This window comes from Pituophis catenifer, unplaced genomic scaffold (assembly GCF_029215685.1).
Source record: "Pituophis catenifer annectens isolate HBS135680 unplaced genomic scaffold, rPitCat1.0.hap2 SCAF_8, whole genome shotgun sequence".
NCBI lineage: Eukaryota > Metazoa > Chordata > Lepidosauria > Squamata > Colubridae > Pituophis > Pituophis catenifer.
Window position 1 is genome coordinate 2053039 of NW_027256888.1, and position 72089 is coordinate 2125127.

General features: G+C 42.0%; 1 protein-coding gene across 1 annotated transcript; it reads right to left on the reverse strand.

Moving 5' to 3' along the window:
* Positions 1 to 7207: 7207 nt before the first annotated feature.
* On the reverse strand, positions 7208 to 45066 carry DHX15 (DEAH-box helicase 15). The gene is made up of 14 exons (XM_070949082.1): positions 44971 to 45066; positions 34550 to 34892; positions 32018 to 32211; positions 30957 to 31116; positions 29546 to 29764; positions 25635 to 25802; positions 22884 to 22970; positions 21828 to 21977; positions 20386 to 20494; positions 17180 to 17371; positions 13762 to 13884; positions 12197 to 12387; positions 10625 to 10794; positions 7208 to 7809 (listed from the first exon to the last, which is right to left on the reverse strand). Exons 1-14 carry the CDS (start codon positions 45039 to 45041, stop codon positions 7692 to 7694), a joined length of 2295 nt encoding a protein of 764 aa, XP_070805183.1. The 5' UTR covers positions 45042 to 45066; the 3' UTR covers positions 7208 to 7691.
* Between the last annotated feature and the right edge of the window lie 27023 nt (positions 45067 to 72089).

A 72089-nucleotide genomic window follows, 5' to 3' on the forward strand; every position in this document is an offset into this window, starting at 1 on the left:
TCTTTCCCATTGCCTTCCTTCTCTCCCCTCCCTCCCTCTCTTCTTTCCTATCTCCTTCCTTCCTTCGTTCCTTCCTTCTCTCTCCTCCCTTCTTTCCGTCCTCATTCTTCCTTCCTTCTCTCCTTCCTTCCTTCCTTCTTTCCCAGCTCCTTCCTTCCTCTCTCCCTCCCTTCCTTATTCTTCCTTCCTTCTCTCCTTCCATCTCCTTCCTCCCTCATTTTTCTTCCCTCCCTTTTTTCCCATCTCCCTTCCCCCCCCTCCCTCAGACCCCCCGGGGGGGCGTTGCAGCCCCTCCCCTCAGCCTCAGCCCCCCTCCCTCCCTCCCTCCCTCTGAGGCGGCGGCTGAGGCAAAAGGGCGGGAAAGGCGGTTGGCGGGAGCGCGGGACGTCCTGCGCGCGGCGCCTTACCTGGCGGGCGGGCGGGGCTTCCCAGGGGCCGGGGCAGGCGGCGGGGGCGTCTTCAGAGCGGCCGCAGCCGGCCATGCCGCTGCCGATACTGCCGCCGGCTCCTCCGCTCGCTCGCTCGCTCGGCCGGCAGCCCCGCCGGCATCACGTGGGCGCGCTCCCGCCGACTGGCCCGCCGCTCCCGCCGCCTCCGCCTCGCCTCCCGCCCTTGAGCATGCACAGAGTGCGAGGCGCCCGCCGGCCCGCCTGAGGTGGTTGCCGCCCTGAGAGGAGCGGGAAGGTGGGGGGGGGGAGGCAAGCTGGAAGAGCAGGCAGCCTCCCCCCCACACCTCCTTAGCCAAAAGGGAGTCTTCTCAGACACAGAAGGAGAAAGAGAAGACAAAAAGGAAAAGGCAGAAGGGAGAAAAGAAAACAGAAGAGAGAGAAAAGAAATAGAGAGAAGAGAAAAAAGAAAAGGGAGGAGAGAGAAAACAGAAAAAAGAAGAAATAGAGAAAAGAACAAAAGAGGAGAGAAGAGAAAAGAGGAGAGAGAGAAAAGAAGAGGAGAGAGAAAAGAAATAGAGAAGAGAGAGAAAAAAGAAGAGAGAAAAGAGAAGAAAGAAAGAAGAGAAAAAAGAAAAGAGAAGATAGAAAACAGAAGACAAAGAAGAGAGAAGAGAAGAGAGAAAAAAGAAATAGAATAGAGAAGAGAAAAAAGAGAGAAGAGAAGAGAAAGAAGAGAAAAAAGAAAAGAGTGAGAAGAGAGAAAAAAAGAGAAGAACAGAAAACAAAAAAGGCATGGAGAAGAGAGAAGAAAAAAAGGGAGAAAAGAAAAAGAAATGAGAAGAAAGAAGAGAAGAGAGAAAAGAGGGGAAAAGAGACAAGGGAGGAAAGAAAAAGCAGAGCTTATAGATAGATAGATAGATAGATAGATAGATAGATAGATAGATAGATAGATAGATAGATAGATTAGGTAGGTGGGTAGGTAGATAGTTATAGATATAGGTAGGCAGGTAGATGGAGAGATAGATAAGGTAGATATAGATAGATGATAGATAGATGGATGGTAGGTAGGTAGATGATGGAGAGAGATGATGCAGACAGACAGACAGACAGACAGACAGATAGATAGATAGATAGATATCTCACTTATCCCCATGGCAGCATCCTCATGGTCATGTGATCAAAATGCAGATGCGGTAAAATCTGGGACGGTTGCAGTGGCATGAAGACGTGAAAACGTTTCCTTCTTAGAATTTGAGGTTTTGTACACGATTTAACTTGGGATAAAACTCTTCGGTTTGCATGTAAATAATGGCGTCACAAAATGTGTATTGCTTTACAAAATCATCAATGATGTCAAGATACATAAGCTCATTGGTACAAGTTACAACAAGTTTGCTTAATGATCGTTCAAAGTTACAACAAGCACTGGAAAAAGCGACATGACCGTTTTTCAGATCGTGACAGCATTCCTGTGATCAAAATTTGGACGCTTGGCAACTGACAGTGCCCTGGGATCAGGCCATCTCCTTTAGCGACCTTCAGCCAAGATAAGTCAACGGGGAAACCAGATTCGCTTAACAATCGTGTCATTCATAGGGAGTCACTTAACATCTCTGGCAAGAAAGGTCATAAAATGGGGCAAAACTCAACACCTATCTCGCTTAGCAACAGAAATGTTGGGATCGGTTGCGGTCGTAAGTCGAGGACTACCTGTATTTATACAGTTAGGGATTTGCTTGTGGAAGATCTGACGAAGGCCTTAAACGTTAATGAAGTCTTTGGAAAAAATAACAATCCATCTGCCTCATTCTCTTAAATTGGATATACCCCTTTTAATTTTCCCATAAGGAGACATAAAACACACTTAATTGTTTTGCTTCTTGCAATCGTCATGTTGGCTGGGGAATTCTGGGAGTTGAAGTCCTGGGGTCTTAAAATCGTTGAGGTTGAGAAGCCCTGGGTCCCCTTAAGCTCTCAGACAGATGTTGTGTTACATCATACCCCCATTTATAGAGTTTTATATAACTTCCGCTGTTACTCTGGGAAGCAGGTGAGATTTTCTCTATGCAATATATATATATCAGATCTTACCTTGGGATTCAAACTCTCTACCAAAAATGGAATTAAGGACCGTTGTGCTTTTCAGATGACTTTAGATCATGCAGTAGGTTTAGGAGCTGTCCAGGTGCTGCTGTCAGCTCTCTCTTTAGACTGGTATTTTCAATAAGATGGACAAATGTCTACATCTGAAGAATCCTGCATAAAATGAAACCAGTCATTTACTGCCTCCTGCTGATACGTCCGTCTGTCTCTATTTAACATCGGTCTGTCTACTTTATTCCTGAAACCTCAAACTTTCTTCGTCCCCTACCTCTCCAAGCAAATCTGTGTGCCAGGAGCTATTTGTCAGTTCTGTTCACTGTGGACATTGGTGCTAGTTTCTCAGATTTGATCAGCCTTTGGCCATTTGATTAGAGCAGGGCTGTCAAATTCAATTTCATTGAGGGCCGCATCAGAGCTGTGGTTGACCTCGGCGGGGCCGGACAGGCATGGCCGACTGGGTGAATGTGGCCAGCTTGACGCCACTCACTGCCATGGCTGACTGGGTGGGCGTGGCCAGCTTGATACCACTCCCCAAACTGCTGGCATGTTTCCTCTTTGCATTGGGTAGACCAATGCATGTCATAAGTACATGCCAGTTGCCAAGCATCCGAATTTTGAATATATGCGTGTAAGTGAAAAACAGTCATAACTCACTTTCTTCAGTGCCGTTGTAAGTTCGAATTGTCACTAAACAAATTGGTAAATCAAGGACTTTACGTGGGTTTTGTTGATTTTTATCTGCACATGTATTCTATGGCACCTAGAGGAATGTGTGATGCCGGTTAGATTTTCAGTTATGGAAAGACTTAAGTTTATGGCAGTGGGGGCATAATTATACATTGAATTAATTTGCATGTGAGCTATTGTCATTTGTTCAATTTATCTTGTAAGACATTTAGCTAGAGGGGCATAAATAAACAGAAGTATTAATATTACTGTTACTCTTCTGGAGCCCGAAGAGAACAGGACAGATGCTAATATTGGAAAGGAAGAATTGCAGTGTAAGCGCAGAAACAGTGCAATGACGATCCTAAATGCAGAAAAGCTTTCTCCAGAAGAGATGTATGAGCATTTGAAAGACTGATGTTCTGGGTCCAGAAACAGTTTGTCTGCAGTCTTGGCCAAGTAGTGCATTTCCCCAAAAATAAGACCCGGTCTTATATTTTTAGGCAAATAAGCACTAGGGCTTATTTTCTGGGAAACATGATTTCAGGGTGATCAGCCCAGCTGGGCACTCCACCACCCCGACAGGCGCAGAAGAAGTGGCAAACGCAGGGGGACCGACAGTATGGTCCCTTGGTCAGTGCATTCTGGGTCTGGGCAACGAAGGTGAGTTGATTACCTGTCCAAGGATTAGAGGCAGAGGTACCGGGGGGGGGAGGCAGATGATCCAGACGCACTGTGCAGGCCGTGGGAAAGTTGAGTCGGAAAATCCACGGACAGCTTCTTCAATGTAGCTTAGGTTAAATCTACCCCCTTCCCATGGATAGAAAGAGCTAATTGTATTTACTCTGGCTTTTCTCAAAATGCCTTGGATGTTTTTGAGATTCTAAGCCCCACCCCCACCCTTGGATTCATGGTTTACTAGTAACTCTCTCCTTTAGAAAAAATATCGACAACTCCATAAACAACTCAAGAGGCTATAAAAGTACCTATAAGCTCTCGCTTCAGCTTGGGGGGGGGAATCAAAACGTGATTTGTGAACATTCATGAGGTGTCAGAAATTCATACAAATATTACCTACCTAATGAATTAGAACGATTTCCTGCCAGCAACAGCACCTGATTGACCTTGTTTGAGCTTGGAAACTCAAGCCTGATTAATACTTGGAAAGGAAGTCTACCAGAAAATTTTAGGACTGTAATCTAGAAAGTCAAAAAAAAAAAAAAAATTTGCAGGAGTTGGCAACAGCAAATAGTTCTGCATTCGTGCCAAGGAAACACCATAACTTTATCACTCTTAAGTCAGAGGGGGTCAAGCTGATCTTGAAGGAGACTTAAAAAACTTTTATATATGCCAGCAAGTTCAGTTGTAACGCTGCCTTTTATTTCAGATTGTCAGTTTAGCTCCAGTCCAGCCATATTTTAAATTTAAAAATGTTAATTTTCAAGTTTGCACTAACACTTAACGTCCCTTTATTCAGCAGGAGAGATTGTCTTACTGCTCAGAAGTGACAAGTTTGTCGAGGGTTGCAATAATATGAGTTTACCTGGATTCGGAGCGTATAGCTTATTTTTACAGAAGCCTCGCCAATAAATTGTTGTACTTCATTTGTAAAGGCATTTAAGCAAATAGCGTAATACGAAGAGTCACCAATGCAAGATTAAAAATTACAAGAGAACCGACAGGCTGCGGGTGGCCCTTTGAAATCATGGGGCAAGTTGTTTTATTAGAAGATTGTAGTTATTCTTCAATGTTTAAGGGATGATAAAAAAAAATATCAGTGAGATGTATTTTGCAACATCATGCAGACTTTTATAAAACATTTTATTGACTGGGGGAGATGGAAAGGGCTTTAAATTTATTATAACTTGAAGTTACCACTCTTCACACCCATTTGCCCCATTCAGGGGACCGTGATGGGACAGGCAAATGTCGAAGTGGCCTCAACGACTCTCTAAAAAGGATGCAAATGACCAGTTGTCTGCAAGGAATATTAAATCCTTCTATTCCCCACCATCCAGCCAGAACTGAAGAAGCTTCTTGGATGAGAAGTGAAATGTCTTAAATGAAAAACAAGAAAGTTCAGTTGCCTCTTGAAAAAAAGCATCTTTGGGACAACCATGACCTTGAGAATCTCCATAGACACCACTCTCCATTTTTTCATGTAGAGAATTACAGATATGAAAACAAAGATATTTTCCCAAATCCCCAACTCTACTTACGGGGCACGTTAACATTTATTCTTAGTTATATTTTCCTATAATGTTAAAATCAACAGAGTCACAGCAGTGGAAATTTCTTCTAACGTCACCGATAACTTTACTGAGCACTATGGGGAAGGACAACTCCATCGTTAAGCAATGCGGTTGCTAAGTGACACAATGATCTTATTTCAGCTTTCCTTCGTTTTACAAGTCTGCAAAGGCTGTACACAGAAGGGCTTGGGGTCAAGTTACTTTTTCATCATCATCACTTTTTGCAAACTGTCGCTAAACAAGGACTAGCTGTTTGGTAATCAGAAAAATAGGGGTTGAATCCTTTTTCTTGATACTTTATTTATTTTTCTTTTCTACAAAACAATTTCCAACACTGGCAAAGATTTTTTTTAGGTCATAGTTGCTGACTAAGATAGTCCTCTATACAATTCCATTAAGCCTTCCTCATTAAGCTTTGTGACAACTATCTAAAAATAACTAGGGTAAATGTATTAATTTTGGCAAGAGATTTTAACATGCCAGAAAATACTCTGCCCCAAACGTTTAATATCCAAAGGCTGGTTTTGTTATTGTTATTATTGTTTTCTTAAAACTTAAAAAGTTGTGGCACTTCAGACTACATGAATATTGATACTGAGAGTGGTTTACGTTTCTGTGGAAAATAATAAAGTATGTATCAGTATAAAGTGAGAAATTATCCATTCAGCTGAAAAAATGTGATTTGCCAAAAATGTGGTTGAAGCACACAGAAAAGTATTTTTTCTAGCATGAAGTCTAATGAGAGCAAATGCCTAAAATGTTTTGTTATTTCTGAGCAAGATAATTTTCAATGGTAAACCAGCACAGGCAAAATTCACCTCTAAAAGAAACACAACCTAGTGTCGCTATCTTTTGTCTATAAAATAATGGAAATAAACAATATCTATCCAAACCGGTCTCATTTGAAAATAGAAAAGGGAAAAAGCCCTTTGGCAAAGCAAATACACAAAAACTCTCAGGCAGTTTTTTCTGTTGCAAAATTCAGTAAGGTATATGACATCTCAAGGGCCCCAAAATTAATTGCTGGATAAAGACTATGCAGGTAGTCCTTGACCTATGACCACAATGGAGCCCAAAGTTTCTGTTGTTGAGACATTTGTTAAGCGAGCTTTGCCCCCCCCCCTTTACGACTTTTCTCGCCATAGTTGTTTAGTGAATCTGGCTTCCCCATGGACTTTGCTTCTCAGAAGGGGATCACGTGAGCCCAGGACACAGCGACCATCATGAATATGAGTCAGTTGCTGAATTTTGAATTTTCGCGTGACCATGGGGATGCTTCAAAGATCATTAACCGTGAAAAACGGTCGTAAGTCACAATTCTCAGTGCCGCAGTAACTTTGAATGGTCACTAAACGAACTGTTGTAAATCGAGAATTAACCTGTATAAGGCTTGGCATAAGTGAACGAATGGGATTCTTCTGGTATTATTAAGCAGTAGGTTTAAACTGTTCGATTAAACCTAGATACACCAGGTAGAGCTTTCCGTGATGAGAGCTAAAATAAAAATACTTTCTTACAATGGATTTAAAACATGCATTTTCTCGGCTGTAGAAGGTTTCTCCATTCAATATACATGAAGATGGGAATCTATTCTTTTTCAAATAATCGTGATGCGATGCCTATAATACAGTCCTGAATAAGCATTAATTCACCACGCCGGTCTAATCTTTACCCAACATTATCCAAACATCTGAACACATAAGCAGAAATGCTGCAGGCAATCCAATTAAGACATCAGGTTAACTTAGCCCATGGTTACTTCTCGATTAAGGGAGCAGAAGCAATAAACTGCCAAGATTTTAGTATAAATAGACTTTATTGAAGTCAGTACACTTCTGTAGTGAAGCTGAAGGTCGCGTCTACATAAGCACGTTGTAACATTTCACAACTTCTAAAAGGAATGTCAACAATTACAACGATCATGCATGCCATGGTCGATAAATCACATTTCAGAAGCATTTTTTCAACCATTTCTAAAGAAATGCTTACAACATTGTTATAGAGAGAGAGAGAAAACTACTTTTAATAAACTGCAAAACATTGATCAGCGTTTGCCCCCGTCGTTATGAGTTACAGTGTGAACACAATAAAAAGAGGCATACATTTTTTTTTTTAATGTATGAAATCAAAATGGAATATTTACTGTAAAGGAAAATTAAAAAGCTCCCGAATAAAGGCAAAAGAGCACAACCTGGAACTGAGGAAACTCCGTTTGTCGTTTTCAGCTGTTTCTCTGAACAAGTTCGACTCAAAAAAAAAAAAAAAAAAAAAAGGCAAATTATCAGTATTGCGAGTATTCCTTGGACTGGAGTTTGGCGATGATGCGGTCCAGCTGCCTCTTTGCTTCGCATTGTGGGAAGTTACTCATGTCATAATATTGGGGAGCAATTTTCACCAACCTGCCAAAGAAAGGGAAGAGTCTGTCACGTACACAAAACAGTCGAATGTAACACAGCCACATAGCAATGGCTTGGCTAGTAGTAGGAATGTCTCGTAGTAAAGGGTAACCAGATAATCCAGGGAGTTTTGATTCCTCCTATGTGATGCAAAGACACATATTTTTTATGCGTTCAACTGGAAAGCTAATATTCAAGTGGTAGAAGTTAAACCAAAGGTTAACGATTCCTACAGAATACCAAATAACAAACTAAATATAAAAAATAAAAGGATGGTTTGGTGGAATCCAACGAGCTCAAAATTCTAGTTGGGATTTCAAAGAACTTTTGACTAATTCACTGGCCAAATATGTTTGTGCAATATTAGTAGGCATGAAAAGATGCTTTCTTTTACATGGTGATGGGTAAAAGAGCAGATAGAAGCAGAAGCAAATGAAGCCCTATGACAAATATGCTACTGTTGGTTGCTTCCTCATGAATTAGGGGCAGGTAGTTAGGTTAATCAATAATCATAATAGAGCTGGAAGGGGCCTTGGAGGTCTTCTAGTCCAACCCCATTCCCCAAGCAGGAGACCCTATATCATTCTGGACAAATCTTTGTCCAATCTCTTCTTAAAAACTTCCAGTGTTGGAGCATTTACAATTTCTGGTGGCAAGCTGTTCCACTGGTTAATTGTTTTCACCGTCAGGAAATTTCTCCTTAGTTCTGGGTTGCTTCTTTCCTTGATTGGTTTCTATCCATTGCTTCTTGTCCTGCCCTCAGGTACTACAGTTTAGATTTCATAGTTTATCAAATGGCCTTTACAGAAACAAACACTCCTTCCCCCTATTTTATCTCCCCTCAGTTATATTATATACCAGTAGTGTAGGAAAACTACTTGCTGCTGTTATTGTGTTGATAATTTTTTTTTTTTAATTTGATTTATATGCCGCCCTTCTCCGGAGACTCAGGGCGGCTTACAATGTGCTCAGCAATAGCCTTCATCCTTTTGTATATTTTATACAAAGTCAGCTTATTGCCCCCACAACTGGGTCCTCATTTCACCTACCTTAGAAAGGATGGAAGGCTGAGGCAACCTTGAGCCTTGGCGAGATTCGAACCCTGCAGTAATTGCAAGCAGCTGGTTTTAATAACCAGCTTAATAACAGGGTGCCTTAAACCCCTGTACTACCAAGGCTATTGTGTTTCTACTATCCCACCCAAAGAATTCAAAAAGCATTCCTATAAAATCCCATGATTTACTAGATTATCTCTATAGTATATAGGTAGTCCTCGAGTTATGGCCACAACTGAGCCCAAAATTTATGTTTCCTACGTGAAACCTTTGTTAAGGGAGTTAAGTGCCTCATTTTTCAACCTTTCTTGCCACCGTTGTTAAGTGAATCACTGCGGGGGTTAAGTTGGTGACACACTTGTTAAGTGAGTCTGGCTGCCCCATTGCTTGTCAAAAGGTCCTAAAAAGGGGTCGTGTGACCACCCCCCCCCAAGAAATTGCAACCGTCATAAATATGAATCAGTTGCCAAGCATCTAGATTTCGATCACGATGCTGCAGTGGTCATAAGTGTGAAAAATAGTCATAAGTCGCTTTTTTTTTAGTGACATCGTAACTGAATGATCACTAAACCAACTGTTGTAAATCAAGGACTATCCCCTGTAAATTAATCATCTAATATATCCAATATTTCTCCTTTGGAACCTAATTGAAATTAAATTATAAATTCCTTCGCTTAAATTATAAATTCCAGGATTTTGATTTTAAATTCTTCCCTAGAAGAAAACGATGATTTGCACAGTTCAGAGGTGAAGGAAAACCAGAAAGACACGAAGACGAAAGGGGGGGGGCACTCAAATCCCCACCACTATCACTCCTGGGTATAATCCAAACTCTTTGGTGCTACTCTCTAAGTAGAAGAAAGAAGCTACTAAGATATTTCCCGGCTAAAGAAAGTTAGCAAGGGTATTTTTAGAAGAAACCCCCCCCCCCCCACAAGAAAGCCAAGTTAATCAAGAGCAGCCAAACTGCTGGGCTTGTGCTTGGAATTCTGTTGTGGGTGCTGTCACAAGATGGCTGCCATGAAGGAATGGGCAACAGCAGGCACATTAGCTAGAAAATTAGCCCGCGTTCCATGTCTGCATAGAGGTATTCTTAAAGATAAAGATAGTATTAGAAAATGCTGCTTGGTGGCATGTATTTCATATTTTTTTTAAAAAAAAAAAGACCTAAAAGCATTTGAAATAAAGGAAGAAAAAAATCAGACAAGATTGGGAAATTGGGTAGCTATGAAGGAAAATGCCCATAAAATCTTTGAGCCATCAGCATGCATGCTCCAAATAACAAAAATATGATTCTTATCTAAGAAGACAATACATTTTCAGTTACGATCCCTCGTTTTAAAGACTTCAGCCTGAATTCTTCTGCTTCTGCATCCGGCTTCGCAAAAGAACCCAAACGTTACTGAAAACAGCAACGTTCTTTTAAAACTTTGCTATTAATAACAGCTGGCGTTTTAAATTTATTCTCTCTGCTTACGGAGAAGACGGAGCCCAATTTCTCTTTACGGCTATTCAGGCGATCCCGTCTTCCCCCGTGGCTTTACCCACAAACGCCACGTGTTCGAATCAAAAGGAAAAACAATTGCGATTAGGCAAATCTAATTCCTGTTCCAAGTCTCCTAGAGTTTTAAAGAGAACGTGGCTTTTAGTGCTCGGGAGACAAAAAGGCCAACGACTTTCGCCCAAATGTAGGCACTTCCCTGTCAACTGGGGATTGTGTTAAAAAAACCAACAACCCAGCTTTGAAGACAAAACAGGCTTACCATTCTGGCTTGATGTCTGTACAAGTGCGAATGTAGTTCTTTGTGGTAAGAACGAATTCATTGTAAAGCACCCATTCCGGTTTGTGATCGAGAACTGTTGAGGGATGCAGCTGCACCACCTGGTTATCCTTCACTGTCAAATAATGTCCCGTCCGCTCCAAATGTGCCACCTACGAGGAGGAGATGACAGGTCACTCTCTCAAGCCAAGGTAGGCATTAACAGCAGTCACAGTTAGACTTACGCATGATTTCTCTGCTCCTGGAAGTCTCTGGTGGTAGGAAAATCTGTCAGCAGGAAATGAAAACCCAAAATCTGAGAATGTGATTTTCTGCCTGCCCCTCCCCCCCAACCAGAACACTACGATGTGCAAGTATCCTTTCTTATGTCTCTAACCCTCGCTGGACCGCAAGGACTTTCCATTTTACACGGTTTGAATTTAATTCTGGACATGGGCAGCTGTTTTCGTGCAAGGGAGTCTCTTCAATCAAATATCTGATCAGAACCAGGGCCGTCTCTTGCTCGCCTTTTCTAAAATGTAGACGCCTCCAACCCAGCGGTCTTTGGTGAGGAACTGAAGAACCTGGTTGATCCCATGGAGCTAGGCAAGAATATTAAATCTATTGAGGTATGTCGACTAGGGTCCTTGGTTGTCAAGCTTTGGAGCTATGACAACTTCCAAAATTGTATGCAAACCATCTGTGAGCTGGGCAGCCCTGCAAGCTGAATAAATAAATACCGTATTTTTCGGTCTATGAGATGCACTCTCCCCCACCCACCCGCCCAAAAGTGGGTGGAAATGTCTGTGCGTCTTATAGAGCAAATATTGTGGCAGGGGGAGGGGGTTGGTGCGGCGGCACATGCCGCCACCACCTGTCACCACCGCCGTCGTTTGCCGCCACCGGTGAATGCTGGAGCCTTTGCTGCTGAGCAGCTGATTGACGGTTGGATCGGACTCCCAGAATACCATTGATCAGCTGTTCTAGACGGCGGAGATCATCGCCACCGCCTATCACCACCACTGGCGATTGCCACCACTGAATGGCAGCGAACGGCGGCAGCAATCCCCATCTGGAACAGATAATCGGCAGTATTCTGGGAGGCTGATCCAACCGCCAATCAGCTGCTTCAGCAGCAAAGGCTCCAGCATTCCCTGGCAGTAGATGAATACCAGATGGATGCTGGGAAGCAGAGGCTGATTTTTTTTTCTTGTTTTCCTCCTCAAAAGCTAATGTGCATCTTATGGTCCAGAGTGTCTTATAGACCAAAAAAATACAGTAAATAGAGGTAGGTAGCATATGCATATCAGAAATATTTCATTAAGGGGACTAACAAAAGCTAGCAGAGCTACAAATCCAAGACGTCTAGAATTCTTCAGAGTTTGCATTCTCAGGTATCCCTTCAGGAGGAAACATGGGATAGGCCAGGCCCATTTCTGCTTTCCGCCTTGAAATTAGCAAGATTAATTTATGCTGTAAAATTAGCAGTAACTTAAGACTCTATTTAACAGCAACAAAAGATTTAAGAAACAGAAAATTATACAGAGACTTCCTTCCTTTAATTTGGGGACATACCTGCATGAAGTACCCGGTAACCAACGCTTTTCGTATATTGATGTAATAGTCCCTGCTTGTGAAGTCTGTGCTTCTACGCGGCAAATTAAACCTGTCCATGATTCGTGACAGCTGTTGGCGTACGTTGTCCGCTGACATCAAGGACCTGTAGTTAATGAAGTTGTCATAGCACCACTGAACCGATTCATGATCTGCAACGTTTAAAAAAGAAAAGAAAGAAAGGCATGAATCATCTAAAACTGAGCATTTTATACCGAATTAAAACAAATACACAATCAGAAAACCAGCCGGATGGCCAAATCAAGTCAACCAATTAAACTCTTGAATTACGATCTTTTCAGTGATACGTTTTCTTTTTTTTTTTTTTAAAGTAAAAATAAAAAGCGACATTTGCTGCAGCACCAAGGAAATAAACCCCAAATTGTTTAATTTCTTTTTTTTTCCCCAAGGAAGCCGGGACAATAGGAAGCAACAAGGGGGAATCAAGTAAACCGAAGGAAGTGATTATGGGTTGGTATGTAAAATAAAATCTGCCTTATGCATTCTGTAAAGACCCACAAGGCTTAGCCAACTAAACAGCAGGGGGTTCTGTTGACTTCACAGACCCGGTGTCAATTCCCCCCTCCCCAAAACAATGTTCTTATAAGAATATCAAGAATCTATATAACCTAGTTTCCTTTGGTGACTAATCAGTATTTTATTGCATGCAAATGCAAAATCCATTCAGCAATATATAACTATACATTTAATCAGACTGAATTGTTTCTAGGGTCTAGAGAAAAGAAGGACTAGGGGGGACATGATAGCAGTTTTCCCAGTATTTGAGGGGCTGCCAAAAAGAGGAGGGGGTCAACTTATTTTCCAAAGCTCTTGAAGGCACGGCAAGAAACCATGGATGGAAACTCATCAAGGAGAGAAGCAACCTGGAATTAAGGGGAAACTTCCTAACAGGGAGGACAATCAACCAGTGGAACAGAAGTTGCCTCCAGAAGTTGTGGATGCTCCATCACTGGAGGTTTTTAAGAAGAGATTGGACAGCCACCTGTCTGAAATGGTCTAGGGTCTCCTGCTTGAGCAGAGGGCTGGACTAGAAGACCTCTAAGGTCCCTTGCAGCTCTTTTCTGATTGGTTTTTTCCCATATTAATCTGCAAATACGACTGCCTTTTCCTTTTTAGCCAGCATTTACCTATATCTTAGGAACATTCTTCCTGAATGGTATTTCTAAAGATGTTATTTTCCCCATTTCCATTACAGATTCCCAATCCTGATAATAAGTAAGAACGTTTTTTGGTGTGTGTGTTTTTCTGGACCAGAGTAGTCGTGGTCTTAAAACTAAATATAGCAGCACAGCTTAAGAGTCAAGACCACAAATAAAAGTTAAGTGCAAACTTCGAACCTTGGTTATAAGCTACCTAAAACTAGACAACACGTACGAAAAAAAACCCGAGACATAAAAGTGCGTGAAAATTGCTATGAAAGGCAGCCGGCCAGCTCCAGGGGGAAACAATTCCTCCGGCTGGAATTCCGACGGCCAACCCAACTGGCGCCGAGGACTTCTACTCACTCTGTTTGAAAGCGTGGTAGACGTTCAGCAACGTCAAATGATCTCCGTCTATGTGGGCGAATCTCATCTTGGCCTCGTCTGCGGCTTTCTTGGCTTCCGTGGGGCGAACAAAACACTGTGGGACTAAACAAGGTTGGTATGGGCCCAACACAAACGCCCATATCGATGAGTCACGCATTCACAGACAGAGGTACAAGGCCTAGCTATGTCAGTTCACAGAGCATAGGGCAGGGCAGGATGGCCTCCAACTGCATCTTGGGCTGCCTACTACCTTGATTTGGGACATCAACACCTAACCACATCTGCAAGACAAGAGGGGTTTCAGAGCTACAGAAGGCCTGATTATTTGGACTAGAAGTAGGCATCCGAAACGGAAAAAAATAATAAAAAAATAAAAATAAAATAAAGAGTCTATCCTGAAGGCCATCAACCTGGAAGAGGGGTGTGACCATGGCAAGGAACCGAATGCTGATAGCTCTGCCGTACGCTGTGGAGACCAAGCATCCCCAGGGAAATAATCCATGAGTCAAGAGCAACCTTTGGGGGGGGAAAGGAGGGCGTTCGAGAAAATGAGCCCATTAAAAACGTTTAGGCAAACATCCCCTCTACTGACAAAAAAAGGGTGATTAAGGCATTGCATTGTAGCTCCGTCGCCGGCAGCAAGCATCGCTATCAGCACTGGTGGACAAAAGCACGGGTGAACAAGAGGGGGGGGGGCCGTGGCGGCCCAGGGCTAGGATCGCAGCGGCAGTGGTGGAAGGTCGACGCCCAACAGCTTTATCGGAGGTTAAGAAATGTATTTGTGGACTGAGACGAGGCTCAACCTCTTTACACAGAGCCTTCTCTTTGATCTAGTGCCCTGCGCTTATCATTTGGAAGGTACAGGAACCGTACTTTCATGGTATAGAGTAGGTCAATATCCCACAACGAATCCCAATTCGTTCAAAACTTTGAAAGTCTGTTTTGTTTTTGTTTTTAAATGACTTTTACGTAGGAAAAAACCGGATCATTTCGGTAGAGATCCTGTTAAAATCCCCCATTTTATATAGTTTTATATAGGTGTTTAAATACAATTAATCCCCCTGCAGAGAACAGGTTTTTAAAAAAAAAACACTGTCCCTCAAATGCCTTGAAATTTTGATCTTGATCCGAACCCAAATTCGAACATTTCCACTTGACGTTTTGTCTCAAATGTTAATCATTTGCACAATTTCTACATTGGCCTTTTTTTGGAACGCTGGGAAAAGGCTGCAAAAATAAGTACAGAAATTGAAGACTATGAACAACTTGCCAATATGCCAACAGCAATATTGCAAAAGGCCTACTGCTTATAGCACCTTTTTTTTTTTTTTAATTTAAGAAGTGGAAGTGTCAAGAGCAACGTTTCTGCAAAAAAAAACCATTGAAGTCAACATCCAGAAACTGAAAACATGAAATTGTGTGGAACTAAGGCTACCGAAAACCATCAATATTGAAGCACAAGAACTACCTAAGTACATCCATAAATCCTGTTTATACTGCAAATTGAATAACGAAGAGCAGTACTAATTTGTTATTACCATTTAGTGGAAGCTCTTAGTTTAGGGGGTGGAAATGGGATTATTTCAATTTAAGAGTTTTGGTCAGCAAATTATTGCTTCTCTTTCACTTTTTCTACCTATTGTTTAGGCCTAAGAGCGTTTCAAGATTGCCATCTCAACTCTTCCCACAGTGAAGATCTCAATTTAATGGATTACTTCTGGGAAGACGATATTCTGAGTCTGTTATTAGATGGCTCTCGTATTCTTTTGGTTCAATCTGATTGTGTTTACTAGTGTGTGTGTAGTGTGTAGTGTGGGGGGGAGAAGTCAGTGGCATTTTCTGGAAACCAGTGTAGAGACAACTGTTCTTCAACTATGTCCAAGGAGATAAAGACTCCACAATTTTCTTTTCCGCTGTGTGTATATTTATATGCTACATCCTTAGTTTGAAGAACCATAAATTCATCATATGTACGTTATGTGCGTATAAACATTTTCCAGTTTACTGAGAAGGTGGTTGTTGTTTTTTTTAAAAGTCAAAATACTCACATATGCAATTAGAGGGAATAACACATAGCCACTTCGTTTAAGAATTCAAGTTCCTATAAGTAGGATGGCGTGAAAAGGCAGGTATCAACCTACCACCACCTCCGCAAATAAGGCGACAATTTTACTCAAGACAATGAGATTCTGCCCTGCCCAGCTGCTCTGAGTCTGAAGTGTCAAAATTCGGCAATAAACATTGTAGTTAGTTTTTTTAGAGGAAAAAAACAAAAAGGAAGAATACCCTAACAATAAACGTGATGGCTTGTCTCACCAAAAAAAGCCTTCACCTTATCTTATGCTCTACTACGAACGTGCACATTTTGAGACCCCACCCCACCCCAAAAATATATCCCCCTCTGGCACTCCTTAACTGGTAATATCCCCATCGCCCCACACAAATACTTAAATGATATTCAATTAGATAAGGAGGCTTTAAGCACATCATATTTTCCCTTGGCTTTTCCTGGTATTGAACCGGTTTTCTCCAGAAAGGGATAATTAAAGGTTTAGGCCAGGACTCCCCAAAATACACAGTTTAATTCTCCGTGATCAACAGGTGTTTAGGGCTTGGCTGTCTGAAATAGCAGCTTCCCTGGGAATCCAGCTTTCAAAGCAGTGCACGGCATATAAGCTCTTTTAATATATATTTTAAAAAATTAAAATTCACATGGTCAGGCTCTAGGAACCAACTGGGCACTGCTAGCTAGGAAAGACCATCCATGATAACCAAAGATTGTTGTTCAAACCAATTTCCCACCCCACCCTCAACACACCCCAATCGTATTGGCTTCTACTTTTAGTTTTTTAAAAAATATAGTATGCAGTGATAATCATGTTAAGGCTGCCGCCTTTCCTTCCAACATGCCCTTTAAACAATGAATGTTTTTTTTTTCCAACTTTGTGTAACCTTGTGAGGATTCTCTCTCGTATCTTTATAATGCACTAGTCGTGAAGCAGGCTATCAGAAAACAAAAGCCAGTTCTTATTATTGCTATGGCTCACTTTCGTATAGCAAGAAACGGGCTTAAGAACTACAGTTTCTAAGGAATAAGAAGTGTTTTTCCTACGATTTTTGCAATCCTTAATGGGTAAAAGGAATTTTTTTTCTGGACGTGAGACGAGTTAGGCTTCCCTTTTCCACACACAATGACTTCTGTAGCTTCAACGCTGGTTTCTTTTTACGCAATTTTTTTACTCCACTGTGAAGCCTACTACAGAGTACGTCTGATCGGCACAAATCAAGCTTTTTTTTTTTTTTTTAAAGACCGTAAGTAGTCCTGTTGCAGGAATATTACAAGCTTCCCCTAATTGGAGAGCTGGGTTTTGATTGGCATCTCTGTCCCTGCTATTACCTGACAGCATGGCAGTAATAGATAGAATCTCATTAGAACAGTTGTAGTCGCAACTTGCAATAACCATTTTAGCCAGCTGCGGGTCAAGGGGAAACTCCGCCATCATGGAGCCCAGTTCAGTCAAATCTCCGTCATCGTTTAAAGCGGCTAAGTAATTCAGAAGCTCTAAGGCTCTCATCAAGGTTTCTGGAGCTGCAAAAAAAAAAAAAAACACACACACACACGGACAAACACACAAGCAGATCGCTGGTGAGCAATGCTAGTTCCGAGCTGCCAAAATGCAAAACGAACGGCACACAAATTAATTCAGAGATAAGTAGCAATTAAAATGGAGTTGGCTTTGGAGTAGTGCGCAATCCCAGAGAGTTGGCCGCAGACTGACAGGTTTACAGGGGTTCTTCCAGCGTAATGTCCATGGAGATTCTCAATCATCCAGGTCAGAATTGTCCTAACGGTGATTTTTTTCCAAGAGGCAACTGGACTTTCTGGTTTTTCTTTGGAGATGTTTCGCTTCTCATCCAAGAAGCTTCTTCAGTTCTGACTGGATGGTGGGGAATGGAAGGATTGATACTCCCTGTAGACAGCTGATCATTTGTATCCTTTTTAGAGGGTCATTGAGGCCACTTGGACCCTGAAGATACAATCAAACCTCCGAGTGGCCTCAACGACTCTCTAAAAGGACGCAAATGACCAGCTGTCTGCAAGGAGTATCAATCCTTCCATTCCCCACTATTCAGTCAGAATTGAAGAAGCTTCTGGGATAAGAAGCGAAACGTCTTCGAAGAGAAAACAAGGGAGTCCAGTTGCCTCTGGAAAAAGCACCTTTGGGATTTCTTCCAGGTTGTAAATAAAAAAATATTTATTCTGCTATATTTGAGATGAATACATTTTCCTAGCTTGGGACAGGCTTCTCAACATTCTAATTATTTTTAAAATATTATAGTGAACACCACTGAAGTAGATTTACAAGCCCTTGGAGCTACTACTTTGAATGTATTGGTCGTGTTACCTCCACCATCCAAATTAAATGATGGCAAGGCATTATTATAGGAGTCCTAGATACCCGGTTACTTTTCATGATTGTCATTTTTCTTCTATTTTTTAATACAAAATATGCTCATTATTTCAGTCTAGTCTCCTCTTGTTTTCAGGTATCAAGACCCCCAGCTGCTGAGTTGCCAGTGCTTGCTGACTCTGGGATCCACTCCTGCAAGTAGTCCCGGGACTTACGACCGCCACTGAGCCCAAAAGTTCTGCTGTTAGGCGAGACATTTGTTAAGTGAGCTTTGCCCCATCTTACGACCTCACTTGCCACAGCTAAGCAACTCACTGAAAGTGTTGAAACTAGCAACCCGGTTGTTAAGCGAATCTGGCTTCCCTGTTTGACTGTGCTCGTCAGAAAGTCGCAAAAGGGGGTCACGTGAACCCCCCCCCCAGAACACTGCGACCGTCGTAAATATAAGCCGGCCGCTAAATGTCTGAATTTTGATCATGTGACCGTAAAGATGCTGCAATGGTCATTAAGTGTGAAAAACGGTTGTAAGTCCCTTTTTTTTTCACTGCCGCTGTAATTTCAAATGGTCACTAAATGAACTGTTGTAGGTCGAGGGCTACCTGTATACCCTTTGGATGCACATGGAGATGTATGGATTCTGTCGGCTGACCTCCCCTCCCCCTCTTGCTGAATTCTTGCCATTTGGGCCTACCCCAAACTTTACTCTGGAACGAGCTCCCCCCGGAGATATGGAGGATCCTGGATCTGCGCACTTTCCGCCATGGTCTTAAGACCCTCCTATTCCAGCAAGCCGGCCTGGCCTAATTTTCTCCCCTTTCTTTTTAATTTTTTTAAACTGAAATTTTAATTTGTTTTAAATTATGGGGTTTTTTAATTGTCTTGGGCTAAATTATTTAATTTGGTTTTAATTATGTTCTTAACTTTTGTATTTATGTATTTTATTCTGTGCCTGTTCACCGCCCTGAGTCCTTCGGGAGTAGGGTGGTATATAAATTTAATAAAACATAAACATAAACAAACATACTCCATGTGTAGCCCCGTTAAAAGAGTTTTTATTCCTCCCTATGGGCAGTGAAGTACAGAAAAATGAAATCATCTCCATCACTACCTGGCTGAATTTTTGGCAGTGGAAGAGAAGAGGTCAATTCTGCAACTCTAACTGGGCAACTAAAGCACACAAATTTACATTTAAAAAAAAAAAAGGAAAAAGCAAGAAGCTTGGGAGGAAAAAAAAATGGCTAATCGTCTGTTAAGTTTGGCAATTTAACAGAAAACCATGTCCAAAGACTTGGACAGACGCCTTCATTTTATTTATTTGTTTTCCCCTCTAGGTGTATTTTCACCCATAGTACACTAAATCTGTTGTAAACCTATGGATTTATTCAACGTGTTTGAAAATTTACTGCCAAAAAAAGTCCCTGTAGTTTTATAACTCTGACCTTAATCAATTTTCCTGGCTACAGATAAAGTAACAAATTTCTAGTCAGAAGCCGTTACGCTGGGAAAGGCTGCTAGAAAAAATGTAAAATATTGTATGTGAAAGACTTAATGTCTTAAGTTATCTTTTCACAGAGTAAGGAGAAAAAGGACTTTCATCAATAGAATTTAGTGCAGGGATTTCCAACCTTGGCAACTTTAAGACTTGTGGATTTCAACTCCCAGAATTCTAGGAGTTGAAGTCCACAAGTCTTAAAGTTGCCAAGGTTGGAGACCCCTGACTTTAGTGTATGAAAACTAGTCCTTGTTAGATCTAACCTTTTCCTGCAGTTTCAGATTCCAGGAACAAAAATTAAATCCACATCTAATAAAGAAACCCAAACTGGTTTGTAAAACAGCTTTATATCCCATACTGGTTGATGACCCATTAAAATTATTTCATATTAAATATATTGCTGTTATTCTTGTAGCAACTGCTCAATGTGTTTAACATACTTTGCTATCAAAGAGCTCTGCATACAAAGTGTATAGCAGCTAAGTTTTTTTTTTTAAAAAAATAATAAAGTGTACCTTTAAAAAAAGAATTGGCACTAACTGATGGCTTTTACACTACAACGTATTTGATTATGTTCACATTCAGGGAACAGACCTTTATTTTAACTCATAATAAGAAAAGGAAAAAAATGTATCCTGCTAACGCTTAACATGACATCCACAAATGTAATTTTAGGGATTCTTAAATATATATATATACCTGGTGGATCCATAAAATCGAAGTGAACTAAATCATCTATGCCAAGTTTCTTCAGCTGTAAGACCACAGAACCCAAGTTTGACCTCAGAATCTCAGGATAGGTATTGTCCTGGAAACAAATATTTTATATATATTTAGAAGAACTTAATTCAGTTTCTGTTTTGGTTATTTTTTTGATTAAAAAAGTACAGGCCTAATAGGAAGCAGTTAACCCAAATGGAACTGTAAAAGCTTGTTTCATGTTTAATAGCAGCTATTTCCTGAAAACTGCTACCCTGCTGGATAACAGTAGCAGCCATTTTAATGCCAACATGTTTATATCTACAATTGTTCAGAATTCTGCAATTTTGAACCAAGAATGAAAGCAAACCATCACCATTAAAAAAAAAACCCGAAGTGAAAGCAAATAAATCTTTTGGATGACCCGAGAAGCAAACATGGTACATGAATAAGAATATTAAAATCCAGAATATTAAACTGCTCGCTCTTTTATTGGGCTACGCTGTTTCCTAGCCAAGAAAATAAATTATGACGGCTAGTGATGAAAATATACAGGTAATCTTCAATTTACGACCACAATTGAGAATAGGATAGGATAGGATAGGGTAGGGTAGGGTAGGGTAGGGTAGGGTAGGGTAGGGTAGGGTAGGGTAGGGTAGGGTAGGGTAGGGTAGGATAGGATAGGATAGGATAGGATAGGATAGGATAGGATAGGATAGGATAGGATAGGATAGGATAGGATAGGATAGGATAGGATAGGATAGAAGAGAGGAGGAGAGGAGAGGCGAGGAGAGGATAGAATATAGAAGAGAAGAGAAGAGAAGAGAAGAGAAGAGAAGAGAAGAGAAGAGAAGAGAAGAGAAGAGAAGAGAAGGACAGGATATAGAATAGAATGGAATGGAATGGAATGGAGTGGAGTGGAGTGGAGTGGAGTGGATAGGATTCTTTATTGGCCAAGTGTGATTGGACACACAAGGAATTTGTCTTTGATGCATATGCTCTCAGTGTACATAAAATAAAAGATATGTTCACCAAGAATCAAAATTTATTTTAAAATTTACTTATTTGTTAAGGGAGAAATTTGTTAAGGGAGCTTTGCCTCATTTTAACGACTTTTCTCATCATGTTTGTTAAGTGAATCCAGCTTCCCCATTGACTTAGCTCATCAGAAGGGGGATCATGTGACCCTGAGATACTGCAACGGTCATAAATATGAGTCAGTGGCCAAGCATCCAAATGTAAATCACAGGACCGTAGGGATGCTGCAACGGTTATAAGTGTGAAAAATGCTCCCAAGTCCCCTTTTCTCGGTGCCACTGTAACTTTGAACAATCACTAAATTAACTCTTATAAGTTGAGGGCTACCTGTATCTCCACAGACCCAAATTCAGCGCCCGCCATCGCTTAGGATCCAAAGCTAATGAACTGCCACTTTAACGAACCTGCATCTCGGTTTTGTACGCCTTCTCTGTGTATAGCCGGAAACATTTCCCGGGCCGAGTACGACCTGCGCGGCCGGCTCTCTGCTGAGCGGAAGCTTTGCTGATCGCGGTCACCAACAGAGATTCCACCCTGATTCGCGGATTGTAGACCTAGTGGGAAGAAGAGTCAAATTTAAATAATAAATAGATAAAATGTTCACACTGAGTATTTTTCCCCCTGAAAGGAGAATATTTATAGCTCAGGGTTGAAATGGGGGCTCCTTGGCGCTCTCTGAGCTTGCTTGTTTTCTTGTAGACGTTTCATGCTAGTCTGAATATCACTGATGTTACCTAATTAGGATAATGAAACGTCTACAAGAAAACAAGCAAGCTCACAGAGCATCGAGGACATCTCATTTTTCCCCCTCTAAAAATGTGTTGAGCCTCATCTTAAAATAAAAGATGTAATAAATGTTGTCCTTTTATTTACTAATCTTCTCTGCTTTAATATAACGACATTTTAAAAAGAGTTAAGCTACAGCTTATGGGGTGTTCTTGAATTTTTCCTTCCAACACTCTAGATCAGGGATCTCCAACCTTGGCAACTTTAATCCTGGTGGACTTCAACTCCCAGAATTCCCCACTCAGCTTTGCTGGAGAATTCTGGGAATTGAAATCCAACAAGTCTTAAAGTTGCTAAGGTTCGAGACCCCTGCTCTGGGACATGTTGAAGACCCAGGGAAAGGAGAGGGACGACCTTAGAATCAGTTAACAATACCATACCATACCATACCATACCATACCATACCATAATATAATAAATATAATATAATATAATATAATATAATATAATATAATATAATATAATATAATATAATATAATATAATATAATATAATATAATATAATATAATATAATAATATAATATAATATAATATAATATAATATAATATAATATAATAATATAATATAATATAATATAATATAATATAATATAATATAATATAATATAATATAATATAATATAATATAATAATATAATATAATATAATAATATAATTTAAAATCTTTGTTTACCTTTTGTTTCGCAAAGCCAGGATCAATGACGAAAACAACACCATCTATTGTCAATGATGTCTCGGCAATATTAGTTGATACAACAACCTGTCGGAAAATACAGGAGAGTTTTTTGCTGCCCGCATTACACAGAAACGTTAAATATTGCTAGCACATAAAAAATAAAAAGGCCAAGTCCGCCCAATGCTTCTGACCTCAGTTTTGGTTCCTGCTCTGTAGATGCCCAGCAAGTCAAAAGACATCCATAACACTGACCAGACTCTAACAATACCCAGGCATAGTTTTTTAATCCTAAAATTCGGTGCAAACTCTGTGGTGGTTCTAGAGTCTTACAAAATTCCAGATTGTATCCAAAAACTCAACCTACAGCATCGAAAATCTCAATGTAAATCCTGCCTGGGGGTGGGGGTGGGTTGGGGAGAAGATATTCCAGGCCAGCTGCACTTTAGGAGTATTTTTAAGGTTGTCCCATGAGACCTGCATTGCAACAAACAACCTTGAAATTGCCAGTCAAGCGCGGCTGATGGGAAACCTCTTTTTTTTTGCTAACTTCCTCCCCAACTTCAGGGCTTGACAATGTAAAGACTTTTGAGCCTGGCTTGTAAGACACCTGGGCTCCCCCTGAACGATGCTGTACTGGTATGGAATTAAATGATTCCCTCCTCCGAAACCAAGAGACAGCACGGCTTCACTTCTCATCTCATCTAACCCAATTCCCCCGTAATGGGAGGCCTGCAAACACCTTAAATTTGATACGCTGCAAAACAGCCCAACACAAACTCAACACAAGCGCAATTGTATCTGGTGGAAAGAATGCCTAACTTACAGGATTCACAGGACCTTGAAAAATAAAAGCTTTTGGGGGGTTATTTTCTTCCTATTAGGAGAAAGCTAAATCATCAGCGGATCCATTAGGACGGTGTCAGTTACTTATATTTTGCAAGTACTTGCTAAGCATCTGCAATCACAAAAAAACAACAGCCTTAAGAGCCTTGGTGGCGCAGCAGACTAAAGTGCTGTTAAGTAACACCAGCTGCCTGAAATTACAGCAAGTTCAAATCTCACCAGGCTCAAGGTTGACTCAGCCTTCCATCCTTTCTAAGGTAGGTAAAATGAGGACCTGGATTGTGGGGACAATAAGCTGACTTTGTATAAAATAGAACACCGCTTAGGGGGGGCCGAAAGCCCTACTAAGCAAGTACATACAAAAGTATGAAGGCTCTTGCTTAACGCATTGTAAGCCGCCCTGAGTCTCCGGAGAAGGGCGGCATATAAATCGAACCAATAAATAAATAAATAAATAAACACACCCTTCATGTTTTCCAGAAAAGCACCAAGGCATCCAACAAGCTCTCAACAAGCATTTATTATTACATTAGAAATCTCCAATGTTCGTATGCTGAATCAAACAGCGCCAGCGTTTCTAATTTGAGGAAAAAATGGAAAACTACCACGAGTTCATAACAGGGTAATGATAACTTACTACTGCCCTAGCTTTGTCAACTTCAAATATAGGCCCAACCATCCAATGACATAACAGAGGCTTATTTCCCTAGATGCAAAAAGCAATGTACTCTGTTGGAACACGGTGTCATCAGTATAACGCACACACAGCGGGTTATAGCTAAGGAATAAACCTTGCCCGGAATGTCTATGGAGATTCTCAGTCATCCAGGTCATGGTTCTACAGCGACAGTACAATGCAAGGAGACGTGTGCAGAACTGTACGCTGGGGAAACAAAACAACCACTTGACAAACGGATGGCGCAACATAAGAGAACAAACCCATCAGCGGTCTACGAAGGCCACTCTTCTTAAGATAGCAAACTCCACATTTTGGAGAGAGGACCGCTGGTTTGGAAGAGGGGTCAAAGAGGGCATCCATGTCAAAATTGAACAATTTTGGGATACGACATCATCTGTCTATCTCCGGTTTACAACACAGTCCTTTCAGCAGTTCCAGGAAGTTTCACACTCATTTGCACCACTCAGGTGACCCTGAGGACACAGATAAATCTCCAAGTGGCCTCAACAACTCTCTAAAAGAATGTAAATGATCAGCTGTCTGCAAGGAGTATAAATCCTTCCATTCCACACCATCCAATCAGAGCGGAAGAAGCTTAGACCTCCGGTTGCAACCTAAGTGAGCTGGAAAATAGCGGGCTCTGCTGAGCCCCAAGAAAATCCAGCTAGTAACTGCTGCCAGGAGACCCTTCGGTGTCACAGCCGTCTTGTCAGGACGGTGAAGGAAGGAGAGGCGCTTCGTTGACCACGAGGAATCCGCAAATTCGTTAGGTCCGAAGCAAGCTCTCCCCAAACAGCAGTAAGCATGGCCGCCATTGCTGGCAGCCACGAAGCCATGACAATCGGGAACCAAGATTGTGCAGGAGCAGTGTATGGACAGAACACTGAAATTGGGTGAGATATTTACCAACTTTTACTTTAATGACTTACAATAACAAAAAGATTATGAAAAGAAAACTCCTAAGCTTAAAATAGCAGCAAATGGACACATGGAGGGAAAAAAACCCCGGAAACGAAAAGAGCTGAAGAAGCTTCTTGGATGAGAAGCGAAACGTCTTCAAAGAAAAAACAAGAAAGTCTAGTTGCCTCTTGAAAAAAAGCACCCTTGGGACATAGGTGAAGAAGGAAACTATCTTACAGCGCATTTTATGCATTTTTTATTGCCAAGTCTTTTGGAAGTGCAGTGCTAAAATCAGGGATGCAAAAATAAAGCTTTAGTGAACTTACCTTTCGTCCTATTGCACCGTTTGGCTTTTTGGGAGGTGGGGGCTCAAAAATCCTCTGCTGTTGTTGAGGAGGAAGCGTGGAATATAACGGAATGATCTTAATGTCACCGACCTCAGGGCCCAGATCGTCAATTTCACGCTTTATCCTCTTGCAAGCTTCATCTATCTCCTACGCAGAAAAGTCCATGAAAACATTATTAAAAAATAAAATAAAATAAAAATTAATTACTGTACTTTTTTTTTCTAAAGCAGCCCTCTTGCAAAACAGGATGCTTCAGAACTTCTTTATACACTGGTTGAATTTCCAATAGGATTTCCAACAGTCCAAGGGGTTTCTGGTTTTATATCAGGGAACATAACCGCCTTATTTGTATTCATTGCCCTTTTTGTCTTTTAGTTATATTTCCTAATTAATTCTCTACAAATTGTACTAAAATTGAAATCTCTCACCCAGGAATATTAAACTGCACTCGTGACCTTTTCAATTTTCACAATCTGAAGGAAATTAATGTGCACGATATTTTTAAATAAGCCAATTAAGCTTTAATGTCACGTATCACTAATGCAATTATAGGGGAAATTTGCTTTATTGTACCTAATGAGAACATGCACCTTCACAGTATAAACAGAGTTGTTCCAAAAAGAAGGCCTCTCTCTACCTAAATCAAGAGGACGTAGAGCACGAAATTTTAAGTTTCACAGGAAAATATTATGCATCTTTCCAAGTTAAGTGCTCCAAGTAATCGGAATCTCAAAACACTTTGCCACTTTAAATTATTCTTAAGAAGCCCAAGAAACAATTTCAACAAGTAGTTTCACCTATTAACAAGAGTTCTTGTACTGTTTCCAAATAATCCACACTAAATGGATGAATTAGCCAAATAGCAGTAGAACAGATCTATTATTAGACAAAAATAAAGGTAAGAAGTCAGAGGTAAGAACTGTGAAGCATTCCCTATACAGAATTGTCTTGAAACTTATGACAATACTGAGGGAGGGAGGGAGGGAGGGAGGGAGGAAAGAGAGAAGGAAGGAAGGAAGGAAGGAAGGAAGGAAGGAAGGAAGGAAGGAAGGAAGGAAGGAAGGAAGGAAGGAAAAAAAAGGGAAAAAAGGAGAGGAGGGAGGGAAGGAAGGAAGGAGTAAAGAAGGAAAACTGCTGATGTTGATGGCTAGTTGTAACTTCACACAAGCCACCAAAGCAACTCTAGAAGAGTCACTCAGCTCTTCCAGCTGCTTAGCAACCCTGATGGACTTGAAGTGTTTGTTTCCCTGGGAACACCTGAAGTCATCGTTCCCGAAGGAGAATGGAAGGCAGCTATTTTGGCTTAGCTGTATTTCCTCGCTCTGTGTGTGGCTTTGTACTTTCCACCCAGTGTGCCAGCGGCGGAAAGCAACGCTAGCAAACCTACAAGTAGCTATGTTTGAAATTGTACAGGTGCTGAAAGTAGATCTAGCCTCAAGGTGTTTCATGCACTCAAAGCATGCCCATAGCCAATCTCACGTATTCTGCTTGTAGCTGGCAATGGACCAAACATTCAAATTTTAGAAAACCAACTCTGCTGGAGAAAAAAGGAATCAGAATCACAGAATACTAGAGCTGAAAGTATTCCTTGCTCAAGCAGATCCTTACAGAATCACAGAATAACAGATTTGGAAGGGACCTTGGGAGATCTGCTAGTCCAACCTTCTGCTCAAGCAGATGACCCTGTACCATTCCAGACAAATTGCCAATCTCTTCCAACCACTTCTGGAGGCAATCCTTGAAAACTGAAAAATTAAAAAAAAAAAACACCTTCCCTTACTTGCATCAAACCTACCACTACAAGACGGATTTTGTAAAAACGTGAAATAAGATTCTCAACAGCAGGATTTTATAAATCACTAAAAAATAACAGAAGAGGGCGGTTTTAATGAACTAATCCATCACTATGACAATAGAAGAATATTTTGTTGACAAACCAAGAGCAGCCCTTCATGCAACTTTTGGAATTTTAATACAAGAAAGATTCATTTTATGTATTTAAAGGTATAAAAGCACAGAGAATGCCAGCCTAATCCCAGTATATGTTTTAGAAGAACCAGCCAATTTTATCACTGTCAATCACCCAGGACGGAATTGAAGCACTTATTAGATCAGGCACCAAGTCTTGCTTTGGCACTCAAGGATAGGTCTAATCTTCGACAAGTGAAAATTAAATCTAAATTCCTGTGCTGCAAATATTATTATTATTACCAAAGATTACTACTACAAAGATTATTTCTTCATCTAGTCAAAAGCCTTTTCAAGTCATCATTCTTGGTCATACCAATCAGGGCCATTCAGAAGCCTCGCACACACAGCCAAAAAAAAAAGCAAAGCCTTTTTCACTGTTTCCTACAAAGTTGTATTTAAGGCATACAGATAATTTCTTCCTCCAAAATCCCAGCCTCCTTATAAGCCCTTCTAAACGGTGGCCATCGCCATCTTCTTCAACTTCTGCCTCCAGAAGTTGTAAATGCTCCAACACTGGAAGCTTTTAAGAAGAGATTGGACAACCATTTGTCTGAAATGGTATAAGGCTTCCTGCCTGAGCAGGGGGTTGGACTAGAAGACCTCCAAGGTCCCTTCCAACTCTGCTATTCTATTCTATTCTATTCTATTCTATTCTATTCTATTCTATTCTATTCTATTCTATTCTATTCTATTCCTATTCCTATTCCATTTTCTAATCTATTCTATTTTCTATTCTATCCTATCCTGTTCTATCTTTGATGGCAGAAGTGTTAATACTAGCAGTTAATAGAATAGAATTCTTTGCAGAATAGAATTCTTTATTGGCCGAGTGCAATAGGACACATAAGGAATTTGTCTCCGGTGCAGTAGCTCACAGTGTATATACAAACAGCAAAGTGATAGGTCATAAATCATAGTTACAATCATTTATCGTAAAGTTGCGAACAACAACTGATAAATCGTAAGAAACCAATAGGAGAAGATAGTAAGAAAGATGAGAGGATGAGGGGGGGAAAATGAGAAATGAGAGAGTGCTGTGGTAATTAAATGTTCACAGAGGGATGGCGCAGGAGAAAAAACTGTCTAATTGTTTTATCCTGCAATGCCCTATAGCGTCGTTTTGAGAGTAGAAGTTGAAAGAGTTTATGCGAGGGGTCTGTAGCTATTTTCTCAGCCCTCTTTTTAACTCGTGCAGGATACAGGCCCTGCATACTTGTGCAGTATGCAGGCTGGTTGCAATTGATTTTTTCTGGGGTTGCTGCAATGGACGTTCAGTGTGAAAAACTGCCATAAGTCACAAGTGCCTGTATTTCCATTTCTCTTATTATTCCTATCAAAGGACAGTGCACAGAATGGATGCCCAATGTATTCTCTAGGCTAGGGGTCTCCAACCTTAGCAACTTTTAAGCCTGGAGGACTTCAACTCCCACAATTCTTTGCTGGATGGGGAATTCTGGGAGTTGAAGTCCTCCAGGCTTAAAGTTGCCAAGGTCGGAGACCCCTGCTCTAGGCATTGTTTTGCAAAAGGATTGATTCTTCAAAGGGTTCTTGGATTTTTCTGTAGTGCTGCCATAGAATATTTCTTTTATTGCTGGTCATATAGCTAAAATGCCAAGTATTTTAATCGTTTTCATGAAAATCTCCCTGGTTCAAAGTCATCAGTAACCAGTAGGGCAATTAAGCCGTGAAACTTTTGACAGCGGACAACCAGATTTTGCTACGTGGGGAAAGTAATAATTTTTAAGCTTTTCATTTTAATTCGCAGATTATCAAATATCAATATCGCCATCATTTGCAAGTTGGAAGTATACAGGTTTGATAAATATTAAGGTACTATAAACCGCAGAGTCAAACCAACGTAGAAAATGAAAAACAAAACCACAGAGGAAAATTTTGAGACACACGAAATTGTAAAATACCTCTTGTCCAGTAAGAAATAGGAGGAGGTCTCCTTCCTCTTCCTCACACATATGGATCTGTATTACTGTACGAATGGCCGCTTCGAGGTAATCCCTTTCTGGTTCTGGCGTATAAAAGATCTCCACCGGATGCGTACGACCAGGAATCGTGAGGAGAGGACAGTTATCGAAATAAATCTGAAACTTGCCAGCATCTAGAGTAGCGCTCATAACTATCACCTAAAAAAACAAAAATAAAAAAACAGGAAGAATGAAAAGTGGGACCTCGTGGGACCAAGTCTTAAATTTCAAAAGTACAACATTAAAAACAAAATGAAACCTGGTTCTGCCGGTAGTTGACTTGCAACTGCCAACTAGGACCGGAATTTCAGTCACTAACAGAAGCAGTTGTTAAATGAGCCTCCATTTTTATGGCCATTTTCACCCTACTCCAGTGATGGTTAACCTTTTTGGTGCCGAGTGGCCAAACCATGTGTGCATGCACAAACCCTCAAAATGCAATGCGAGTGCCCCCATGCATGCATCCCACCCGCCGTGCATGTGTGCCCCACCCCACACATGTCCCCCCGTGCCCCATTTTTGCTTCCAGGTTGGTGCAGGAAGCTTTCCAGGCCCAAAATGGGGTGCAGGGGGGCCTCGTGTGGCGCCATGCCCTGCTTTGGCTTCCAAGTTGGTGCAGGCCTTCCAGGCCCAAAATGGGGGGGGGGGTGCGTGCAAACCCCCAAAATGCAATGCAAGTGCCCCGCATGCATACCTGCGCATGTGCCCTGTATGCGCCCCGCCCTCTGTGTATGCACGGCAGAGACCCAAAAGCAAACTGGCCAGTGGGAGACGAGTGCACATGCGCGATGGAGCTGGCCTGGGGCGACGGCTGCCATGCCTATAGAGCATGCCATAGATTCATCATCATGGTCTTAGTTGTTAAGCAAATCCAGCTTTTCTGATTGACTCTGCTTTTTGAAGGCCAGCTGATAAGGTCACAAACTGCAAGCACTTTTGGGACAACCATGACCTGGATGACTGAGATCTCTACAGACTTTTAATCAAGGAGAGAAAGCAACTTAAAACTAAGGAAAAACTTCCTAACAGTGAAGACAATTCACCAGTGGAACAGCTTGCCACCAGAAAGTTGTGGGTGCTCCCTCACTGGAGGCTTTTAAGAAGGAGTCTGGACATCCACGTGTCTGAAATGGTGTGGGTTTTCCTGGTTGGGCAGAAGACCCCCAAGGCCCCTTCCCACTCTGTTAATTCTGTTAAAATGACCTTGGGAGTCAGAATCACCCAGGCGTAATCTAAGGGGTCTCAGCCAACCCGAGAGCTTGTTTCAGACTCGAAACAACACCCATTTCGCTGCTTCTTTTTCTTCTTCTGCATCAAACACCCCCACTCCGGCTTGATATATTCCACTGACCTTTAAATCCGATCTCTGCCTCACCACCTCCTTCAGAACTCCCATCAAAATATCCGTCGCCAGCGTTCTTTCGTGGGCCTCGTCAAGAATGATTACCCCGTATCGTTCGAGCAAAGGGTCATTCATCGCTTCACGCAGCAACATACCATCCGTCATATACCTTGAGTGGGAAACCAGTAGATGAATTCCAGAGCTACCAAGTTTTGCTTCTCTGGCATTTTTTTTTTTTTCATTTATATATATATATATATAATAACCTTAACCTTACTAAGCAGCATTTAAAATGTTAACAGATACGGTTGTGGGCATTAAAGGGTACCCTTCTCTTGGGTCTGGCAGCGAACAGTTAATCCAGGAAACAAAACGTTAAAACTTTTGATTTGTAATATTTATTGGGAAGAAAGGTAAAGCAACATCACAAGAATTCCAGCAAAGGTTTTAGTTTTGATTAATGCCTCTGAATCACGTAGATTTGGTATCTGCCAACCCCTTTAACGGAGTGGAGAATGATTCTCATATAATTTCTATGCACTGGGGAGTAAGCTCTGCTCCTATTCCCTTTGCAAATTTGAATATTTACCATAAAAAATGTGTACCTGCAAACCTTTTCTTTCTATATCTAAGCATACATATACACTTTTACACTTTTTTCCTGTTCTGCCTAGGGCTGGTTTTATTCATATAATATCACCTAGCATAACTGAGAGAGTGAGATGCAACACCACGGCCCAAGGAATAATAATGACCGATCTTGTGATAAATTGAGGACTTGATTGGGAGAAACACATCAAGGTATATCATCATCATCTCCTTTTAACAACCCCATAATTAATTGCGGGATGGAGTCAGGGCAACTGAATGGAGCTAGCACAGTGTTTTAATGGCCGGATGCCTTTCCTGTCGCCAGAGCGGAGTTTTGTTCAGCAGATATAATCTCATTGTGCCCAGAGAGAAATATCTGCCTCTACCTAGGATCAAACTCACAGCCTCCTGATTGTGAGGTGAGAGCTCCACCCTCTAGGCCACCGCGCCACTCCATACCCATCAAGGTATATACTTACTTCAAAATCGTTTTGGCGCTGCTGCAGTCTTCAAATCGAATAGAATAACCGACTTCTTGACCCAACATCACATCCATTTCGTCCGCAACTCGCTGGGCCACACTCATCGCAGCTACTCTCCTCGGCTGTGTACAAGCCACACCTCTCTTTGGCCCTGGCAGCGACCGCATGTAGTCAACGCACCACTGAGGGATCTAATGGGGGGGGGGAAGGGGGAGGAGTCCCGGTTATTAAAGAGACTTAGGAAGATGTTATAGCTGGCTTTGAAGTAAAGGCAAACAGATCTGCACCAATCAAACAACAGAAGGGAAGAACAAAGGCTGTGCTACAGAAAGACCTTTCAGAAAACGTTAACTGAAGTCAGCTTTATTTACACTATTAGTAAGTTAAAAGCAACAGGCCTAAGCAATGAAGGAAGAAGACAAATTAAAAAGCACATTAAGATATGCCAATAAGCTGGCTATGAATATATACTGTAATAAAGGTTTAGAAGCGATTCATTTAACCCCATCTTTAATAACTAGATATTTAAGCTGTCACATATAGTTATTGTTCAAAGCGCTGTGGTCACCGAGCCTGAGTAACAAAGCACTCCAGAGTTTGCAATTCCATTAGCCTATAGATTGCTTTAAAAAGAAAGCCTTAATAAACGTTATAAAGCCACTGTAAATTAACTTGAAAAAACAACAACACACCTTATAGAGTAACACAACCATCCAAAAAGGCCAGGCAACATTTGCCAATAACATACAACGTATGTATACATACAACATACAATTTGGTTATAACAACATATAACCAAAATATGTAATTCAAAGCCAAAACCTTAAATATGGGTAGTCCTCAACCTACGACCACAATTGAGCCCCAAATTTATGTTGCTAAGTGAGCTTTGCCCCATTTTATGCCCTTTTTTTGCCACCGTTGCTAAGTGAATCACTGCAGGTGTTGAATTTGGATGTGAAATGAATCTGGCTTCCCACGTTAACTTTGTCAGAAGGTCGAAAAGGGTGATCGTGTGATCCCCGGGACACTGCAACCGTCATAAATACGAGTCACTTGCCAAGCACCTGAATTTTGATCACATGACCCTAGGGGTGCTTGCAACGGTCGTTAAGTGTGAAAAACGGTCACAAGTCACTTTTTTCAGTGCCATTGTAGCTTTGAACAGTCACTAAACGAAACATTTATTTATTTATTTATTTATTTATTTATTTATTTATTTATTTATTTATTTATTTATTTATTGGTACGATTTATATGCCGCCCTTCTCCGGAGACTCAGGGCGGCTTACAATGCGTTAAGCAATAGCCTTCATACTTTTGTATATACCTTCTTAGTAGGGCTTTCGGGGGGCCCCCTAAGCGGTGTTCTTTTTTTTTAATACAAAGTCAGCTTATTGCCCCCACAATCCGGGTCCTCATTTTACCGACCTCGGAAGGATGGAAGGCTGAGTCAACCTTGAGCCTGGTGAGATTTGAACTCGCAGTAATTGCAGGCAGCTGGCAGCTAAGTGCTACTTAAATGCTACTTAACAGCACTTTAGTCCACTGCGCCACCAAGGCTCTTAAATCAAGTTAAATCAAGGATAACCTGTTTTAGGCTTAAAGGAAATACAAGTAATTCACTGTCATTTGGAATGATATGTTACTGTGCTGTAATCTTTTGTTTGTTTGTTTCGTTTTTTACTGACCCCATAATCCCTTGCGGGGTGGAGCCTGGGCAACTGTTTGGAGCTGAGTGTTTACTGGCCGGATGCCCTTCCTGTTGCCAGCGCGGAGTTTTGTGCAGCAGATGTATTGAGCCCAGAGAGAGAAATATCTGCCCCTACTTAGGATCAAACTCACAGCTTCCTGATTGTGCGGCGAGAGCCCTAGCTCTATGCCACAGCACCACTCACTGTGCTGTAATCTTTCCTTTCCCAAAGAGGGAACTTTATTCAAGAGTTTTATACCCAAAAAATAATAATAAAGAATTCAATTCAACATTTAGTGTTTTCAGGGAATTAGATTTAAGAATGTGAGTTAATGGCATTCTGTTTTATTTTTTGCTTTAAGCCAGTCAGTACACATAAAAAAAAAAAAAAAACCCGCTTTGTCTTCATTTTGGTACGTGGTCAGTCTAAGTTTTGCAAGAAAACCAGAGCAGCAGATATTTATAGATTAACAGAGGTTTATGTTGAGCAATTCAAATCTCACTGAACCTCTCATGAAAACGGAGCAGACCCTGAAGAGGCAGACAAAATGCCAGAGTTGGAGGGTGAGGGGATGGGATGGGAGGAGTGGAGGGTGGGAGAGAGATAGCAAAAGCTCACTGCATCGTTTTCTAGTCATTAAACCACTAAAAGGTTCATTTAACAGATCTTGCTCAAAAAGGCTAAGTCTTGTGATGTGTCAGCGCACCATGGATTTCTTTTGAGGACCCTGAAATTTTGCTAATAGCAGGCGGAATAATTTCACGGAGACATTCAAACTTTGTGCAAATGTGCCGCGTGCGAATCCGCGCAAAAGAACGGCTGAAGCGAAACTCACCTGTGTGGTTTTACCAGAACCCGTCTCGCCAACCAGCACGAAGGATTGATTTCTGATGAGGATGTCAGTAAATCTATCTTTGTATTCCCACACCGGGAGCTGCAGGCGTTTCTTTAAGATTTCGTAATAGCGAGGTGTGTGTGGCAGGTTTGTGAATGGGTTGATACTCTGTGGAAATACGGTGGGTTTCAAAGGGGGGAGCCCGACTCCGGTGAGGAGAGCCGAGTTGGGCGAAGGGCGCAAATCCTTCTCCTTATCTCTTTCCCGTTCTCTATCTCTGTCTCGATCCCTGTCCCGGTCTTTGGAGCGATCATCACGATCCCGGTCACGATCCCGATCCTTCCTAAATGATTTTCAGGAGAAAAACGAACAGTTTTCAAAGAAACGAAAGCTCCGTGCTGTTTAAAAAAAGAAAAAGTGAATTAAAGGAAGAAAAAAAAAACAAAGGTAATTATCTAAGAACCCAAGAATTTTCCCAGAAATTCATTTCCCTCTTGCCCAATTTGTCACATTACGGATTGACACAGGATAATAGGTGGAGTGCTACGAGATGCTAAATACCAGTTACACCCAATAGTTCCATCACTATCAATAACATTTCCATCTATTTAGAGCGGATATCACCCCAGTCTTAAGGTACAATTTGAGCCGCAGTTATAATTGTAGCTGCAATTTCTTCACTTACGACCGTAATTGAGCCCAAAATTTATGTGGCTAAGTGAGACACTTGCAAAGTGAGTTTTCCCTCCCTGTTTTATGACTTTGTCTGCCACAGTTGTTAAGAAAATCACTGCAATTGTAAATTACCCAGGTGTTAAGTGGATCTGGCTTCCCCATCGACTTTGCTTGTTAGAAGGTCGCAAAAGGAGATCTCGTGACCCCGAGACACTGCGACCGTCATAAATATGAACCAGTTGCCAATTTTGGTCACATGTCAAAAATTACCATTAAGTCCCTTTTTTCAGTGATGTTGTAACTTCAAACTGTCACTAAATGAACTGCTTTAAGTCTTCACCATGTCCTTGCCCTTTAAAACTCTTATGCGATTCAGCAAATACCTGTTTCTTACGGAAGAATCAGATTATGGAAAAATCTTGTGGCACCAGCAAATATCTGATTCGGATATTTCCTGATTCCAGATGTTTCGAGCTTCAACCTCTGAGAGGTTTGACCTAGGAAGCCATCTGAAGAGGTTGGGCCTCCAAGAGAGACGCTATCAAACCATCTCACTAGATCTTGCAGCGAGATTGTTTTGAGAGTGGCCTCTTCTCTTATAGGCCCTACCGCTTCTGACGACTTCCTAGGTCAAACCTCTCAGAGGTTGAAGCTCGACACATCTGGACTACCCAGCAACTATCTGGATAGCTGCACGTTCTTGAAGGACTTTTGACTGCAGCTTATAGGAGAACCTCTGATTAAGAGGGCGATTTCCCAGTAAGTCAAATGAGAGGAAATGCACAGTAGGGAGTTTTTCTCAGCGATCATACCGTAAGCATGGAAAGACTGGGCGTCCTTACCCAATTTCACACAAGGTGAAAAGGGTTTGCTTCACCCAACTACGGGATTCGTTCTGCTCTTTAAACCGATTGTGGTAATTTTGCTTGGTTGCTATGTTTGCCTTTGTTTTAATGTTTCATTCTTCTACATACTAAAGCAAAATGCGGGTCCTAGGGTTATGCATGACTTCAAACTAATATAGATCCATGGGCGATCAAGCGTTCAAATTTTAAATGAAGACAAGCTGACAAAAGACTGAGATGTAACTTTCCCATATACTTATTGGAAAACTACATATTCTTGTGCTTTTCCCCCCACTCAGTATTAGCTATTTTGAATAGTTTGATACTTTGAGAACATGTTGTAGACAGTTGCACAGGATGTCTGCGAAACACAAAACTCCAAGTTACTAGAAGGCAAACTGATGACAATGCAACTATCCACTCCTACTAGTTATATATAATCTTGATTTATTTCTGTATACCTTCTAGTTAATGACCTATGGGTCAAGAGATCCTCCAACTGAAATCACCTTTCCAATTTTTTGATTCAGAGATTTATTTAGCAAGAGCATGCAAACCAAACGAGCTATTCTAACAGAATATCATCAGTTGGCCACCATGTTTGCATTGGCTGGAATCATAAGCGAAGAGCTTGGGTCATGCAGGCACTAACTTCTGCATCCAACTGATGGAACACGGAACAACTTTACTATTAATATAATTTTTTTATGTCACTCTCCCTCTATATGCAACTTATAACTTTACCAAACCTTGTTAAACTTGGTGACTGAAAATACTGAAGATCCTTGTGTGTTCGCTTAAGCAATGATGGTAACTACGCTTCTACACATTTAAATCACAAGCTATGTTCACAGAGCATGAGGTCTGTGGTCTGTTTAAATTTACTCAACATACAAAGCCAAACCAAGGCAAGGCAATCATAGTATCAGCCTCAACAAACTGCAAATTCAACCATTACTGGAACTAGGCAAATGCAATTATATACAATAAACATACGTTGAGTATCCTACACCGATGTTGCTCAGGGGAAATATTTCTGTCCTGCAGCTTCCTTTTTTCCCCAAATGTACTTCCTTGGTGGCTTTTCTCACACCAGAAATGCTTTCAGCATTTTTTTCCCAGCCCAAGTTGAATTGTGTAAAATGAAACAACAGGGGAAATGATAGAGAAAGTAATGTTTCTGCTGGCTCTGACAAGGGAAGATTGATGGGATATTTTCCAAGTACTCCAGGAACATAAATCTGTCCAAAATATCAAACATGAACAACATATTTGACAGATGTTCCCATTAATTCCAATGGTGAAAATATCACTGTATATAACAGACCAAAAATGTAACATATTTTCAAACAGGGAGATTGCTTATGTATCTTCCTCCTTTTCTGTAAGTATTTATATTAATATGTAATTTGAAGATTTATTATTAATACACAGTTTTAAACAATCGTACTTTGGAGCAAGAATGCTAAATTATGCAAGCTCTACCATTGCACATATAAGCTATAGGAGAAGAACTGATATTTTTTTATAGGAACCTCAACTTGGCTTTTGTATTTTAATAGAATAGGATTCATTTTATGACGGTCACCATGCCGCTTCGTTGCACAGATTTGTGGCCATACAGGTATAAATAAAGCACTGAAGAATATGTTCATCTTCTGATTTTTATTCACATTTAAATTAATGGAGATTTAATTAATTGGGATTTCTTTAACCAAACTTCCCCTCTGAAATAAAAAAAAAAATCCCACTTAGTGTTGATTGGTTGATTGATTGATTGATTGATTGATTGGTTCCATTTATATGCCGCCCTTCTCCAGAGACTCAGGACGGCTTACAATGCGTTAAGCAATAGCCTTCATACTTTTGTATATACCTGCTTAGTAGGGCTTTTGCCCCCCCCCCAATGGTGTTCTTTTTTATACAAAGTCAGCTTATTGCCCCCACAATCGGGTCCTCATTTTACCTACCTCGAAAGGATGGAAGGCTGAGTCAACCTTGAACCTGGTGACATTCGAACTTGCAGTAATTGCAGGCAGCTGGTGCTACTTAACAGCACTTTAATCTGCTGCGCCACCAAGGCTCTTGATGATCTTATTGTCATTGGTGAACCAATAAAAGTAATATTGTAATCTGCCTTAAGTGTTGGTATAAACAGAAATATGGGGCACAACAAAAAGTAGATAAAACTGAAGTGATTAACCTCTAAAATATTATAGAATAATAATAACGGTAATACTATTTCCCTAACCAGAAAGGGTATGTAACTGCATGTGCAAAATTTATTTTGTGGGTTCAAGACTATAAAACTACATTCAGTAGTAAAAACAGTTGAAACAAGAAAGGATGTGCATGGAATTCACAACTGCAAAGAGGAAAATGTTTTAAGAGTTTTAATTTTAAAAAGCTAGGTATATAATTTTTCCTATTTCCATTTCATCACCACTTGTTTAAATGCCCAGAACTCTACAAATACAGGCTTAAGTTTAAACCATAAGAAAGTAACAGGCCATGATAGAACAGTATTTAAAAGCATGTTAGAATGAGCTGTAAACATCTGGAGAGAATGAGCTGCATCAGTTCCCTGCCTAATTCAAACACTAGGGAAGAAATCAACAAACCCAAAGATGCTTTTTTTTCAGGAGGCAACTGGACTTCCTTGATTTTCTTTGAAGACGTTTCCCTTCTCATCCCAGAAGCTTCTTCAGCTCTGGATGGTGGGGAATGGAAGGATTTATATTCCTTGCAGACAGCTGGTCATTTGCATCCTTTTTAGAGTGTTCTTGAGGCCACTTGCAGGTGGCCTCAAATGACCAGCTGTCTGCAAAGAGTATAAATCCTTCCATTCCCCACCATCCAGTAAGAGCTGAAGAAGCTTCTGGGATGAGAAGCGAAACGTCTTCAAAGAAAAACATGGAAGTCCAGTTGCCTCCTGAAAAAAAGCACCTTTGGGACAACCGTGATCTGGAGGACTGAGAAGCTCCATAGACAACATTTTCAGCGTTTATGGTGTTCAAGAACTAGAATGGGCAGAATGCAAAACCAGTTGCTCCCAACACTAAACCTCTGGTATCAGGCAGGTTCAGAGTGTTTGATTCCCAGAACAACCCTCGTCTTTATGTATCCTGATACCAACTGCTAAACAAGGCGGTATCGTCACCAGCATCAAATATCACTATTGATTGCGTAACTGAGGGCCGTTAATAGAAATAACAAAATGTGTTGCTTCATCTTTTGATTCTGGGGCAGGGAGTTTTTCTCCTACCAAAAAAAAAAAAGTTAATCCAAAGGGAAAGTCAATCCACAATTGTTGCCTCTAATTTCAGAAAGGGAGTAATATTCTACCTTAAATAAAATGCTGGTTGTGCTTCTTATATTGGGAGTGGGGGATGGGGTGGCTCATGCCTCAGTGACTTAATTTTTAAAATTATTAAATGACCACGCAAAATCTGTATTGACTGCCACACTAGAATTTAAAGCAAGCAGCTTTTGAAATTCGTGACAGGAAAAAATACTTTAAGGACCATATAAAGAAGAATATATTAAGCTGCCCAAATTCTGGTGTTAGTACAAGCACCCATGTCCAATCTTTTTATGAGGCCAGAGTTCCTATTAAACCTGCATATTACACTAATCACTATCCAAAGAATAAACTAAGAGTGGTAGGATACACATTCAATAACTTTCCTCACCTGAGTTTTCAGATGAATGTTTTAAAAATGTGCATTACAGCACTGGGAAAAGATACATCCATCTTAACAAAAATTAACTTTAAGAATGCAAAAGGCAAAATAATTAAATTAAATAGTGTTAAGAATAAAAATTAAATCTAATTAAAACCAAAATTATAACAATTGATGCAAGAACAAAAGCTGTTTTGTACTGCACAGGATGCCATTATCCTTGGAAAGTACTAAAGTTTTAATCAAGTACCAGCTTTTATGTTCTCCATTTAAAAAAGAAAAAAGAATGAATGAATATCATTGGGGAATTCCAATAGTTAAAAAATTGGCCCTGAAATAACAGAACAAATCCTGCTGACATTTGCCAATATTACAAATTATTTACGCTTTTCTTTGCAATTGTACGAAGGAATAAAAAACAGAAGACAACAAGTTATCATGGATGCCATAAACTTCTCAAGCTGCTCCTTGACAACTAATCTTTTTTGTGGATCTGAAATTTAACTAGCTCTGCAAGTGGAAATGTGTTGAAAGAAACACAAAACTCCCTGCAGCACAACTCCCTGGAACACAAAATAAAATTCGGAAACCTGACTTTCAAGTGATTTAATGGGCCTGAATGTTATACAGTCACTTGTGGAACAGGACTATCCTGACATTTTGACCAAATTAATGTTATCTTATTGTTATCACCAAATTGTAACTTTAAACCATCCAGAGTTCCAATCTCTGGATACTAGCTGCTTCTTCCCTTTGCAGCTCGTCCTCGACTTACAACAGTTCATTCAAGGTTGCAACAGCAATGAAAAATGTGACTGATGACCATTTTTCACACTTAGAACTGTTGTTGCAGCATTCCCTAGGGTCACGTGATAAAAAATTCAGACAGCTGGCAAATGACTCGCATTTATGACGGTCGCAGTGTCCTGGGATCATGTGATCCCCTTTTGTGACCGCAAAGTCAATGGGGGGAAACCAGTGTCACTTAATAACTGTAACTTAACTGCCATGATTCACTTAACAACTGTGTCAAGAAAGGTCGTAAAATGGGGCAAAACTCACTTAACAAATGCCTCGCTTAGCAACATTAATTTCAGGTTCAACTATGGCCATAAGTTGAGGACTGCCTGTATTTTTCTATAACCAAAGCGCAATCACTTTTAAAGCAGATTTACCCAGCAATGCTTATCACGTGTCCAGGAGCAATGCAGAAAAAAAATCCACCAAAATGGTCAGCTGATAAAAGAATTTCAAGTCAATTGAAAATTCAAGGGAGGGCAGAAAACTCATTTTTAAAAACCCCTCTAATAGCATGTATGGAAATCACTGTCACGGGGCAAAGTAACTTTTAAATGAAAAAAGTTGGGAAGGTGAAAACAGCTCTCAATGGCTGCAAACAAGGTCCAGAGTTTATTTATTTATTTTTGGTGCCCATCCCACCACAATGCAACTCTAGAGTTTACCACATTTAATGGTATACAGGCCTTAAGAAAGACGGTTTGCAATGGAAAGCCAATCAACCTTAAGTGAGGGAAGCTTTGCATGATCAGGTATGTACTGGTACAATTTTGTAGGCCTTGGTTTATAGTAGTAGTTAATAGTAATTTATTGAACTTGTATGCTGCTTGACTCTTGTTGACTCTGGGTGGTTTCCAACAATAAAAAACTTTCAATAAAATGAGATGGCAGGTGATGAAGTCAAATAGTACCTTTTCCAAAACGAAACTTGACTTTGGTTTTTTTTTCTTCATTTGAAAACATTCCACTTCTCATTCAAGAAGCTTCAATTGGAAACAAAAAGGCAAACATTTTCAAAGGAAAAAAAACAACCACAAGGAAGTCCAGTCGCCTTTTGGAAAAAAAGCATCTTTGGGATAACCATGACCTGGATGACTGAGGATCTCCACAGACATTCATCCAAATGTTATATCGTCACAACCCCCTCTCTCTTTCAAACTAGAATTAACTCACCCCAGTTAATTCACACAAAGCAACAGGGGAAGAGGTGCCCCCCCAAAAAACAAACTGGATTCAGACAGCAACAGCTTCTAATCCTCTCCAGCAAGAGCCTTTGCAAGGATCACGAAGGTTTTGCTGCATCAATTCTCTCCATCTGGTCTACTAACCCCCTACCCAAAAGAATGTTTTTAAAGAATGTTTTTAACAGAATAACAGAATTAGAAGGGACCTTGGAGGTCATCTAGAGATTCTAGACCAACCCCCTGCTCTATACCATTTCAGACATATGGCTGTCCAAACTCTTCTTAAAAACTTCTCAATGTTAGGAAATTTCTTATTTCCAGGTTGCTTCTCTCTCCTTGATGAGTTTCCACCCATTGCTTCTTGTCCTGCCTTCAGGTGCTTTGGAGAATAGCTTGACCCCCTCTTCTTTATGGCAGCCCCTCAAATACTGCTATCATGTCACCCCTGGTGCTTCTTTTCTGTAGACTGGCCAAACCCAAATCTGGCAACCGTTCTTTGTATTAGCCTCCAGCCCAATAATCATCCTTGCTACTATTCTCTGCACTCTTTCCAGAGTCTCAACATCTTTTGTATAATATGGTGAGACCAAATCTGGGTGCAATGTTCCAAGGCTGGTCTTACCAAGCCAGTCCATGCTGTGGGCCGTGGATTTCTGCATCTCTGGCAAATCAAAGCCTTATAAAGACATTATAAGGGCATTATAAGTATGTAAGAGCCCTGGTGGCACAGTGGTTAGAATGCAGTAGTGTAGACCAACTCACTGCACTGCCAGGAGTTCAATGACCGGCTCAAGGTTGACTCAACCTTCCGTCCTTCCGAGGTGGGTAAAATGAGGACCCAGATTGTTGGGGACAAGATGTCGACCCTGTAAACTTGCTTAGAAAGGGCTGCAAAAGCACCATGAAGCAATATAGAAGTCTAAATGCTATTGCTATTTTCCTCCCTTCTTGCCCCTTCTTTTTCCTCCTCTCTCCCTACCCTATCATTTCTCCTTCCTTCCTTCCTTCCTTCCTTCCTTCCTTCCATACCCACTGTAACTCTGCATGAGTTCATGCCGTTCTTCCCTCATTCTTTCTTTCCTTCCTTCCTTCCATACCCACTGTAACTCTGCATGAGTTCCTTCCTTCCTTCCATAAAGCACTATGAAGCGCTATATAATTGTAAGTGCTTTGCTATTATAAGGGCATTATAAAGGCACAATAAATGTATTATAAGGGCATCATGAAGACATTATAAAGGCATTACAAAGACACTATATTAAGCAGGGGTCTCCAAAACTTGGGAACTTTAAGACTTGTGGACTTCAACTCCCAGAATTCCCCAGCCAGCGAAGTCCACAAGTCTTAAAGTTTCCAAGTTTTGGAGACCCCTGATATAAAGGCACTATAAAGACATTATAAAGGCATTGCAAAGACACTATATAAAGGCACTATAAAGACATTATAAAGCCACTATATAAGGACATTTTAAAAACAATATGAACACAATATATATAAAGACATTATAAAGGCATTACAAGGGCATCATGAAGGATAAACTTGCTCCCATCGGGGCCTATAGAAGACCTCTCAAACCCAAGGAAGGAGACTCAAAAGGGCCGGGATCCTCGCGGGGGAGCCACGTGCGCCACCTGGGAATCTCCGCCAGCCCGACCTTGACCAGAAGGCCCTCCCCTTCCCTCCCTCCCTCCTCCTCTTCCTCCTCCTCCCTACCCTATCATTTCTCCTTCCTTCCTTCCTTCCTTCCATACCCACTGTAACTCTGCATGAGTTCATGTCCTTCTTCCCTCATTCGTTCTTTCCTTCCTTCCATACCCACTGTAACTCTGCATGAGTACATGCCTGCCTTCCTTCCGTAAAGCACTATGAAGCGCTATATAACTGTTGCTATTATAAGGGCATTATAAAGGCACAATAAAGGTATTATAAGGACATCATGAAGACATTATAAAGGCATTACAAAGACAGTATACAAAGCAGGGGTCTCCAAAACCTGGGAACTTTAAGACTTGTGGACTTCAACTCCCAGAATTCTGGAAGTTGCAGTCCACAAGTCTTAAAGTTCCCAAGTTTGGAGACCTCTGATATAAAGGCACTATAAAGACATTATAAGGGCATTACAAAGACACCATATAAGGACATTATAAATACACTATATAAGGACATTATAAATACACTATATAAGGACATTATAAAGACACTATAAAGACATTATAAAGGCATTGCAAAGACACTATATAAAGGCACTATAAAGACAATATAAAGGCACTATAAAGACACTACAAAGCCACTATATAAGGACATTTTAAAAACAATATAAAGGCACTATAAAGACATTATAAGGGCATTACAAAGACACCATATAAGGACATTATAAATACACTATATAAGGACATTATAAATACACTATATAAGGACATTATAAAGACACTATAAAGACATTATAAAGGCATTGCAAAGACACTATATAAAGGCACTATAAAGACAATATAAAGGCACTATAAAGACATTATAAGGGCATTACAAAGCCACTATATAAGGACATTATAAATACACTATGTAAGGACATTATAAAGACAATATAAAGGCACTGTAAGGGCATTACAAGGGCATTACAAAGACATTACAAAGACATTATATATGGACATTATAAAGACATTATAAGGGCATTAAAAAGACACTATATAAGGACATTATAAACACACTATAAAGACATTATAAAGGCATTGCAAAGCCACTATATAAAGGCACTATAAGTATAAAGGCACTATAAATATAAAGGCACTATAAAGACACTACAAAGCCACTATATAAGGACATTTTAAAAACAATATAAAGACATTATAAAGGCATTACGAGGGCATCAGGAAGGCTAAACTTGCTCCCATCGGGGCCTATAGAAGACCTCTCAAACCCAAGGAAGGAGACTCAAAAGGGCCGGGATCCTCGCGGGGGAGCCACGTGCGCCACCTGGGAAGCCTTGACCAGAAGGCCCTCCCCTCCCCCTCCCCCTCCTTCCTTCCTCTTCCTCCTCCTCCACTGGGGAGGCCTCAAAAGCGCCTTGGCAGCCCCCTCCCCGCCCCTCCCCTCCCCCACCGTCCGTAGGCCCTGACGCTGCTTCCCCCCTCCTCCCCTCCCCCCCCCCGCGCACACAAACAACCGCGGTCACGCGCGAGAGGCGGCGCTCCGTCTCCCCCCCCCACCTCGGTCCCGCCGCGCCCCCCCCCCTCGCTCACCCGTCGGAGGCGGCGCGCTTCTTGCTGGAGGCGTAGTCGTCGCCCAGGTCGAGGCGGTGGCGCTTGGACATGGCGGCGGGGGACGCCGACCCTGCCAGCCGGAGAGCGAGCGAGCGAGCAGCTAAAATGGCGGCCGGAAGGAAGCCGCGGGCGCCACCGGAAGCGCCGCGCGCGGTTGCGTGTGTGAGAGAAAGAGAGAGAAAGGGAGGGAGGGGAAAAAAAGAAGAAGCGGACCGGGTCCGTCCCCAAAACGCGTCCGGCTGGGGAACTTCCACCCCCACCACCACCCCGCGCGAAGGTTCCGGGCTGCTTTGGGTTCCTTTTTCCCCTCTCCTTCTGCCCTCGCTCCTTTTTCCCTGTCAACTCAATGAAGGGTTTGTTTGTTTTTTTTTCCTCTCCTTAAATCCCCTCTCAGGAGCAGAAGGAGCTAAGCTTCTCTTGGAGACTATGCACGAGTGTTTATTATGACGCATAGGATTATGAGAGGCAGCGTCAGGATGCACCTCTCCAGGCCATCTGCTCGTTTACAGTAGTGGCCAAAATTGTGGAAACCTTTTGGGAAAAGTGTATTTTGGAGGTTTGATGGCTAATAACACCACTTTTTTTTTTGTGGAGTTTCAAGAGAATCCTATTCCATTGCTGGAATGGCCTGGGAATAGCCCAGACCTTCTTCACCCAATGGAAAATCTATGGAGCCGACTAAAGAAACTGGTTAGTCAGAAGCGACCCAGCAATAAAACCCAGTTAATAGAAGCCATCATTCAATCTTGGTTTCACATGAGAACAGCTGCAGAACTAAAAGACTTGGTTCACTCCATGGGAAGACGTTGTAAGGCCGTCATTCATGCTAAAGGTTACCCAACTAAGTATTCACTGACATGGGGATCATTTTTGTACATCTCATTTTTTTCTATGGTGATCATTTTTGTATCTTGTTTTTTCTACGTGTTCAGATTTAACAGATTAACAGAGTCGGAAGGGACCTTATAGGTCATCTAGTCCAACCCCCCCAGCCAAGTAGGAGACCCTACACCATTTCTGATAAACGGCAGTCCAATCTCTTCTTGAAAGTCTCCAGTGATGAAGCTCCCACAACTTCTGTTCCATTGGTTGATTGTTCTCACTGTCAGAAAGTTCCTCCTCATTTCTAGGTTGAATCTCTCCTCGGTCAGTTTCCATCCATGATTCCTTGTCTGGCCTTCAGGTGCTTTGGAAAATAGCTTGACCCCCTTCTCCTCTCTGTAGCAGCTCCTCAAATATTGGAAGACTGCTCTCCTGTCTCCCCTGGTCCTTCTCTTCACTAGACCAGCCATGCCCAGTTCCTGCAACCGTTCTTCATAGGTTTCAGCCTCCAGTCCCCTCATCATCCTGGTTGCTCTTCTCTGCACTTTTTCTAGTCTCAACATCTTTTTTATAGTGTGGTGACCAAAACTGGATGCAGTACTCTAGGTGTGGTTTTTCACTTTTCCTCCTTATACTGTAACTGCTATTCTAATAGCAAGTCCTTCATGAAAGTTATTGCATGACATTCTTGATTAAATTATCTTTCCATTGATATATAATTTTATGGCACTACTCCAAAAAAAGGTGGTGTTATTAGCTAGTTTTAGAAAATACACTTTTCCCAAAAGCTTTCCACAATTTTGCCCACTACTGTAGTGCGCCAATGCCACCACTCTTTTACCTCATGAGATGAGAGAGGTTTTTTTAATTCCTCCTGGGGAATCTAGCTCACCCAGAAAAATGCCAGCACAATATGGTGCTGCTCAGGATCGCATTAAAGCTCTACTAACGTGCCTGAAATTCATTTAGGCGTCTTGTTATTCATCTTGTGCTATCGGTGGTGTGTAGCCCACAATGTTTAGATGGCAACTGAATGAGGACATGGAGCAGCTGAAGAAAAAAGAAAGCAATGCATTTCTTTGGAAACATTTCCCTATTATAGGACTTCCCCTTTTACTGAATTTCCTGACAAAGGAAAAAAATGTTGTCTCCAAGGATGTGTAGATGGACCAGACCCTCAGAAAGTGAATTACCCTTGAACAGTGTATAAAACAAGAGGCCAACATTTAATTCTCTACCTGATGGCAAGAGAAGCAGCAACTGATCAAGGAGAAATTCAACCTTAGAAATAAAGGAGGAATTTTATGTCAGTGAGAACAATTAATCACTGCCTCCAGAAGTTGTGGGTGCTCCAACACTGGAAGTTTCTAAGAAGAGACTGGACATCCACTTGACAGATAGTCTCCTGCTTGAGCAAGGGGTAGGACTAGAAGACCTCCAAGGTCCCTTCAACTCTTGTTAAATTCTGTATAAACTACAAAACGTGGTTTTGGAAGCACCCTGGCAAATTCAGGACCCTTAAGTAAGCCATGCAAGTCATGTGATGGCTTTGGACTCTCCTTGACTGGTGTTTCTCCTTCTATTTTTCCTCTTTTCAAATACAGGTATTTGAATTGAGTTCATTTAGTGACCGTTCAAAGTGACGACAGCACTGGAAAAATGACTCATGACCGTTGCAGTATCCCATGGTCACGTATTTTAACAACTGGGGCAATCGGAAAATCAAGCTCTTTGGTGATGGTTTTGTAGCCTTTACTATCGCCATGCTTGGCTATTACCTTCTTCCTTTCCTCCTCAGACAATTCTCTGACTTTCTCTCTCTTTTCCATATTCACTGTGCTACAGACAATGAAAAAAATATCTAAGGGAGTATTTTTCTCTATTCCAACAGGCTGAGTGACTAATGAGATTCAAGACAGTTGCAATACTCTTCTGCCTGGAAGGTCACTAATATTTATAATGTCTGTTAACTGCTGAAGAGGTACCAATATTTATGTCTGAGCCCTTTTCATTTGTTCCCTTATTTACAAGAACGTGTAAAGTCATATATAAAAAACAAAGTGTCTCCTCTGGATTACAGTGGCACATTTTGAGACACCAGAGGAATGCTTTTCAATGTGAAAAATCAGCGCAGAAACAGTGTATTTCATGTAATATATTTTATTTGAGCAAAATGTTACAATTAGGGTTATAATACATTTCATACAACGTACACAGAAACTGTCAAGGATTATCTTTACAGAGCCCCAGGGAACGGAGTTTGAATACCACAGGGTTATGAATTAAAGGTGATCATTTTTGCTATTTATGCTGGTTACTTCCAAACTATTTCACAGTGAATTGGAATTGGGGGGGGGGGATTTCCATCTATCAATTGCAAAAGACCACACTGCTTAGATCCACACATACACTACACAGATACATTATGATACACTAGATTCTCAGAAAGCTCAAACTGCCCAAGGAGCTGCTGATCAAGTTCTACAGAGGAATCATTGAGTCTGTCATCTGCACCTCCATAACTGTCTGGTTTGGTTCTGCAACCCAACAAGACAGACAGAGACTTCAGAGGATAATTAGAACTGCAGAAAAAACAATGGCTACCAACCTGCCTTCCATTGAGGACCTGTCTACTGCATGAGTCAAAAAGAGGGCTGTGAAAATATTTACAGACCCCTCACATCCTGGACATAAACTGTTTCAACTCCTACCCTCAGAACGACACTATAGAGCACTGCACACCAGAACAACTAGACACAAGGACAGTTTTTTCTCAAACGCCTTCACTCTGCTAAACAAATAATTCCCTCAACACTGTCAAACTATTCACATTAGGCTGCACTATTAATCTTCTCATCATTCCCACCACCCATCTCCTTCCATTTATTACTGTAACTTTGTTGCTTGTATCCTTACAATTTATATTGATAGTTTCCTGATTGCTTATTTGTACCCTATGACTATCATTAAGTGTTGTACCTTATGATTCTTTATGAATGTATCTTTTCTTTCATGTATACTGAGAGCATATGCACCAAGACAAATCCCTTGTGTGTCCAATCACTCTTGGCCAATAAAAAATTCTATTTGGAAAAAGTCAATGTTTATAAAGGCCAACACTAAAGAACTGGCAGCTGTGATTTCACATTGTTGTGAACAGTCAATAATTTATTAGTTGCATGCTGCTAGGCTCTCAGCAACTCTGGATGATTCCTAACAATCCAAGATCCTTATAATAAAATTTAACGGGAGTATGTATGTAGGAAATATAGCAAACACAATAATTAAAGAGGACTTCCCTCGCCAAAGGCCAGGGTAAAGACCCAGATAGTACATTATCACAACTGCCTCACTCTTTCAAAGTAAATTTTTTAAAAAGAAACTCTTTGCTTTCAGGGAAGCCACCGCACCCCAAAATTTAAAGATATCTGAAGCCAGAATCATTCTCATCTTGCTCTGTTCATACAAACAGGGTAACTTCCTTTCCAACAAGTTGGAGCAATATACCAAACAGTCGTTAATTACTGATTCCTCCAACGGAGGCTGTGAAAGGATGCCACATCAATGCCCTCACTATCTGATTTACAAATCCCTACAGAAAAAATATATATATTGAGGTCTTAACTACATTCAGGACTTTAAGAGTGCAAGTTAAAACTGTGACTCATCTTCTGACAGAAAGGAGTCTTCAAATACTTTGCCAGCATAGCAACCCTTCCAGCATGTTGAGACCAACTTTTGTAGCTGTACACAACAAAATTTCATTTTAATATATGGCGATCAGAATACATTGTGACAATAAAGTTATTCTATTATATTCTTCTTCTCTACACTCTATTCTAATCTTCATTCTCTTCTATATTGTTCTATTCTAATTATTTTTGACTGTATTCTATTCTAATTATTCTATTCTACTCTATTATTCTATTCTTCATTTCTTTACTCTTCTTCATTCTAATTATTCTCTTCTTCATTCTAATTATTATTCTACACTATTCTAATCTTCATTCTTATTTTATTCTAATTATTTTTATATTTTAATCTTCATTCTCTACTCTATTTTTTATTCTAATTATTCTACTCTATTCTAATCTTCATTCACTTCTATATTTTATTCTAATTTTTATATTCTAATCTTCATTCTCTTCTCTTCTATTTTTCATTCTATTCTATATTCTATTTTAGTCTTCATTCTATTCTAATTATTATTCTACTCTATTCTAATCTTCATTCTCTTCTGTATTTTATTCTAATTATTTTTATATTCTAACCTTCATTCTCCTCTACTCTCTATTTTTCATTCTATTCTACTCTATTCTAATCTTCATTTTCTTCTTTATTTTATTCTAATTATTCCTATTCTAGTCTTCATTCTCTTCTAGTCTAATTTATTCTATTCTATGCTCTTCTAATCCTCATTCTTTTATATTCTCTTCTCTTCTAATCTCCATTCTCTTCTATTTTTCATTCTAATTATCATTCTATTCTACTCATTCTCTTCTATATTCTATTTTTCATTCTAATTATTGTTCTATTCTACTCTTCTACTCATTCTCTTCTATATTCTATTTCTCATTCTATTTATTATTCTAGTCATTGCAATTATTATTCTACTCTACTATTCTAATCTTCATTCTATTCTATATTTTATTCCAATTAATTTTTATATTCTAACCTTCATTCTCCTCTCCAGTCTTCTATTTTTCATTCTAGTCTTTTCTATATTTTATTCTAATTATTCCTATTCTAGTCTTCATTCTCTTCTATTTTCTAATTTATTCTATTCTATGCTCTTCTAATCCTCATTCTTTTATGTTCTATTCTAATTATTCATCATTCTCTTCTATTTTTCATTCTAATTATCATTCTATTCTACTCATTCTCTTCTGATCTCCATTCTCTTCTATAGTCTCTTCCCTTGGCAGTGAAAGATAGATATTATGACTGATATGGTCGTATAAAGGCGGGCCAAAAGCGAGCCCAGGAGGGAGAGGGGGAGAGAGGCCTTCTTTCCTCCTTCTCCCCCCCCCTCCCCCCATCCCCAATTTAGCCGTGGCTGAGCCGCCTCTGGAGCTCCAGCTCGGCCTCTCCGAACGAAACCAGCGTCCCCAAGCAGTGCCGGCCTCCTTTTCCTCCTCCTCCGCCTCCTCCTCCTCCTCTTTCGGGGCAGTTTCCCGCCTCGGCCGGCCTTCGGTGGAACTGGGTCTCCCCTCAGTCCTCACCCAGCAACGGAGCGAGGGATCAGCTAAAATGGCGGCCGGAAGGAGGCCACCGGAAGCGCCACACGCGGGGCAGGGGAAGAGGGAAAGAGCGGGCCGGGTCCGTCCCCAAGACTCATCCGGCGGGGAAGCTCCGCCCCCCCGCGCGAGGGTTCCGGGATGCGCGCGAAGTGGGGGGGGGGGTCTTTCTCTGGCTGGGTCTGCGTAAGGCAGGGGTGTGGTTACTGAATTGCGGCTCCCCAAATCCGGCTCTCTCCTTTACAAGGCGTGTCCTGAGCCAAGCAGCCGGGGGTGGGGAGGGTCCCTGTTCTGCTTACGACAAAAATCCAGTGGTGTCTCCCATGCCCGGGAGGGTCAATTATGTGTGTGTGTGGAGGGTGGTGGTGGTCTCATTTGTGGCGAAGACCCTCAGTTAAGCCGAAGGTGCAAAGCTCCAGTCAGCCCATTGATTGCAGCAGATGGATCCTTTTACTTTCGCTTTCGCTTTCACTTTCGAATGAAAACTTGAATAGCAGAGTTGGAAAGGACCTTGGAGGTCTTCTAGTCCAGCCCCCTGCTCAGGCAGGAGACCTTAAACCATTTTTTTTCAATCAATCAAAATGGAGCTGGAAGGGATCTTGGAGGTCTTCTAGTCCAACTCCCTGCTCAAGCAGGAGACCTTAAACCATTTCAAACAATCATTCAATCAATCAATCAATCAATCAATCAGAACAGAGCTGGAAGGGACCTTGGAGGTCTTCTAGTCCAGCCCCCTGCTCAAGCAGGAGACCTTAAACCATTTCTTTCAATCAATCGATCAGAATGGAGCTGGAAGGGACCTTGGAGGTCTTCTAGTCCAACCCCTTGCTCAGGCAGGAAACCCGTGTTGGCGAACCTATGGAACGAGTGCCGGAAGCGGCATGCAGAATCATCCCGTGAGGGATGCGTAGCCTCGCTGGCTCCTCTTCCACATTCCTGTGCACACACATGTGCCGGTCAGCTGGTCTTCGCACGCATGGGAGCGCCAAAACCCGGAAGAGCAGTGTTCTATCGTGCATGCGTGTGCTGGTCCCTGAACTTCCGGGTTTCTGTCATTCAAATGCTTAACAGCCAGCTGTTGGGTGCGCATCTGTGCTGGAAACCGGAAGTTTGGGTGCATGCACAACAGAATGCTGTTTTTCTGGGTTTCAGCGCTTCCTTGCGTGCGAAGGCCACCGAGGCCACGCGGTCCAGGCAGGATGGTTTTGCGTGCCGTTTCCAGGGTGCAGGTCAGCACGCGATAACATAAAAGATTAGTCATCACATAACCATTTCAAACACATGGTTGTCCAACCTCTTCTTAAAAACCTCCAGTGTTGGAGCACTCACAACTCCAGGAGGCACATCGTTCCTCTAGACCAGGGGTTCCCAAAGGATTATGAGACGATATTCTAGGGGGTGCAAAAACCTGGGTTTAGAAGTTGCAAAGTTATAATGTATATACATAATATACAGTTCTACAGAGGAATTCTTGAGTCTGTCATCTGCACCTCCATAACTGTCTGGTTTGGTTCTGCAACCCAACAAGACAGACACAGACTTCAGAGGATAATTAGAACTGCAGAAAAAACCATGGCTACCAACCAGCCTTCCATGGAGGACCTGTATACTGCACGAGTCAAAAAGAGGGCTGGGAAAATATCTACAGACCCCTCGCATCCTGGACGTAAATTGTTTCAACTCCTACCCTCAAAACGACACTATAGAGCACTGCACACCAGAACAACTAGACACAAGGACAGTTTTTCCCTGAATGCCATCACTCTGCTAAACAAATAATTCCCTCAACACTGTCAAACTATTCACTAAGTCTGCACTACTATTAATCTTCTCATCGTTCCCACCTCCCATCTCCTCCCACTTATGACTGTATGACTGTAACTTTGTTGCTGGTATCCTTAAGATTTATATTGACTGTTTCCGTATGACTATCATTAAGTGTTGTACCTTATGATTCTTGATGAATGTATCTTTCCTTTTATGTACACTGAGAGTGTATGCACCAAGACAAATTCCTTGTGTGTCCAATCACACTTGGCCAATACAAAATTCTATTCTATTCTATTCTATTCTATTCTATTCTATTCTATTCTATTCTATTCTATTCTATTCCATTCCATTCCATTCCATTCCAATATTCTATTCTATTCTATTCTATTCTATTCTATTCTATTCCATTCCATTCCATTCCATTCCAATATTCTATTCTATTCTATTCTATTCTATTCTATTCTATTCTATTCTATTCTATTCTATTCTATTCTATTCTATTCTATTCTAATTATACACATATAATTATTTACTAAGGGGTGTGCGAATACATCAGAAGCATTCTAGGGGTGCGGGGCATAGAAAAGGTTGGGAACCCCTGCTCTAGATATACCCAATTCCTGCAACTGTTCTTTGTATGTTTTAGCATGAATGAATGAATGAATGAATGAATGAATGAATGAATGAATGAATGAAATATTGATAGAAAATGTTGGAAGAAAAATCCATCTAGTTCAGTTCCAAGCTGGGAAAAAGGCACTGAAGATAAGATGGAGGCTGATTGGAAAGAAATTTATTTATTGATGAAATAGAACAATCAACCACATGTGATTCTGGGCAGCTGAACAACTTACTAGCTAGATCAGTGCCAGGATTTTTATACAGGTCCTGAAATGCTGCTGGAGGGGGTAGGGTTGTGTAATGAATGTTCTGAATGGGTGTTGGGCAATTCCTATTGAGGCTAATGGCTTTCCTCCTGGGCTGTGATGGCGGCAGGTGGTTCAGAGAACCGGTAGCAAAAATCTACACCTACCCCATTCCTCTATTGCATTTATTTTATTCAATTTATATCCCGCCCTCCTCCTAGTGGACTTAGGGCGGTGCACAGCCGGAACTAAAACACATACCAATACAAAATTTAAAATTTGTTTTTCTTTCTTTTTTAGAAAGGTTTTAACATTCTGTTCCAAAACCAGGGACAAATGAATCGCCCTCCACGGAGGTGCTGGCAGGTGGTATCTTCTCACGCTGCACCTGTGCTGCTTGGAAGAAACAGACCGTACGCTCTTTAGCCCTTTGATGTGGATGAAATTCTCCCTGTCAGCTGCCAAACGTGCATTGTATTTGTGCAAAACTTTATGGAATGCATGGAGAACAACGAGGAAAGGAAACACAAGTCAAGATGTTAAGAGATCTGAGTTAGAAAACTAAGCAGGCAGTCATATATGGGGAAGGAAGAAGGAAGGCAGAAAAGAGATGAGAAAACGTAAGAAACTTTTTCCCATCAAGCATCATTAGCTACTACCGTGTTTCCCCCAAAATAAGACCAGGTCTTATATTAATTTTTGCATGATGGCTTATTTTCCGGTTAGGTCTTATTTTGGGGGGAATACAGTACTAAACGCCTCCGTCTGCTGACAAATTTAACTGGGGCTTATTTTGGGGGTAGGGCTTATATTACGAGCATCCTGAAAAATCATGCTAGGGCTTATTTTCCAGTTGGGTCTTATTTTCGGGAAAACAGGGTAGTTGATTTTTAAATTTTCTGTGGCATCTATGTCTCTGTAGCAGGGAGCATATATAGAGTTAATCCTCGATTTACAGCCACGATTGAGCCCACAATTTCTGCTGCTAAGTGAGATGTGCGTTAAGTGAGTCTTGCCCCATTTTACAACCTATCCTGCCACAGTGATTAAATGATTCACTGCAGTTCTTTTAAGTTAGTGTTTGTTAAATGAATCTGGCATCCCGCATTGTTTGTTTGTTTGCTTGTTTGTTTGTTTGTTTGTTTGTTTGTTTTATTAGATTTATATGCCGCCCTACTCCCGAAGGACTCAGGGCGGTGAACAATTTAGCCCGAGACAAATTTAAAACATCCCAATAATTTAAAAACAGATTTAAAATTTTCAATTTAAAAGAAAAAGGGAAAGGTTAGGCCAGGCCAGCTTGCTGGGATAGTAAGGTCTTTAGAGCGCGGCGGAAAGTATGCAGATCCGGGATCGTCCGTATCTCCAGGGGGAGCTCGTTCCAGATAGTAGGTGCCCCCACAGAGAAGGCTCTCCCCCTGGGGGCTGCCAGTCGACATCTGTGGGCGTGGCTTGGTGGGCATGGCAGGGAAAGATACTGCAAAATCCCCATTCCCACCCCACTCCAGGGCCAGCCAGAGGTGGCATTTGCCGGTTCTCTGAACTACTCAAACTTTCCGCTACCGGTTCTCCAGAACCTATCAGAACCTGCTGGATTTCACCCCTGCCTTCTATCCTGCAGCCAGCCTCCGTTTTATTTCCAGCGTCTTACTTCCAGCTTGGAACCGGATCAGATTTTTCTTCCAACAAGTCTTAACACATCTTCTATAATTCTGTGGCTTGACTAATTACAACGAATGAAATGTGCCAGAAAGGGGTGGAATGTGGCACTTTTCCCCCCCAATAAGTAATCACAAAACAAGAAGTGATTCACTGCCTCTTTACTGCACCCATTCCGACCATATCTTAAAGGCTGCACCCTGAAATTTGCATTTCCTAGCAGTTAGTGGTGTTTGTCTTTCCAACAATTACGGGGTGCTACCACCATGTACCTTTAACGCGCACATTTATTTACGGATGCAATAAAAATTGGGTACGAACGCATCGTCCCGGGACCTGTGAAATTTAACAGACATCGTTTTTTCCAGAGGCTAGCTGCATAACCTTAAATAACTTCTTAGCATCTCACAGAGTCGGTACTCAAAAGAGCAGTTTCATTGTTTAGAAACGACAACCGGCAGGCCAAAAGAAATGGCGTGCAGGAGCATGCGCGCGCACAGGCAAACACAGAGAGAGAGAGAGAGAGAAGGAGGGAGGGAGAGAGAAAGAGAGAGAGAGAGATTCTCTGTCTCTTCCCCCTCTCCCTCCCTCCATCTCTCTCCCTCTCCCTTTCCCTCTCTCTCCCTCTCTTCCTCCTTTTATTAATTCAATTTTTATTTATTAATTCAATTTGTATGCCGCCCCTTCTCTCTCTCCCTCTCTGTCACTCTCACTCTCCCTCCCTCTCTCGCTCTTGCTCTCCCTTTCCCCCTCTCTCTCTGTCGCTCTCCCTTTCTCTCCCTTTCCCTCCCTCTCTCTCTCTCTTGCTCCCTCTTTCCCTCTCTCTCTCCCTCTCTCTTTCCCTCCCTCTCCCTCTCTCCCTCCCTATGTCTCACTCTCTCGCTCTCCCTCTCTCTCTCCCTTTCCCTCTCCCTCCCTCTCTCTTTCCCTCCCTCTCCCTCTCTCCCTCCCTATGTCTCAGTCTCTCGCTCTCCTTCTCTCTCTCCCTTTCCCTCTCCCTCCCTCCCTCTCTCTCTGTCCCTTCCTGTCTCTCCCTCTCTTTATACAATCAAGGATTGTACTTTTGGTTTTTCCTGCCCAAAACGTTGCTTTTCTCCCCATTAAATTTCATGTTGTTGGAGAGGGCCCATTGTTCAAGTCTGTCAAGATCATTTTGGATCCTGAGTTTGTCTTCTGGGGTGTCGCAGAAAAATAAAAGAGATGAATTTCGAAATCAGAAAAAGCTTTATTTTGGCCAAAAGGTTCAGACATGCATTCTGTTTTACATTCTGAACAAAAGACCTTCTTTAAGACACCTATCTTTATAGTAACAAAAAACAGGAAATGTGAAATAAACCTCCTATGTGCTAGGCTCTCTCCCTCCTCCAATTATTGCCTGAACAGGAAGGTTAGTTAATTCTTGCGGTTTGACTTCTTGAACTCTCCAACTGTAGAATAGTGTGTAACCTTGCGGTTTAACTTTTTGAACCCAGCAACTGTCTTTTATATTAATTAGTCAAGGGGCCCTTCAGAGGTCATCTAGGCTGACCCCGTATTATTTAATTCTTATATTCAATTTCACTTTACGTTCTGCCTTAGGGGTGTTGGCTGCTCCTGCCATCTTAGTGTCACCTGAAAATTGGATGGATTCCCCTTCTATTCCCTCATTTTCTTCTCATTTTGCTCTGTCAAAATTTGGATCGGGAGCTTGGTCTGCTCTGGTTCTTGGGAGCACCTTCTTTACACAAAGGCACCTGTACTGTTGCCTGCCCTGCTGGATGAGTGCTCTTTAAAATGTCCGTTTCCAGGGTCATCATTATGAAAAATAAAGTATCCCATCCCATCCAAACAGAAGCGCGGCAGGAAGGGAGACGGAGCGGATGTAATTCTAGAACGAGAAAGGAGTGAAATTCGTCTCCGATGTGAAATGATTTCTCTTCTCCGATCCCCACAACCATTTTTTATCTCTCGTCACCCTTTAACCGGAATCCAACTGAAGTCATGGAGTCTAAATAAGCTGTGAGTAATTAAAGGACTCACAGCCAAGTATTCTGCTACCATCTGACTACCAGTAAAACAGGCAATACACTTGCCAATTCGGAATAGTCACTTAGAAGCCCTGTTGAAAGTAAAACAAAAGCTTAACAATGACAACAACAACAACAACAATTAAAACACATCTGCAAACATTCCCCTGGCATCATAACACACACTGATCTTCCAGATGTATGAAGAACCAACGAGTAAGGTTCATTAAGGACTGCTTAAGAATAACAGAGTTGGAAGGGACCTTGGAAGTCTTCTAGTCAACTACCTAGACTTGTGATGGCTAACCTTTTTGCCATCACGTGCCGGGGGAGTCAGGGGAGATTTGCCCATGCACGTGCCCACACCCATAATTCTATGCGCCACCCGTCCCCCCCCCCCCCACTCCTGGCACACGATGGCCCGGTAGGCCTGTTTTTCTTTCTCAACTGGCTCCAGATCCTCTCTATGCATCTGGGGAGGGTGAAAACAGCCTTCCCCACCACGTCGGAGGCCCTCCGGAGGCCTGAAACGGCCCATTTCCCAACTCCCGGTTGGACAGGAAGTGACCTTTTTTGCTGTCCCAAGCCTCCAGAGCCCCTCTAGGAGTCTAGAGCTGAGCTGGCGTGCCCATTGATATGGCTACGCGTGCCAACTGTGGCACGCGTGCCATAGGTTCACCATCACGGCCCTATACCATTCCAGATAAATCTTGTCCAATACCTTCTTAAAATCCTCCAGTGTTGGAGTATTCAAATCCTTGAGTCTAGAGGCAAGTCCTTCTACTGGTTAATTGTTCCTAACTGTTAGGAAATTTCTCCTTAGTTCTTGGTTGCTTCTCCCCTTGATGAGTTTCCATCCATTGCTTCTTCTCCTGCGTTCAGGTGCTTTGGAGAGCTTGACTCCTTCGTCTGTGATTCTTGATGAACGTATCTTTTCTTTTATGTACACTGAGAGCCTATGCACCAAGACAAATTCCTTGTGTGTCCAATCACACTTGGCCAATAAAGAATTCTATTCTATTCTATTCTATTCTATTCTATTCTATTCTATTCTATTCTATTCTATTCTATTCTATTCTATTCCTATTCTATTCTATTCTATTCTATTCTATTCTACTCTACTCTACTCTACTCTACTCTACTCTACTCTACTCTTACCTAATCCTTCATTACATTATTCTATTCTATTCTATTCTATTCTACTCTATTCTTTATTCCAATATTCTATTCTATTCTATTCTATTCTATTCTATTCTATTCTATTCTATTCTATTCTATTCTATTCTATTATTTGTGGCAGCCCCTGAGATATTGGAAGACTGCTATCATGTCACCCCTAGTCCTTCTTTTCACTAAACTAGACATACCCAATTCCAGGAACTGTCTTTTATATGTTTTAGCCTCCAGTCCACTAGTCATTCTTGTTGCTCTTCTCTGCTCTCTTTCCAGAGTCTGGAACATTGAACATCTTTTTTACATCATGGCGACCCAAATTGGAGGCACTATTCCAAGTGTGGCCTTATCAAGGCATTATAAAGCAGTATTAACACTTCAGGTGATCTTGATTGGATCCCTCTGTTAATGTAATTTAGGATTGCATTGGCTTTTTGGGCTGCTCTCCCACACAGCTGGATCATATTTAAGTGATTGTCCACTAGGACTCCAAGGTCCTTCTCCCAGTTGCGGCTATTGAGCTTGTATACAACCAAGGAATTCTTATCGACAAAAGCCCAGAATTTGTTCAGCATCTGCAACAAATGGTTGGGGGGGCTTTGGCAAATGGTATTTACTCTCTTTTAATTACCCAGCAAGATTAGTGTTTGTGGTCTGACTAAGTAGGTCAGCAAGGCAGGCCTGAAAATTAATTGCGTTATTGCCTAGCTGTGATTTATGTAGTTTTGAAGACATAATTTTGTATCTGTGTATTAAAGCTTCAGCTTTTCGAAGCGGTTCATTTTTAAAAGATCTATTAGCATCATCAAGGCAGTATTTTTTTTTTTTTTATTGTGAATAAAACAGACAGTCGGTTAGTCACACTGCTTTGCATTTATCATCTGCTGCATTGATGGAGATAGCTCTCGGCAGATCTGCAGAATGCGGATTTTCACCCCGAAGGGCCCTTGCTTCACAGATCAACTGATGTGCGTTCTGGAAAATAAAGGGACCAGTCTTTCTTTATTCACATCATGCTGTCCAAGGGTGATGGGAATTGTAGTCCGATAGATCGGGACATCAGTGAGTTGAGGTGCATTTGTAGATCACCTCTTTCATCTATGCATAAAATTGCAGATTTCATTACCTACTTCCAAAACACTCCAAAAAAAGGAGGGGGAAACACTTAACTGTTTTGTTTTGTTTTGTTTTCCAGATCTGAGGTGAGACTAGAACTCACAAGCGCCTAGTTTCTAGCCTGGAGCCTTAACTACTTGGCCAGTGTTTCAGCCTTGCTGAAGGACTCGGTTTCATGGTCTAGTTTACCCCTGTCATAAAAATATCTCAATAAAAGAAACAGGAGACATCAACACAAATAGTAATTCTTACTTTAAGATTCAGAGGTTTATTTCATGAGCAATTTGGAACATGGGCTGTTTCTTTTTTATTATTATTATTAATCATATTTCTATGCTGCCCACTCTCCGAGGACTCTGGACGGCTTACACCAAAGACAGTATACTAAATAGTATATTGCCCCCAACAATCTGGGTCCTCATTTTGCCCACCTCGGAAGGATGGAAGGCTGAGTCAACCTTGAGCCGGTGAGATTTGATCCGCTGATCTGCTGAACTAGCAGTCAGCTGAAGTAGCTGCAGTACTTCTTGCTGCTTGCTGCAAGGAGGTAAGCTGCTGGGAGGCAGAGGCCAAAGGGTGGGGGCCAATGGGTGGGCGGCGCTACATTCGGTGTATAAGACGTACCCAAATTTTCATCCCCATTTGGGGGGGGGAAGGTGCATCTTATATTCCAAAAAATACAGTACCCTGAAAATTCATCCTGGACGCTCTTTAACACCCTCAACAGAGAGATACATTTCGCTGTTATTAAATTCTTTAAACAGGACCGCAAATTTCTAAGACAGGTTGCTCCCCAGCCTACTCTGGCACCCGTTTCCACGGTTGGAAATCTAAGCTTGGCTAGCAACCACCAAAAGCACAGGAAGAGCCTTGGTGGTGCAGCTGACTAAGTGCTGTTAAAGTAGCACCAGCTGCCTGCAATTATAGCAAGTTCAAATCTCGCCAGGCTCAAGGTCGACTCAGCCTTCCATCCTTCCGAGGTAGGTAAAATGAGGACCCAGATTGTGGGGGCAATAAGCTGACTTTGTATAAAAAAAGAACACCGCTTAGGGGGGCCCCCAAAAGCCCTACTAAGCAGGTATATACAAAAGTATGAAGGCTACTGCTTAACGCATTGTAAGCCGCCCTGAGTCTCCGGAGAAGGGCGGCATATAAATCGAGCCAATCAATCAATCAATCAATCAATCAGAGCGAAAGAAATCTGGCCGAATTTTTTTTCCCCTCTCTAATTTTTGCTCTACTGTTCTCCCACCTCCCTTCCCTCGCTGATGGCCCTGTGTCTTGGAATCCTTCCTTCTTTTTTTTTTCCTCCAAATTCCACGATTGTGCAAAATGTTCCCCCGTCCTCCCAGATATTTCCTTCCAGAAATGTTAGCAAAAGACAAAACTCCCTGCCGACGTCTGGGAAAAAAAAGTTCCCACCGCTGTCTGTAGAAGGCAACTGCTCCTGTCCTTGATGCAACCTAGACCTCATCACGTGGCTGTAAGGAAATACAGATCCCAGGACTTATATTTCCCCCTGCTCACCCTGCACCCTCCTGGTTTCCTTTGGCCGCAACTATTTATTTTGGATGTGATATCAAATGCCGTTTGCTCAGCTAGCATTAGGCTTGGCTCAGCACTTCTTTTTTCTCTGAGGCATTCCAGCTTCAACAGGCTGGTTCCTGACCTTCCCGTTAAGCCAGGAGGAGTTTTCAAGTTCAGACTTCAAGACTCCGGGGCCCATCATCCTCAAATCCGATCGCTGGGACTCACCATCGTGGCAAAGCAACAGGAGGTGAATAGTTGTATGTGTCCTGGTCTTCTCTCCTGGTATAGCATAGGTCAGGGGTCGGCAACCTTAAACCCTCAAAGAGCCACAAAGGTCCTAACCGGAAGCCCCCCCCCCTGTTTAATTCTGGAGCCGACCGGAAGCCCAGTTCCCCCACCATAGAGTCTCCTCCTAGTGCGGTGTCCTTTTTCCTCTACCTGTCCTAACCAAAAGCCCTATCAATTGTGGAGCTGACCGGAAAACCCGTCCCTTGCCATAGAGTCTCCTCCTGGCACGCCATGCTTCCCCACCACGCAACAACTGCAGCGATTCACTTAACAACTGTAGCAAGGAAAGTCGTAAAATGGGACTCACTTAAGAAATGTCTCACTTAGCGACCAAAGTTTTGGGCTCAATGGTGGTCGTAATTCGAGGATTGCCTTTAATTTCCTTCCATCATCCAGCCAATGGATTGGGACAAAGTAGCAGGAACTTTATGACAAAACATAGTTAATCCTAGTTAATCAGTTTATGATTTAATCCTGGATCAACTGAAATTTCTGAAGTATTTTGTCTAGGAGACGCAATCCATTTGTTTTCTGTCCTGTTCTGAGCCAGCTCCCCAAACATGACAAACCCTCTGAAGTGAACTCAATGATTCCTTTATTAGGAGCACCAGCAGCTCCGGCAAAAAGTTTCTCTCAACGCAGACTAATAAGTCTGTCCGTCAGAGAGATGAATAGTATTTGCCACATCTATTCATCTCCGCACCCTGCCTTTGATCCCCAGAGCTAGGGTGGGGCTTCGCTAGCAGCGGTGGCTCTTCCGTCCTGAGGACCGGCCCATAGATTTCCACTGCTCTTCTCTCCTCTGCCTTCTGCACATCCATGTGTCAGGCACTGGACCCAGCTGTTCCTCCTCTTCCTCATCAGCCACCTCCAGACCTGGGGGCTGTTGAATCTCCATCTGAGGGCTGATGGACGGCCCAGGCTCCCCCCCCCTCTCTCTCTCTGTGTGTCTCTCTCTCTGCCAGCTCCATTCCCTCTTCCCCGTCGGAGCTCCCAGGTTGCCTTAATGCTGACCCCAACTCCCACGCCCCCTCCTCCTCTTCCTCTGATTCGGCTGCTGGAGGGACCGCAGCCCGACAGGCTACAACACATCCAATGGATTGGATGGCCATGACCTTCACATTTCTTTTGAAGTCTGTTTTTTCCCCAAAATCCCTCAAAGATCCAACAGTCAGTTGCAGATTGGCTCAAGTGGGGGGGGGGAGAAATACAGTGTGAAAAATGCATCTCCCCAGAATTTTTGCTTAAGGTCAGATGTGGGTTTTGCACTTTGCGTTTTCTTGTTGCCTCGGTGGCTCAGTGGCTAAGACAACTGAGCTTGCCGGCCAGAAAGGTCAGCAGTTCGGTGGTTCGAATCCCTAGTACAGGTCTCCTGCGTGAGCAGGGGGCTGGACTAGATGACCTCCAAGGTTCCCTTCCAACTCTACTACTCTTTTGAAGCCTAAAGCCGCTCCAGTTCCCCAATTATTTGTTTTCCTCCATTTGCCGTTCTAAGAAAATTTCTATTCGGCATCGAGAGTTCTCTGTGCAAACATTTGTTTTAATTGTGCTAGAATGAAACATCTGGAAGAGTCTGGAAAGCTGCCACGAAAGCTGGAAGGCAATCTTCTTGTCACATTGTGGATGGAATGGGTCTGTTTGCGATGGGGATCCAACCCTCTGGCCAGCTCACTCTCTAAACGCATCGAACAACTGCTGTCATAAACAAATAAGACCCTTTTTTCCCCCCACCCTAAGTATGCAAAACACAAATCTGTTTGTTGGAAAAAATCTGTGCCTGCTTATTGTCTATTTTCCTGAAGGCCAGACAAGGAATAAGGGATGGAAACTGAATAAAGAGAGATTCAACCTAGAAATAAGGAGAAATTTTCTAACAGTGAGAACAATCAATCCATGGAACAGAACAGGGGTCGGTTCTACTTACCTTACTACCGGTTCTCTTTGTGTTCGTGCTTTGCACGCAATCGCTGCGCACATGCTCGGTTCGCTCGCAGGACACCAAACTTCCGCTTTGCGCAAGCGCGTTGTGAATCTGCCCAGCTGAGGTGCGGCAATCCGCTCTGCCGCACCTCTCAGCTGGGCGAAAAAACTGACATATAAGTTCAGTATAACGCCGGAGTGGGCAGGAGGGCCCAGCTCCCGAAGACAGAGAACCGGCTCGGTGACGTCATATTGTCACTGCTACCAGCTCTGACGAACCGGGCTGAACCAGGAGGAACCCACCACTGGAACAGAAGTTGCCTTCAGAAATTGTGGGAGCTTCATCACTGGAGGCTTTCAAGAAGAGACTCGACTGCCCTCTGTCAGAAATGGTGTAGGGTCTCCTGCTTGGGCAAAGGGGGGTTGGACTAGATGACCTACAAGGTCCCTTTCAACTCTGTTTTTCTGTTATTCTGATATTCTGTTGTGTTATTCTGTTATTGTCTATTGTACAGGCTAGCAATAATGGTTTAAATACACCCTCGCGTTTGTGGGACATTTTCGCTGTTCTGGGTGACACTCCAGAACCTGTCAGAACCTGCTGGATTTCACCCCTGGTTTCCATCCCTTGCTTCTTGTCCTGCCTTGGGTGCTTTGGAGAATAGTTTGACTCCCTCTTCTTTGGGGCAGCCCCTGAGACATTGGAAGACTGCTATCATGTCTCCCCTGGTCCTTCTCTTCATCAAACTAGACATACCCCAATTCCTGCAACCGTTCTTCATATGTTTTAGCCTCCAGTCCCCTAATCCTCTTTGTGGCTCTTCTCTGCACTCTTTCTAGAGTCTCTGGAGCATCTGTTTTACATCGTGGCGAACAAAACTGGATACAGGATTCCAAGTGTGGCCTTACCAAGGCATCATAAAGTGGTATTAACACTTCACGTGATCTTGATTCTATCCCTCTGTTTATGCAGCCTAGAACTGTGTTGGCTTTTTCGGCAGCTGCAGCACATGGCTGGCTCCTATTTAAGCGATTATCCACTAGGACTCCAAGATCCCTCTCACAGTTACTACTACTGAGCCAGGTACCACCTATGCCAGTCCTAAAATAGAGCTTTTTGATTAGGACAGTCCCCTAATCCTCTTTGTGGCTCTTCTCTGCACTCTTTCTAGAGTCTCAACATCTATATTTACATCGTGGCAACCTAAACTGGATGCAGTACTCTAGGTGTGGTCTTACTAAGGCTTTACAGAGTGGTATTAGTACCTCCCGTGATCCTGATTGCATCCCTCTGTTCATGCAATTTAGGATTGCCTTGGCTTTTTTGGCTGCTGCCACTGCACACGGCTGACTCGAATTTCCGAATAAAGTGTCACACAAAGCCTCCCTTCCCCCTTTAAAGCCATCGCGGAGGCGGAGAGAAAAATCCCTTCAGTTTCATGTCTCATCCGAGGGAACATTGCGATGCGCCGTTCGTTATTCACAGCTTCGTTTTGGTCAAACAGGTTTAATGCGTTTTCTATGCTACATAAATCCACCCTCAATCGTTGGTGTATTTATTGGATTGCTGCTTTTGTCCAGTCTGAATTAAGCCCTGGGAATTTATTAATGAGGGGTGTTGTGTGTCCCTGATGGATCTGAGAAAGAATTTGTTGTGGGGTTTTTGGGGTCTTTTTATTGTCTGGTGTGAAAATGTGGGTGTCGAGAAACCTCTATGATAGAAGAAGCAGCGAGAAAAACAGTTTTAGTTTCTAGATAACTTGGTTTCATTCTACGCTGCAAAAACATTATATTCTTATATCCTTTTTTCCGACAGGATGGGAATGAAAACGGTATGTTGGAATATGCTTAGTGCCAAAATGTGTGATAGCAGGGCAGGTAAATACCAAGTCTAGATAAATGTTTGTCGTACACTACCAACAAACGTACAAAATGAAATTGTTTGCTGGCTTTCAGAGTTATCTGTCTTGCCCAGAATTGTTAGAATGTCCCTGTTTAACAATTTGCTCTTCTCTTTACTATTAAAGGTCTACATTACTTTCCTGGTTGTGTAAGGGCTGAAGATATTTTATTATAACAAAACGAAATACAAAATACACTGTTTGGGCAACAGGAGGCAATTGCTCTCTTTAATATCCGATGGGTGAAATGTGTCAGCTTGGAGCTTTGAAGTTTTTGCCATCCTGTGATGTTCTTCAGAACCTTATCTCTGATCTTAAACAACAACAACAAAAAATATATCTAGAAGGTAAACTTTTTTCTCTCCTCTTCTGATGGACAACCGAGCTTCATGCCCATCTAGTACTGATGAAGTTACATAATTGGGTCATGAAACGTCTGCAAGAAAGCAGCCAAGCTCAGAGAGCACCAAGGACCCCATAAACCTTGTCCCTCCTCCTCTCCCTCCTCCTCGCCCTCCCTCTCTTCTCTGCAAACTCCATTCTCTTCTTGCACTGATAAAGTTATCTAGTTGGGTCATGAAACATCTGTAAGAAAACCACCAAGTTCAGAGAGCAAGGACCCCACAGTACCCCCCCTCCTCCAACCCTCCTCCTCCTCCTTCTCCGCCTCTCCCTCTCCCTCCTCCTTTCCCTCCCTCTCCTCTCTGCAAACCCCACTCTCTTCTAGCACTGATGAAGTTATCTAGTTGGGTCATGAAACATTTACAAGAAAACCACCAAGCTCACAGACGACCAAGGACCTCACAGTCCTCCTCCTCCCCTCCCCTCCTCCTCCCAGAACTCCTAAAACCTGTGCTTGCTACTCAGTGCTTTGTTTAATCAGCTCTGCAAGGATTATCTCTTCCCCCGGGGTCTTTAGCATTTTTCATTTGCACACAGTCAACGTAGAAAATTCATTTGTGGTGACAGCAACCCTTTCCTGAATCTCTTTGGTGGTTATAGAGAGAGAGAGACCTCTTTCCAAAACATAAGGACGGAGACAATGTATGTAAAACAACATCTTTGAAATCTCGGTCACGTCATAATCCTGAGAAATAATGTGTGATCTACCACCATTTGTGTACCTCTCAGAGAGTTGGGAGCAGAAGTGGTTTTGCTAACAAAATGGGTGCCTTAATTCTTGCAGGAATTTTACTCTTTTACAGTCTTACAAAGAGCCTTGGTGGCGCAGCAGACTAAAGCACTGTTAAGTAACACCAGCTGCCTGCAATTACTGCAAGTTCGAATCTCCCCAGGCTCAAGGTTGACTCAGCCTTCCATCCTTTCGAGGTAGGTAAAATGAGGACCCGGTTTGCGGGGGCAATAAGCTGACTTTGTATATATATAAAAAAAGAACACCGCTTGGGGGGGGCGCGAAAGCCCTACTAAGCGGGTATATACAAAAGTATGAAAGCTATTGCTTAACGCATTGTAAGCCGCCCTGAGTCTCCGGAAAAGGGTGGCCTATAAATCGAACCAATAAATAAATAAAAAGAAGGTCCATCTATTCTCCAAAGCACCAGAAGGCAGGACAAGAAGCAACAGATGGAAACTAGTCAAGGAGAGAAGCAACCTAGAAATAAGAAGAAAATTCCTAACAGTGAGGACAATTAACCAATGGAACAGAAGTTGCCTTCAGGAGTTGTGAATGCTCCAACATGGATGTTTTGAAGAAGAGACTGGACAATCATTTGTCTGAAATGGTATAGGTTCTCCTGCTTGAGCAGGAGGCTGGAGTAGAAGATCTCCAAGATGCCTTCCAGCTTCTGTTCCGTTCTGTTCCGTTCCATTCCATTCCATTCCATTCCATTCCATTCCATTCCATTCCATTCCATTCCATTCCATATTCTATTCTATTCTATTCTATTCTATTCTATTCTATTCTATTCTACTCTACTCTACTCTACTCTACTCTACTCTACTCTACTCTACTCTACTCTACTCTACTCTACTCTACTCTACTCTACTCTACTCCACTCCATTCCATTCCATTCCATTCCATTCCATTCCTATTCTGACCTAGGCTTCCTTAGAAAGTATACAGCACAATCTTAGTCCCGGCAAACCTCTTTAATTCCTACGATTGTGAATTATTGTCATTCACAGTCCGAAAGGCTTCACAAACAGTCTTTCAGGGGAATGTTTATAAACACCCACCTTATCTCCCTTGGAATGCTGCCAGAGAACTAATTGCCACACGCGGGGCAAGGCCAAACTTAGCACAGAGTCAAACAGAGCTTTTCCAAAGTTTTTACCGACCAGATGAACTAATTGCTTCCTGCAAAAGCTCACGTCCCGGTCGCTCCTCTTTTATGTCTTATTGGAAGGGCCAATCATCTCCAAGCCTTACTCCCAAGTCGACCCTGTTTTCTTAATTGTTCCTGTCTTCTGGCAGCTCTGTGCTTGCGCATACTGGGAACAGGCTCCCGCTGTTCTTCTGCCTCACTGATGTCAGTGGTAAAGAACTACCAGATGGCTTTGGCCCCCTCTCTGCCTCCGACTCAGAGCCATCGTCCGAGCTTTCCCCAAACTCCAGGACTGGCCCACGTTCCTCCCCAATCTCCTCCCTGTCCGAAACTGCTGCCAGCTCTGCTGGCTGCCGGCGGGCCACAACAATTCCATTCCATTCCATTCCTGAACAAATGTCTCACTTAGCAACATAAATTTTGGACTCCACTGTGGCCGTAAGTGGAGGACTACCTGGATTATAATCAATGTTGCCCTGCTCCTTAGAGCTAGATTTTATTTCATTAAAGGACAGTAAAGTGATTCTCACACCCTGGGAGAGCTGGATCCAAGAAACCCCATAATCTTATTTGATTCCCTCTTAAAAACAACGCATCGCCCAACACCTTTTCCAGGGTTGACTGGATTAGTTAAAACAATCTAAGTCTTAAGTTTTCTCAGTTCAGAAATCTTCACACCCTGCATTTTTAAGAAGCCCTCCCCGTGGTGTGTGTGTGTGTGTGTTTGTGTCTGTGTGTGTTCCATCAACATTGCAAGACCTGTGAAAGCCACATGAGCAGGGAAGATGTTCCCTTTGCCTGAAGTTTCAAGCTGTAAATAGAATTTAGGACCTTGCTTGAACCGAGAGAGGGGAAAAAAAATAATTAACCCATCCTGCTAAACTTCATTAGTCTCCCGGGGTTTAAATTATGCTTGCAAACGCCAACCCAATAGAGTGAATACTGTTTTCAAAGGTGGGAAGCTTTTTAAAAACAGTATTTTGTGGAGAACATTTATTTTCTAAAAACCAACAGGGAAAGGGGGGAAAAAAACCCCTTTTTTGAGCTAATGGCTTTTGAGCTAGATCGACTGAACACCATTCCGAGACCTCGGCTTTCTCACAACCACAAAATGTGCGCCAGCTGTGGGAGGCTCCGCCCACCTGCCCGGATGTTATCACTTCCCGTTTTTGACACTCTGCGCATGTACGGAAGTCATGCTCATGCTCACATTTGCGAAGCGGTAGCGAAGTTAAGTGAATACCACTCCTGATCCGTGTGTCTGGATATGTTTGGGTAAAGAAACTGCACCGCTGCCACAAACAACCACATATCTATTTTCTGCAGCAGGGGAAGCCTATGCCTAAGAGGTCCGTAAACCCTAAGATAGCCATCTTTTCTTTTTAGGGTTAGGGTTATGAGGCTACTCGCTTTTCTCTCTTATCATCTTGCCAGCTACCCGTTTGGAAGTGGGAGGATACTTCGGCTGCTTCCAGAGACATAAACTTTGTGTATTTCCTCGAACATAGAATAAGAGAGTTGGAAGGGACCTAGGAGGTCTTCTAGTCCAACCCTCTGCTTAAGCAGGAGACCCTATACCCGTGATGGCGAACCTATGGCATGCATGCCACAGGTGGCACGCGGAGCCATGTCGCCTGCCATGCCAGCTCAGCTCCGGGAGTCTCTGGAGGCTAGGGACAGCAAAAAACATCACTTCCTGTCCAACCGGAAGTTAGGAAATGGGTCGTTTTGGGTCACCGGAGGGCCTCTGAGAGGGTGAGGAAGGCAGTTTTTGCCCTCCCCAGATGCATAGAGAGGATCTGGAGCCAGATGAGGAAGAAAAATGGGCCTACCGGGCCATCACGTGCCAAGAGCGGGATGACAGGGGGGTCGCACGCGTATACGTGGGGTGGGGTGCATAGAAATATAGGTGTGGGCACGCGCACGTTTGAACCTCCCCCACACCTCCCCTTCCTGGCACATGATGGCAAAAAGGTTAGCCATCACTGCCATATACTCGTATCAAGCAATTGGCTTGATAGCTGTACAGTTTAGGTACACAAAAGAAAAGAAAACAATACATTTGAAAATTTAAAAAATAGGATAAGGTGTCCCAAAGCTGCTTTTTCAAGAGGCAACTGGACTTTCTTAGTTTTTCCTTGAAGACATTTCACTTCTCATCCAAGAAGCTTCTTCGGTTCTGCCTGAATGGTGGAGGATGGAAAGATTTACCATATTTTTCAGACTGTAAGATGCACCGGAGTAGATTCACCTTGGTTTTTGAGGAGGAAAATAAGAAAAATAAGAAAAAAGCTGACTGGGGTAGATCGACCTCCCGGAATATCTCCAATCAGCTGTTCTTTTTTTTCAGCCTCTCAAATGGAGGTTTCAGAGGCTTTTTTCAGCCTGTGGGCGGGACTACATTTGGTGTATAAGATGCACCCAAATTTTCACCCTCTGTTAGGAGGGAAAAAGATGTGTTTTATACTCCGAAAAATACGGTATATTCCTTGTAGTCATCTGGTCGTTTGTACTCTCTCTGAGAGCCATTGAGGCTACTTGGAGGTTTATCTGGTGCCCTCAGGGCAGGGGTGAAATCCAGCAGGTTCTGACAGGTTCTGGAGAACCGTTAGCAGAAATTTTGAGCAGTTCAGAGAACCGGTAGCGGAAATTTTGAGCAGTTCGGAGAACCGGTAGCAGAAATTTTGAGTAGTTGGGAGAACCGGCAAATACCACCTCTGGCTGGCCCCAGAGTGGGGTGGGAATGGAGATTTTGCAGTATGCTTCCCCTGCCATGCCCACCAAGCCACACCACATCCACCAAGCCACTCCCACAGAACCAGTAGTAAAAAATAATTGGATTTCAGCACTTCCTCAGGGTCACCTGAATATTGCAAATGGATGAGGAACCTTCTTGGAACTGTTGAAAGGACTGTGTTGTAAATAGAAAGTAAGTCTTGCCATATCCCTCCCCTCCAGTTGCCTTTTGAAATAGCATCTTTGGAACATCCGCGATCTGGAGGACTGAAAATTTCCCACTGACATATAAGATGATGATTACAGTTAGTTGAAGTCTTCATAATTTCACCCCAGTTTGCAACATTTCGGTTTTGTGTACAAAGCAAAAGGAAAGCAGATGTCAACAACATTTTAACAGAAAGACACTCCTACGAAAAGGCCCGCCACAGACATTTCAGCAAACGTAGCATTTTATTTTGTGTTGCAATGGTTTTATTTTCACTGATCCAGGTGTGTGTGTGTGTGTGTGTGTGTGTATTTGTTTTCATAGATTTTCGCGGGTAGAGTTATGCAAGTTTTGGTGTATTTGGTGTATTTGACCTTTCCTCGCACAAGCACGAAGCCGAAGACACCAGCCTGAAGATGACGAGTGGGACCTCGTCGAAACGTCACCAAGATACTCTCAATCTTACACGGGAAAAGACCCGAATACACCAAAACTTGCATATATATATATATATATATATATATATATATATATATATATATATATATATATATATATATATTACAAACTATTCTAAAAATACAATACAAGTCCCAGGTATATTAGTAAAAAAAGAAGCAGACATACTGCGAACTCCAGAATTTAAGATTTTAAAATTTTAAAAGAATTAAAATTTTATTTTACTAAGCTTTCGTCAGCCATTTGCTGACATCGTCAGAGTATTAAACTACCATTACAGAGATCTCTGCCTTTATATGCCATTAATCAATTTGGCATTGCACGTGTAATAGGCTCTTCCAGCCGTCTCCCACTTGTAATCAGCTGTGTTGTTTTTGCTGTCGCAATGCTGATGTCAGCGTTGCAACGCTGGCATAGAGAGAGCAGAGGACAGAGAAAGATAAACTCTGAAACTTTTGCCTGCAAAATCCCTTTGAAGCTTGGTTGTCGTGGAGATCAGGGGAGGGGGCACATTCCTGAGAAATGACGGGAAAAAGAAGTCTGAAGAATGACTTGGAAGACAGCCAGTGAGAAGCAGAGACTTGGGGGTCGGAAAGGGAGGGATTGCGAGGCAAAAGGTCAGTCTTGTCCGCGCGGAGTCATGATCCGGTGGCTGAGCTCAATTAAAGAAAGATTTCCTTAAAGATTGGCAGTTTGGAGATTCATTTAATTTTGAGACAGTACCGCAGTCTGACAGCTGGATGATGGAGGCTTGATTCCTGCTGTTTCCTTCCTCCCTATATATATCATTTCCCTTCCCTCTGCCAGGATCAGCCTGGAAAAACAAAATGTGAAACAGGACTTAAATGTCTTATTGTGTTGCCTGCCAAAATTGTTTGGGTCCGCTTCGGTAATCCAACGCAACAGGCTTAATTACTCAGAGAAATTTCAAGCATGTTGAAATTCCAAAAAAACCGTCTGCCAAGCTTAGTCAGATATTAATCAGAAAGAATGTGAACTGTGAGCTGGCAAAGTCCTGGTTAGCTCATTGTAGTTCTGAACTCTGTAGCTGAGGGACATTTTCCCAGGGAGATGTCCCATAAGTAACTGGGCTTTAGCCTTCTCTTCCAGAGAAGATCTTTT

What these genes read in the sequence shown, in the direction of transcription:
- DHX15 (XM_070949082.1), bottom strand. Translation starts at nt 45,041, where the DNA reads ATGTCCAAGCGCCACCGCCTCGACCTGGGCGACGACTACGCCTCCAGC. An exon ending in AGCGCCAAAACGATTTTGAA is followed by an intron (nt 31,117 to 32,017) that starts GTAAGTATATAC and finishes TTCCCACTCAAG; the next exon opens with GTATATGACGGATGGTATGT. An exon ending in TATTTCTTACTGGACAAGAG is followed by an intron (nt 25,803 to 29,545) that starts GTATTTTACAAT and finishes TTTTCTGCGTAG; the next exon opens with GAGATAGATGAAGCTTGCAA.